The sequence below is a fragment of the Thalassophryne amazonica genome, chromosome 17 (genome assembly GCF_902500255.1).
Source record: "Thalassophryne amazonica chromosome 17, fThaAma1.1, whole genome shotgun sequence".
NCBI lineage: Eukaryota > Metazoa > Chordata > Actinopteri > Batrachoidiformes > Batrachoididae > Thalassophryne > Thalassophryne amazonica.
In genome coordinates, this window is record NC_047119.1 from 44,355,904 (window position 1) to 44,427,992 (window position 72,089).

The 72,089-nt window shown below is 40.7% G+C and overlaps 1 protein-coding gene across 1 annotated transcript; it reads left to right on the forward strand.

Annotated features, from left to right (window-relative positions):
- Window positions 1–4,436: 4,436 nt before the first annotated feature.
- On the forward strand, window positions 4,437–53,332 carry musk (muscle, skeletal, receptor tyrosine kinase). The gene is made up of 17 exons (XM_034192808.1): window positions 4,437–4,729; window positions 17,640–17,766; window positions 19,819–19,970; window positions 20,169–20,296; window positions 21,048–21,189; window positions 21,348–21,472; window positions 26,558–26,717; window positions 29,085–29,091; window positions 33,473–33,736; window positions 38,190–38,383; window positions 38,878–38,901; window positions 40,829–40,917; window positions 44,313–44,487; window positions 45,147–45,330; window positions 45,407–45,598; window positions 45,749–45,897; window positions 52,318–53,332. Exons 1-17 carry the CDS (start codon window positions 4,657–4,659, stop codon window positions 53,010–53,012), a joined length of 2,880 nt encoding a protein of 959 aa, XP_034048699.1. The 5' UTR covers window positions 4,437–4,656; the 3' UTR covers window positions 53,013–53,332.
- The last annotated feature ends 18,757 nt before the right edge of the window (window positions 53,333–72,089 follow it).

Sequence of the window (72,089 nt, forward strand, 5' to 3'; positions counted from 1 at the left end):
TTGTGACGTAGATATCAGCGCCATCTTGACACCCAACACTCTTGTATGACTAATTTAGGAATACATAAAGTAAGGTACTAAGCAGTGTTGCCACAGTTACTTTGAAAAAGTAATCCAATTACTGATTACTCCTTGAAAAAGTAACTTAGTTACTTTACTGATTACTCAATTGTAAAAGTAACTAAGTTAGATTACTAGTTACTTTTTAAGTTACTTTTCCCAGCTGCTGACAACAACCCTCTGCCACCTCAACATGACAATGATACCTGTTTTGCCAAAACTTACTTTATAGTCACCCTTTCTTGACTTCAATGAAAATAAATACTTGTTTTATAAAAAGTAAAATAAAGACCTCTTTCTTGACCTCATATTTAACTGTTGACAGCACTGTAACAGTAAAACTTGCAATTTCGAACCTACATTGTTTATAAATGTAACTATTAAATTCATTCTAGCATTTTTCTAACATTTAAATTCTCTCTAAATATTTTACTTGTAGAAATTAATATTATTTTAAGTAGTATTAGTAGTTGTAGTAAAAAAAGGCTTCAAAACCGGACCTTTAATCTAGGGGTGTTGTGGGGGGGCACATCCCTCCCCCACGCCCCCATTCCATCTGGATTCGCCCCTACTTTGGCGTTTGAGCACAAAGAATGGATAACATTTATTTATGCAGAAAACGTGACCAGATTTACAGGTAAGAAAGTTTTATTGAGTTTAGGTGCATTTGAGTGGAAAATAGTGTTAGTTGTTGACGCGTCGCGGAGGATCAGCTGTTTTTAACGTGCAGATACGGAGCGGCTCAGCTCAGCTCTAAATAAAGGAGGAAAAAAAGTATAAAAATGTCTTTGTAAAGCTCAGTGCACGTGTGATGATCACCGCGCTTTAAGAGACGACGAGTCGAGCAGCTGCAAAAAACCGCGGATGAAAAGCTCACAGCTCACTTAAAGTGTGTAGTTCAGTCGAACCCCGACCTCCTGCCCACGGACCAAGTTTAATGCTGCTGTTGACCCACAATGAAAAATAATAGTAACGCACAGTGACATGGAGAAGTAACTTTAATCTGATTACTGATTTGGAAAGATTAACGCGTTAGATTACTCGTTACTAAAAAAAAGTGGTCAGATTAGAGTAACGCGTTACCGGCATCACTGGTACTAAGACAGTAGAACCAACAACTACAAATTAAATTACGAATTTTACATACTTAGTTATTTTTTGTGAAATAAATAACAGTTCAGCAGCGATTGTGAGATAAAGTAGTAACTGTGGAATTCATTTTTGTGAACTTGTACACCGAATCAACCTGTTAACTCAAAGGCCTCATTTATATAAAACTACAGATGTCTCAAATAATTTAATTAATTTAACGATATGCATTTCAAATGGGGGTCTGGGTGACATATTAAATCATATTAGTGGACGTGACTGGAGGAACTGGGCATAATGCACCTTTTTGGCACTTGCTTCACCAGTTAAAGCTTTATGGGCACAAATACAGGATTAATATTAGTGCAGCAGATAACAGAATATTTACAGAGGAATCCTTCAAATCTGGAAACAAGCAACAAAGTTGGCACAAATACTCCTTAGACATTACTCTTTTGAAAAAAATGAGTATCCACTTGAATTTTCAGTAGGCGGCCAGGTAGGGTCAATTGAAGAAATACACAGGGGTCAAAATTTAAAAATGTTTCAATCATATTGAAAGCTATACCACATTATTTGTCTTATCACAACGATACCAAAAAGGTATAGTCTGGACTATCTATGACTGAATGTTATGGAGTTATGGGGTAAAAACAGCAAGAATGGTAACAAAGGTCAGTATTAGTTTGTACAGGGGTCAGATGTTAAAGTTGCTCTAAATATTGTAAAATGTGATGCAAATTATTGGTTGAGTTAATATGGTTTTAAAAAGGAATAGTTTGCACTATGTGGCATGCTTAGTTATCATGTTACAGGGTAACATATGTCACATCATAGAATCCAATTGACGTTGACATTACTCTACCTTTACCTTGCAGACCAAACATTCAACACAGTCAAAACTATTTCATTTATTAATCCTATTAGTTCAACCAATAATTTGCACCACTTTTTACCAAAATTGGAGCAACTTTAACTTCTAACCCCTGTACAAACTGAAATTGACCTTTGTCACCATTCTTGTTGTTTTTACCCCATAACATTCAGTCATAGATAGTCCAAACTATACCTTTTTGGTATCGCTGTGATCAGACAAATAATGTGGTATAGCTTTCAATATGATTGGAGCATTTTTAAATTTTGACCCCTGTGTAATTCTTCAATTAACCCCTACCTGGTCACCTACTAAAAATTCAAGTGGATACTCAGTTTATTCAAAAGAGTAATATTTGAGGAGTATGTGTTCCAATTTTGGCGCTTGTTTCCAGAAATGAACAACTGTTACAGTTATCTGCTCCACTATATAATGTGTTGCTTAAAAAAGCAATCCTGGTAATAACCAAATGAATGCCTGTGATCACACATTGGAAGCTGACTGAAAAATATTTAAAACATGAGTCATCAGGAGATGACATATCTCCCCAGTCCCCACAAATCAGTCATATGAAGTGTCTTAGGTGGAGTTTGAATCATTCAAGTACACCCTCGTGTTAAATATGAATGAAATTGGTCAACTTGTTCTTGAGATATTGTGCTAACAAGTGAAAATTGAAGGACAGCCGTGCAGACGGGTGGACAGACAGACATGCTGATCGCTATATCCCCCCTGTTTGTCAAACCGGGGAGATAAAAAGGTTTTCCCTTGAAGACTATGTGAAACAGATGACGAGTACAATAGTTGACTTCATGTAAAGCAGAACGGTTACGTAGGAAACGAAATGAAATGCCATTCCATTCCCAAAATAAAACATACAGGCTGTGGAGCAACAGGTGGACACAAAGTCCCTCTCCTGGACCATCTGTGATCACATCTATCAGGCCTGATGAGCTGTTCACACAAATGCATCACTGCTGATGCCTCATCTGTATGAGAGCGTCAGAATATTGTTTAACAAGACTAAAACAAGACATGACTTGTTTTAGTTTTTATCCCCCATGGGCCAAAGGCCTGAATGGGGATTATGTCATGGTGATTTCCGTCTGTCTGTCCGTCCGTCCGTCCCAAAAAGGTATACGGATTCTGGATTCAGCTCCTCTCACACTTTTAGGAGAAATTTTGTGAAACATGATACAAGTCCTTGTTATAGGTTGGTAATACACATATTTTCATATCGTTCCAGTTGGGCTCATTTTACCAGAGTTATGGCCCTTCATTAACAAAGTTAGACTGTCAGTTTCATGCTTGGATGACTGCATTCTGAAATCAACACCTCTGACATTTTTAGTAGGAATTTCATGTAACTTGTTATAGGTTGAAAATATGCATATTGTAATATTGTACAAGACTGACACATTTTGGCAGAGTTATGGTCCTTGATTAACAAAGTTAGACTCCGTCAGTTTCATGTTTGGGTGAATGCATTCTGAAATCAACACCTCTGACATTTTTAGTAGGAATTTCATGTAACTTGGTATAAGTCCTTGTTACAGGTTGATAATATGCATATTGTAAAATTGTACAAGACTGACACATTTTGGCAGATTTATGGTCCTTGATTAACAAACCTAGACACTGCCACTTTCATTAGTTGATGCCTGCATTCTGAAACAACTTCTCTCATATTTTTTGTAGAAATTTCATGTAATTTGGTACAATTCCTTGACATGTTATCAGAATGTAGCAAGCACCTGTACCAAAGCAGTACTTGCCAGTGGGGAATATTGCACTCTCAGAGCACTCTTGTTGTACCTGCAGTGGCAGCTCCAGAGAGGGTTGTTTGTGGGGTTAGGTTAATGTATAATTAGTTATATTACATGTGCAAATGTGCATTTTAAAAGGTAAATGTGAAGTCAATTCACATTTACAAAACACAACAGACTGAACTAACAAAAATACAGCTGTTTCAGCACATATTCCACCATCTTGGTTTATTCTGTTGACACTTCCTTGTCTTGACTTAGCAGTCGCTCTGTCACGTTGTGCAGTATTTGCATATAATAAATAAACTGCTGGTCTATTTTGGCCTGGCCTGCAAAACATCCACTCTGACTGAATATGAATAGCAAGTCATCACTTTGCCTCCGTTGCTTGTAGCTAATGTGACCACACCGTGACACCAGGGTCAGTCAGAGAATGTGAGAAACAGCAAATGTTAACTTTATGGTTTTGCAACAGCAAGAACACTGGAATTCCGGGGGGGCACAGCCCCGTGAGTCCCCTCCTTACAGCTGTCTTTGTTGATCTGCTTTTATGCCTGTATTTCCTTTTTTTTTTGGCATTGCTTTTTTAAATGTGACTTTTGTCTGATGTTGAACGCAGCTCGTTCTGGGCTTCGATGACTGAACACTGCCTGTAAAAACTTTGAGCGCAGCGGCACAGTGTCAGTGACTTTAGCGAGCAGCTGCTACTGTCCATCACACTGTAGAAACACACTGGCTGAGGCTCAGTGTCCAGCTCATGGCTGATAGACAAAACAGACGCAAACACGCTCGACAACCACACGGGCCCATCATGGGACACTAGCCACCAGCTTTTAATAGAGAGACAAATGAACTCTTCGAGCCACGATGAAGAACATACGAAACATTTCAGCCTTATTTCTGCTGGTTCTGGTGACCTGGAGCGACGGGATGCCGACAGGTACGTCAGTCGCCACAATAGCCACACAAACGCACAAAGTTTAAATCTGCCTCCATGTTATAGCAGAAAGGAGAAACAGAGACACATTGCACAATACAAATAAATGCCACTCCAGAACAGCTGGTGGCGCTAGACTAACAGCAGAGTGTCCAGTATCGCTGGTTTACAAACATTTAGCTGTATGTTTGGGTTCCAGGAAGTTTGTTTATTTAAGCGAGCATCAGTGTCGTTCGTGCCGCTGTGAAGAAGTAGGAAAAATTATTTAGTCTTAAGGCTTTTCACTTCAAAGTTCAGAAGCTACAGTTTAATTCTGGATTTTCCATTTTATTTCAATCTGACAAAGCCAGTTCCATGGCCAAACTCCAGCACCAACAAGAGGCTGGAAGATTGGCTACTTGATTAAAGATGAGCAATCTGGATTAAAGATGAGTGAGCGGCAGGAATGAGTCAGAATCAAAGATGAGTTATCAGGATCAAAGGTCAACAATTGGGGCAAAGGATTAGGATCAAATGTGTGATCAAGATCAAAATCACAATCAATAATGTGTGAGTCTAGGATTAAAACCGAGGCCTAATGATGAGTTATCAGGATCAAAGGTTAGCAAATGGCATAAAGGATTAGATCAAAGATCCCAATCAAAATTGTGTGATGGGGATTAGAGGCTAGGGCCATGGATGAGTTATCAGGATCAAAAGGTTAACCACTGGGGTAAAGCATTAGGATCAAAGATGTCTGATCGGTACCAAAGACCACAATCAAAAATGTGTGATCTGGATTAAAGCCAGAGACTGAGGATGAGTTATCAAGCTCGAAAGGTCAACAGCTGGGGTAAAAGATGAGGATCAAAGATGTTTGATCAGGATGAAAGCTCATAATCAGAACTGCAATTGGGATTAAAGCCCCGAAAAAGACTTCAGACAACTTTACTGATCCCAAAAAAGGGCAATTACATTTACACTCCAATTACCTCAGACAAGATACAGCAATTAATCCACAATTATTACTTGTTTACCGTAATAATGGCACACATCAGAATTAAGACAACACATATACATTTGACATTGTTTATGTGCACTAAACTTGAAGCAGTCCGTCATCTGAATTAGGGTAAAGCGGGTGAAGGCCACTGCAACTGGAGTTGCACCACCGCTAGCTTGTGGGGAACGGGGACCTGCCACAGCTTAAAAACCGCGCAGCCCCCGGAGTGGGGAGGGGTGGCGAGAGCGGTGGCCGGGATGGGGTAAAGTGACGGGGGAGCAGGAAGGGAGGTAAAGGGAAAAAAATATGGAGCATGCTTCAGTCTTGTCCATGTGTAAGTCTGTCAGTTTATTGTCTGTGGGTTGAGATAAGAAGGAGCCGAATAATCTCACCAGAGCCTGAAGACATTCCTGTGGAGGTAAACATTGGGCAATTTGTCCTTGAGGCTAGATAAGCCTGGAGTGTTGTGGTTGAGCACTGAAAAACACTTAACAGTTCCACTTGAACAACCAAATCCCAATTATGAATTAAGAATATTCACCGGCCTCCGAAACCTTCAGCTTCAACTGCAAGGCACACATCAGCTGCAAGGTGTCATTCAATTTGCGTCTGAGTTCAAGAGTCAACGCAGTCTGAGAATGCAATGCCTTGCCAACCTCGTTAATCATGACGGACAAGCGAGGGGCCGTGGTTCTTGATGCCGCCGTCTTGCCAATTTTCCGGTAGATCAGGGCAGCACATAAGCCAAAAAGTACCAGCCCTGCTACCATGAGACCAAAAATGAATAAATCCTCGACATCCTCAATGGAGAAAGGCGCCAAGCATGCAACACGCCAAGATCCCCAGGAGTCGAGGACATAGCCCGCAGGATACGTTCCATCTGGGCAGGTAGGATCCCCCGGTCCTGACCTTCTTGTAGAAAAAATGGTGTCAATAGCGTTCAGAGACCAGCTGATCAATTCCATGGTTAATCCAATAGTAGACCAATAGATCCAGAGTCCAATATAATTTGAGGAATTCACAGTCTGGTGAAGTAGGGACTTGAAGGTTAAAGGCAGAGAACAGAGATAAGGGAGAGTGGAGGAGATGCGACCGCTCTCGTCGCAGTCCCAAGCAACATGAAGGATGAGTTATCAGGATAAAAGGTCAAGAACTGGGACAAAGGATTAGGATCAAATATGTGCGATCAAGATCAAAATCACAATCAATACTGTGTGAGTCTAGGATTAAAACCAAGACCTAATGATGAGTTATTAGGATCAAAGGTTAACAACTGGCATAAAGGATTAGATCAAAGATCCCAATCAAAATTGTGTGATGGGGATTAAAGGCTAGGGGCATGGATGAGATATCAGGATCAAAAGGTTAACCACTGGGGTAAAGCATTAGGATCAAAGATGTCTGATCGGGACCAAAGACAACAATCAAAAATGTGTGATCTGGATTAAAGCCAGAGACTGAGGATGAGTTATCAAGATCGAAAGGTCAGCAGCTGGGGTAAAAGATGAGGATCAAAGATGTTTGATCAGGATGAAAGCTTGTAATCAGAACTGCAATTGGGATTAAAGCCCCAGAAGAAGGATGAGTTATCAGGATCAAAGGTCAAGAATCAGGTTCAAACATCAGTGATGTGGAGAAAGGTGTTTAATCAGGTTAAAAACAGGATGAAAGCTCAGAAATGTGTGGTCAAGATCCAAAATGAGCCATCAGGGTCAAAGGTCAACAGTCAGGATCAAAGGTTCATGATTAAGATCAAAAGTGAGTGATGAAAGCTTTAAGAATATTAAAGTTGAATGGAATTTCCCTTTTGCAATACAGAAAAACAACAGAAAAATGTCAGTAGTGATATACGAGGTCTGTTAGAAAAGTAACGGACCTTTTTATTTTTTACAAAAACTATATGGATTTGAATCATGAAGAGTCCCTCCGCACATCTTTTCATGCCGAAAAAGTGCTGATGTCAAACTCTTCATGCTATTTCTGTGGTAGTCAGACGACGCCCCGGATCAACAAAGCGTTCACTTTCGAAATGATCTGGTCGTTTGAGCCTGTCGATCGCGCTTGGTGCACAGCGCGCCCTCAGCCGCTGTGGGCCGTCTTTAATCCAGTTGTAATTGTCCTTAATCTGTGTGATCCCCATAAGATCTTCACCGAAAGCCATCTGAATTTTCCAAATGGAATCCACCTGGCTGTCTCTCACACTTTCTGAAAAAAGTTTGATGCAGCAAAGCGGCAGTCGATCAGCCAATTTCCTGACAATGAAAATCCGACGAGGGGGCTGGACCACTCCTCCCACAAAGCGTGCTCACAGGCGAATGACGCAACCGACAGGCGTGAAAAAACTCACGCATGCGCACGAAGGTTCAAGCTTGGCTGATGCAATCACACGATTCAAATCCATATAGTTTTTGAAAAAAATAAAAAGGTCCGTTACTTTTCTAACAGACCTCGTAAGTTGAGTGCTGGTGGACGCTGGCTGAGGTGCGCCATCTCTGAGTGCCCTTCTACTTACAAACTGGATCCTGGTATGTGACATATGACATACTCTACTGTAAAATTTGGATTGTGAGACAAAAGTATGTATTTCTGGAATGCTTCTTTAAAGAAACAAAACCAAAAAAGTGGGAAAATTCCTGACTGCAATTGTGTGATTAGTCACACATGTTGTTACTGTTTGCACAAATCCACAAAAAAACCACAACAGCCAAAAAGGATGAGGAATTAGATGTGACAATAACATCCTTGTTTTTTCACACACACACACACACACACACGCACACACACACACACACACACACACACACACACACACACACACACACACACACACACACACACACACACACACACACACAGTGTGTTAAACGTGAAGCTGCATGCTCAAACCTGCTGTGACGATTTGTGACGTTTGCCGAGTTAGAAATCTTGTTCCTGAGCCGTCTCTCTGCAGCCAGACGAAATCAGCATGACACAGCAGGTGGTGCGTGTCGAGTCTTTTTTGGGGAGATTGGGGGGTGCATTTGAGAAGTTGGAGTTTCTCTGGAGAAGAAGAATACAAGATGATTTTTAAGATATTCCTTTATTAGTCCTGTGTGGGGAAAAAGCAGTGTCACAGAATCAGTGATAATATTGTGCGGCAGCAGGGCAAAGTGTGTAAACAGAAGGCAAACAAAAATACATAGGCACGGCAAATTGAGAGGATGAAACCTTGTGGGGCCTGTTTATTTAAACAGGAGACGCTGAGTAAATCTATATTTTTATTGTCAAATAACTCCTGTGTGCAAGGTGACGTCTCGCTGCACGGATCCAGTTACGTTAAAGTATATCCAAGAATGAAAAAAAATATCATTCATAAAAATGTGTTGTAATGATGTTAAGTCACAGATGCATCTTGTTTGCTGGTTTGAAGTCTGTCATGTGATGCTTCAATCAGTATGTCACTCTTTGCTGTTATCATATTTTACAGTGTCGGGTGTCCAGATCTTTTTTTTTTTTTAAGTCCTGTGAGACACAAAGTCAGACAAAGATTCTCCTCATTAAAATGGACAAAACAAGTTTCCTTGAGTGTCACAGTGTGACGTTTCAAAGCAGGGAACTGGCTGCTGGGGCCGTGGGTCTGCTACGTCTTCCTTCAATGGCAGGTCTTAAAAACTTAAATATAAAGAAAAAGCATAGCACACTCAAAATATTGATGTCTAGCCGCTGTTTTATTTCATAATAATTACGTTTCGGCCAAAAGGCCTTCGTCAGATAGCAGCTTCCGTTGGACCAAGAGTTCAAAATTGTTTGACAACCCAGGTGCTTAAAATCCCCTCCAACGAGTGGGAGGTCCCAAGAGTGATGACACCCAGTGATTTCAGCCCATTCTAAAAATAGAAGACAAGATTATGAAATGTTCAAAAGAAAAAACATCAGTATAAACAATACACAATTGCAAAAAAAGGTCTTAAAAACATTTTGACTTCTAAAGCTCAAACTGTGTTTGTACGCGAGTGTGGCATCCGTGTTGATTTACAGTAGATTAAAAAAAAAACTGTTCCTGAGTCAAACAGGAGAGTCGTCTGGTTTTCCATCTACGGTATTGCACAATCTTTTGTTTTACAAGCAAGTAAAAGCATTTCCCTTGAAGTCTTTTTCTTAATTTTCCTTTGCTGCCCCTCTCTTCTTCCCTTTTAGCAGTTTTTCTCTTTAAGTTCATACAAAGGTTAAAGCACAGATCATTGAATCTACATATAAACACTTTGTGTTGTTTTTATTCCTCTCATTTTCCCCCCAAACATATTAAAATAGGCTAAAACAAAAAACATTTCTTTTGCTATCTTTCCTGAAAATGATCTTTTTTCAAAACATAAGTGATGGTGGCTGTTTGTCTAAAATGGGTCACAGGACCTTTCGTGAGGATTCACCTTGTTTATATCCAGAAATCAACCAGGTGGCTCTAATCACTGAGATTTTCCATGACGACGCTGACGGCGGTTTTCCAGCTTCGCTCATAACCAAGAACATGTATTGAAACCAGACGGAGGTGTAACTCGAAATGTCATCTTTGTTTTCTCTGTTGGGGCTGATCAGTGATGAAGTTACAGCTAGAAAAGCACTTGCAGTAATCCAGATTATAAATCATTTAAGAAAGTTAATTGCAACATCGAATTTTGTTAAAATTTTGATTCATTCAGACTGTTAAATTAGAATCAGGTTTTCTGTGGTTCTGAAAAATGGCAAAAGTTTAATTGTTGTACACTTTTCCAAACTGTCTCCATCTAAACTAGAGTTGCCAACTCTGGGATTTCGGCTGGAGTGAGACTCTGCCTAAATTTTTTGTAACCCTAACTAGAGGTGGGCAATACCAGGAATGTTGGTATTGATCCGATACCAAGTAAATACAGGCCCAGTATCGCCGATATTGATAGCGATACCGATACTTTTCATATTTAAGCTTCATAGATCCAACGGATCCAAAAGACCTAGGACAGAATTTCGCCAAACATTGTACATCACAACAAAATACTTTATCACAACCAACATTTTTGTTTAAAAAATATCACTCAACACAACTTAAAACAAAATCTCCTGAGGTAGAGGGCTGACAAACCACAATACAAGGGTGCACTGTGTGTTGTGTGACACAGCGCAGCGCTGCAGACAGAGAGTAGACTTTGTTGAATTTGCATGTGCAGCAGTGAGTGCTTGCGGAAGACAAAAAAAAAAAAAAAAAAAAAACTTGAGTATCGATCTTTTTACACGAGGATTGTTCAATATCAATACCAGCGTTGGTATCGATATTAGGATCGATCTGCCCACCTCTAACCTTAACCCTAATTAAAAAACAAACAAACAAACAAAAAAACAGTCCTCCTTTACTAATAAAAATAATAATCGAAGGGAAACTGTTTGATTCTTCTCTATCCACATCCATGATGCCAAAATATTTCAGTAAGCTCATCTACAGGCAGGTAAGAGGCAAATAATGAAAAATGCTTAAAATGGCTGGGGGACAAGAGGACTCTGGGTGGGGTTGGGGGGTCAGACCCCCCACAACCAGGGTTTTAGCCATACTAATGCTCCCCAGAACCATTTTCTGCAGTACATTTGCAAGGAGAGTTAGAGAGAATGGAGGCAGCTGTTTATCTAACTTTTTACAAGATGGACAAAATCTATCTTCATATGCCAGCAGCTTCTGCTCCCATGTGAGTCTTATCCACAGCTGGAGAGAAGAGGAACAGACACCGCTGAGATGATCTTATTTTTAAATAAAAACCCTTGAAGCCCCCAAATCCCCTTCATTTTGTACAGCTATGTTCATAACAGTCCACAGTTGAACAAACATTTTGCAATTTATAACTAGATTACATACAGTATGTTATGATGGCACAATCACATTATAACACAAGTATATTATTAATGTCTTTAAATACCTGAATGGAATGACACATTAAATGTAACGTGCTGGTAAAATAAAATGAGTAAATCCTGTGTAAAATATACAGGTCTTGACTTAGATCAGACCTTATCTAACGATCTTATAGCTGACAAAGTGATCAGCAAGTCAAATGCAAAATTAAAGTTCTTACACAGACAGGCCAAAGATTTGGATTTGTACATGAGAAAACTTCTTCCATCAGTCCTGATACAGTGGTACATGGACTCTGTCATTGTAGAATGTCATTCTGGCCTGACCAAGTGTAATCAAGGGAGGTTGCAGATGATGCAGAACAAGATCATTTGCTTTCTCCTCTCTGCACAACCCTGGACCCACATAGGCCTGGCTGAAGTTTAGAATGGTCAATATGTTGCCTGTTGAGCTCAGAGTTCAACAATTAAAATGAAATCATATGTTTAATATAATGAATAAGCAAGCCTCAAATTACTTGGTCACGTCTTTTAAATTTACAGCTGCACAGCCCAATATTAATACTTGGTGGAGTATCTTGTCTCTGGTCATCCCTCAGGGTTGAAGACCTGTGGGGCTTTGTCCTTCAAGTACATTGGAGCTAAACTATTTAATGTTCCACCTCGTCAAATTAGAGTTTTTGAATCGAAGCCTCTTTGTAAAAACAGGGTCAGTTTATATTCCAAGAACTGGCTCAACAAGAGAACATCAATTTATTTATTATTTAGAAAAAAGAATACTATATAGTTTTATTTTATTAACTGTTATGGGTTTTATGTATGTATGAATGCATGTTTGCCTGTCAGTATTTTGTTGGGCCACAATGGAAACAAGCTTTTTTTTTTTTTTTTTTGCTTTCTTTTGTTACCCTGTATCTTATGTATTTATGTGTTCAGTTAATATATATTTGTATTTTTTTTGCATGTTTACATTTTATACAAATTAAAATCAATACTGTTCCATGCAAGTGGTATGTTAAAGACTGGCCAGCAGATGTCGCCATATTTAACTGCTTCAAACACAACCATTTCAACACAACTGCTTCATCTTGATTCAGTGGTTCAAAATGCTGTTTCTCTGTCAGTGGAATTATCAATTAAAATGCATCAGCAGCCACACAGCATGTGCACAGATAGACTTAAATAACATACCATATGTCCTTTAAACTACCTAGTTTGCAACTAGTTGAAGTCTGTAGCCTAGGTGCCCACCTTATCCTCTCTTTTCATTGAGAAACAATGTGCCGTGGTCTGGTCTGGTCTAATCTAGTCATTAACAGAAAATAAATGGGAGATATTTTTATTTTGGCGTGACAGCGCGAGACTGATGCTGAAAGAATGAGTCACACCAGATGCGTGACAGTTGGCAACCCTGCTAAACCGTGCTTTACCTTGTCTAGCCCCCACGCTCGCTCCAGTTTTAAATTTAAACATTAAACCTTTATCACATCTATCATGTGATATGTCCAAAATTGCAAGTCAGACTGTCTGAAAAAAATGCACTATAGTCAATTTGTAGAAAAATGTTTATATTTATGTTTGCTAGCTGAATAGTTGAATAGGCAGAGGAATGTCACTGGATAAATAGCCATAGGTACGGCTGGGCCTACGTCACTTCTGATTAGATACGGCTGTCATTTCAAATCACCGCTGAAAACAAACTGCACGCACACTTACAACCATTGTTGATATAGTCACCTTTACCACTGTTTATTCGCAAAGGCCTGCCGATTTGGTAATGCCAAATGGCATATGGAGAGCCTTGAAAGGTGTACAAAAGTTGCTGCAGTTAAAAAGCTCATAGTTGGATCTTGGGACAAGCTGACAGCCTGCTGCGAGGCGAGCTGCCGTCTGTCCCAGCCGCTGCCTATTGGCGCCCCTCAATGCTATTAGCTGAGTGACCCGTGGCGTCCGAAGTGTTTACTTTGAAAAAATTAGAGTGTTCAAAGCAGGCCCAGTTGCCTGAATACCCCAGCTAGCAGTAATGGAATAGGACTCTGGTTCTATTTTGTGGGTTTTCTTTCACTGAACTGGGGTTCATGATTAAGACGGACGGCTGGAGGCATTCGTATTGTGCTGCTAGAGGTGAAATTCTTGGATCAGCGCAAGATGGACGAAGGCGAAAGCATTTGCCAAGAATGTTTTCATTAATCAGGAATGAAATTCGGGAGGTTGAAAGACGATCAGATACTATGCGCGTTGCTATGTGCCCACACATCAGAGAACCAGATGTCCGACCGTACCTATTAGCTTTTTTGTGAGAAAAAGCTAATAGGTCATAGCGGCATATAATGCGTTAAGCTCAGGGTTGTTTTTACTGAACCAAAAATACTGTCCTGTTCAGGGCTTAATTTGAGGGGGAGCAAGCCGGAGCGCGCTCCGGGACCTCGGACGCGCGCTCCGGAACCTCTGACGTTGGCTCCGCCAGCTATTTATACTGGATCCGGTGATCCGCCACCTCTCTTGACTAACAAAATATATAAAAAAAAAATCACCGCGATTGCTCTCACTGCCACTCATACCGCCCTCCTGTCTGCTGTGCGGAATTGTGCCAAATCTGGCAACAGGTCCAGAGGCTACATTCGCTGTTTTCATCCGGATGTTGACCGTAGCCGCAGAGCTCAGTGGCCACCGAGAGAGGACTTGGATTCTTTGCGGGTCCCGCATCCGTACCCCCGGAAGCAGTGAGCGAAGGGAGAGCCGCGCATTGTGTTCTGCGTGTGTCTGTTTATAATCTTCTCGCACAGAAGAAAAAAGAGAGTGTTTACACAAGAGAGAAAAGTGAGAAAATGTTAATGCCTGTTTGCGAAAAGTGTGTAGTGAGGGGTTTTAAGCCTTAAAACATCTATAATTGTAAAAAAAATAGCGCTGACTACTTTGCGGATTTCTTTTAACGCGGGTTATTTTTAGAACGTAACTCCTGCGATAAACGAGGGACCACTGTACATCATTAAACAGGAATTTGTATTATATCCGGATTTGGTGTGACTAGTGTTATTAGATCTACAATACATGCCCAGTTTATTTTTGGTGTGGCGCACAGCAATGTTCACAAGCCCCCCCCCCCCCCCCCCCGCCCTTTTTTTTTTTTTGCACCGGAGCCACCCATCCTCTGCACTCCGGGACCTCCCACTTTACAAATTAAGCACTGGTCCTGTTAACATCTATATATACAGTCTATGGTTAAAATATGTAACCCTTTGTAGCTTTAGCTATCCTAGCCCCCAAGCTAGCTCCAGCTTTAAATTAAAACATTAAAATCCTTTATCACATTTGATATGTCATAAACTTGCAAGTCAGACCTTCTGTAAAAATACACTGTAGTCTGTAGTAAAAAAATGTTTATGTTATTGTTTGATATCTGAAAGGCTAAACAGGCCGTGTAATGTCACCAGATAATAGCTACATTAGCTTTTTGTGAGCTAGCTATATGCTAATGAGTTAAGCTCAGCGTGGTTTTTATTGAACCAAAAAAATGTCCTATGTTTCACCGTGTGGAACAATTCTTATGTACAACCTCAAATCAAACTGGGTTTAAATCTAAACATGGCACTGTTGTTTGTTTATGCTTTGAAAGAAATTGCTGAATATTGTTAAACATGGCTCTCAAATGTTTGTGACATATTTGGACACATCAAAGGCATTTGATCATTTGAATATGAAACTTTTAGCCAAACTGGTTGGTACTGGTGTTCTGTTACACATTGTTAGAATGATTGCTTTTTGGTACTCTACTCGACTCTATTCTGTTAAATGGTGCTCCTCCATGTCAGTGGGTTTCACAGTCAGTAATGGTGTCCGGCAGGGAGGAATCCTCTCACCTTTGTTATTCAAATTTCATATGAACAATTTGAGTATTTTCCTGACCACAGTGTCTTACCACACTGATGCTCTTGTTGTTTTCGCTCCTTCTGTGAAGGGTGTTCAAAAGCTTCTGGATATTTGTTCTGATTATAGAATTGCTAATGATATTTTGTATAATAGCTCCAAGTCTCTATTATTTATATTGTTTGACACCTGCAGATATGGCAGTTGTGATGATGTTGTTATAAATGCAGTTTCTTTGAAGTCTGTTGATGAATGCAAGTACCTTGGTCATATCATTGACAACAAATTGCGTGATGACTTAGAAATGAAAAGTAAAGTTGGTCTGTTGTATGTTTGAAGTAATATGCTAGTGAGAAAATTTTATTTCTGTTCAACTTCTGTCAAGAACAGATTGTTCAGCTCGTTTTGTGGTACTATTTATGTGTATTGTGGACAAATTTTAAAGTCTCTAGCAGTAATTCAATTAAACTTGCTTAACCTGAGCCATAGATCTGGTACCAGCTGTGTTTGTATCCAACGTTAGGTCATATCCCCAAATGTACAGAACTGCTTTGAACTTCATGAATTGCCTTTGTTTGTATTGTCGTTTCATGTGCTTTTTCTTTCATGTTGTTTGTATTTTTATTTTATATTTATACTTTTATACTTAATTTCATTTTCATATACTTTTACTTTTTTAATCTATGGCCTGTTGGTGTTTTCACATGTACACGCCTGAAATAAACATGTTTTCTATGTCAACATTTTATTGAGTCTTAAAGTAAATAAACATGAAATTGGTCACTGGATCCTTGATCTCTGGACATAAATAGAAATAAACAAAATCTGTAGTTTTTGTCAAAAGCATTTCCTTTCAGACAGTAGCATGAAAGTCTCTCCATATGTCAGATGAAATCAGGTGGCTGCTGGAGTCTGCAGCCACACATTCGTGGGCTGCTGCAGCACAGGACATCTCATTTTGGGAGGAGAAAAAAAAAACGTTTTGATCGATTGCAGTTTGATTGTTTGTATTGCAACATTTGGATAGAGGTGTCATTTGATTTAAACGGTAATTCGCTTTGGAGTTATAAATTCCAAGTGGACTTGACTCAGAGGGCGGCGCAGCGTTTGGAGCAACGGAACGGAGGACAATGCTCGTTTCTTTCTTGCAGCAAGACAGGAGTCCCAGTCAGTCACTTTAATCCACACAAAAGTGACTCACAACTGACATATTTTAATGGCTTTGAGAGAGGTTAAGAAGCGGAGTTACCGCTTCTGAAGAGGAGCGAAGTAAAGATCCAACAAAGTAGTGGATCGAAGCACAGCTTCATCACTCTAAGCAATAAATGTAGAATTTAACTGATAAAGGTAACTTTTTCCACATAACTTTGTCAATTAATTGCAAAACAATATTGGGATTTAAGTAATAATGTTTCATTTGATTTAATTAATTTCAACTACAATATTGTTTTGCACTTAATTGACAATGTTATGTGGAAAAAGCTACCTTAACTTTATCAAATAAATTCAACGTTTTATGCCTAAGAGTATATGTTTCATTTCTTACAGTGTATTGGTTCAAGGTTCAAAGTAGAGCCGCGCTGCAGAAACGGTTTACAGACCCACTGCAGGGTCTGAAATCAACATAGATAAATTATAATTTTCCCGACAAACACCCTCAAAAACAACGGCCGCTCTGAAGGACCGATAAGGGAATCGTTAAGCAAAAAGGCTATTGATGTCGGTGGATCGAATCATTTCTTAACGATACCCGAAAAGAACTGTTTCTCGATACCCAAGCCTAGTGAGAATAGTCAGACAACCCACAGACCTGCATCAAAGACCTACAACACGATCTTGCTGCAGATAATGTCTCTATGCATCGTTCAACTATACAGCGCACTTTGCACAAAGAGATGCTGTATGATGCTGTAATGCATAGGAAGCCTTTTCTGCGTACACACCACAGAGTCGCTTGAGGTATGCTAAAGCACATCTGGACAAGCCAGCTTCATTTTGGAATAAGGTGCTGTGGACTGATGAGCTTGAATTTTTAATTTACTCAACTTAATTTTGAACTCAAACATTCTTTATCCAGATGATAACCAACAGATGGGGTTTAAACTACTAATTCCAAAATGTTGAAGAATTTACTAAAAAACTGTAATGAGTTGGGATTTGCTTCTTCCTCCTAACAGAGTTCTCATTTTTGTATGTTGTGTATTCCTGCCATAGCGCCTCGTATCATCACCTTATTAGAAACCGTAGATGTTCTACAGGACCACAACGCTACCTTCATCTGTGAAGTGAAGTCCCATCCCCCTGTTGACATTACCTGGACCAAAAATAACCATCCAATAATGTAAGTAAACACCTAAAAAAAAGAACCCCAAAATAACCAACAATGTAAATAAACAGCTAAAAAGCTCCAAAAAATAACCATCTGTGTATGTATGTATTCTATACAATGACAGTAAAGAATTGTTTTCTGTTCTATTCTAACCATCTAAAAGAACCAAAAAAAAAACAAAACAAAAATTCAGTAATGTAAGTACACGCCTAAAAAGTACCAAAAGTAACCATCCAATAATGTAAGTAAACACCAAAAAAAGTACCCCAAAATAACCGGCAATGTAAATAAACAGCTAAAAAGCACCAAAAAATAATCAGTGTATGTATTCTGTACAATGACAAAGAATTGTATTCTGTCCTATTCTGTTCTAACCACCTAAAAGAACCAAAAAACAAAAACAACAAAAAACATTCAGCAATGTAAGTACACGCCTAAAAAGTACCAAAATACTCGTACAACCATCCAATAATGTAAGCAAACACCTAAAAACAAACAAAACAAAAAAAAAACAAAAACAATTCCATTATACAAAATAAACACCTAAAAAACAACCAAATATAACCATTTAATGAGGTAACTGAACACCTAAAAACAGATTCACCTGCAGTTTGACTCAAGCATATAATATCTGAGAATAATTTCTTTCCATTCAGAGTCCATGTGATGTTCAACACTTTGGTCTGTATTTCTGCTGACAGGAATCCATTAGTTGAAGGGGCTAAGACACCATATAACCCCACAGTTGGTAAATTCATGATGCTGAGTTAATGGACTCAGTCAGTTTGTGAAACCATTAAATTTTTATAAATTATTGCAGAAAAACTACTGCATTTTCAACTCTGAAATTTTGCAATCTGATAGATGAGGGTCAGTGAAACCTCCTATTTTGAGCCATGTTGGCATCTTACAATATGCAAAAGGCCCACATCATAAAAATAAAGAGAGGCAACTCTGTTCAGATGTTTGTGAAGTCTTGCTGCTAATCATAGGGCCCTGGAGTTCATCGATACCACTGCTGGTTTGACAAACATGCAGTTACTTAACCAGGACAGCATGGGGTGACATACCTGCATTGTGATGGGGCACCTCGTGCAATACTATGTCCACATGGGACGTTGATCCAGCAAGTATGACCCAGCATGAGTCCTCATTCGTGAGAATCCCAGTGAGTTGACCAACAACTGGTAATTCAGATCTTGACGTGAAGAGAAAGAGGAAACGTCTTCACTCGTTGTTGTTGCTTGCGTTGTAATAATACCTCGTGGATGGTGCTTCCTCACCAAGATTTACCAAACTGCATGAAATGATTTGGCTCAAATAATTTATGGAGATACAGTGGACCTTCAGGTGAGGTCAGGGAACATGTGCTGGTGCCTCCAACACCAGAGCCACCTCACAATGGCTCTACCCTGAGTCTTGATTAGCAACCTCTAAGACAGCCAAAGGGCCCATTCGCACTTCCAAAAAGTAAACATCTACCTTCTACAGCCATGTGAAATGTAGGCATGTCCTTGTCCATTTGCTGGAGCCCTCAGCATTGTGCAGATCAGGTACCTCACTGGTTAAGAGCTATACTGAAATCTAAAAGAATGGAGTTCAGTTCCTACTTACAGTAACTCTTTGTGTTTGTGTACAAGACATCATTCCAGTAAATGGGGACTGGCCTCAATGTGCATTGGACTGGCATCTTCTCCAGGGCCTGTCATAGACGGCCATCTGGTTCACATTACCGTATCCGGGAATAAGCACGAATTACTCAGTACTGAGGCACCTGCGTGTTGGATCATGTCCATACACATACATCACATGACCAAACAATGCAAGTGATACTAATCATCTGATCTCCAGGAACCTCTGGAGAGATGTAATACCAAAGAAATCCAGTTGTCACCATAGGATACTGGTTAGAGTCCAAGTCACAGAACCATAAACACCCTAAAGATTTTTACCTTCACTCTTCTCAGATATTTCCACCACCAAACATATAAATGGATGGTTTTCAGTGTATAACAAAGTATGTTAGTCTTCTCTGCTCTTTGATGTCTCCTGTTTGTCCACCAGGTACTATGATACCCGGTACATTACCAGGGAACAGGGTCAGATGCTGATCATCCCTCATGTACAAGAATCAGACAGTGGCGAGTACTGCTGCCTCGCCAATAATGGTTTTGGAGATCCAGCGAAGAGCTGTGGCGCTCTGCAGCTAAAGATGAGTGCGTATGTTTTAGTCTCCAAAGTTGTCAGACTGGTGTCCAGTCGACTTTCTTCAGTCCAGAACTGAGCAGGAACTTGGACTTGATAGTTCCAAGAATTATAAAAGCTCAATGCATCCTATCTTACAATGAGAAGTGTTATTTTACTATGACTTCAAAGTCACATGCTAACACTGAAATAAAAACTTCTCTCTCTAGAGCCTCAGATTAAACGTCATCCTACCAACTTAACACTTCTGGTTGAATCCAAAGCAGTGCTGCCCTGTGTTACCCTGGGCAATCCCAAACCTGAAGTGAATTGGCTCAAAAACGACGAGCTCATTAAGGTACTCTAACTTCATCACAAAACACAACCACAACAGAACCATCATGCCAATTTGTCACATATTGTCCTTTTAGTGGATTTACATGATGTCAGTCGCTGTAAAATCCTTCATTGACCCCTACACCTGGCTACAGCTGCCACCCTGGGATGGCCATCATACATAAACATTAACTAGGGATATATACCAAGTAATTAATTGGTGGTAAGTTTTGCCACCCTAGGTGGTAGTGACACGCACACTTTCAGGGGTGTAGCCCAAGACCTGTATCTGTTCAGCTGAATTTCCTGTCAGAACACCCCGTGTGATTCTGACTTTACTGATGATAGCATGAACAAAAATGCTATTACTGTAAGAGTTTCAATGTTTTCTCGGTTTAACTTGACATAAACTACAAGAAACTACAAAGGCCCTGAACACTGCAAACCTCTACCAAGCCTGAACACATCTAGATTTTTGCATTGGGATTAAACAGCATTATTACACATTTCTAGTATTTTCCTCCTCCCCACACAATACAGCAAATTCATTAACATCAATGTATGTTGATTCTAGCAAATGTGTTCAGTGTTCACTAGCTCATTAACTTAAACAGACTCAACTCAAATGATCAAGCTTGAGGTGGGTTCTTCAAGTTTCATAGTGCTTGACTGAAAATGTTTCAAGTAATCACACATTTGGTGAGAAATCCTCCTAAAACTTAAATATTTACTACACCAAAGTAGAATGATTTTACCCATCTCATCTGTCTCAGGTCAGTGACCGTGTCAGCATTCTGGACTACGGTGCATTGAAGATCCATAACATCCAGAAGGAGGATGCAGGACAGTACCGCTGTGTGGCCAGGAACAGCTTTGGTTTGGCCTTTTCGAAGCCCGTCACCATCGAGGTTCAGAGTGCGTAGCGACCTTGTTAGAGGTTGCCAGTATTCAACAGTCCTACATGCGTAGCCTTGATCTAGTCAGAATGTTGTTGATCAGGTCACTACTGGGGTTGAAGCTATCTTCCAAATATTTGTTGATTGGTGGGACTTGTTTTTTGTGTATGGCTCCAGTTCCAGCACGAATCCTGCGGGTGCCAAAGGACAAAAGGGTAGCATTTGGTGGCCAGATTTCCCTGGAGTGTAACGCCACAGGAAACCCAACACCCACCATCACCTGGCTTGAAAATGGAAATACTGTGAGTGACCCGATTTAGTAGATCATTGGGCTGGTGTCATCTAGGCATTTGATCTGTTGCTACGAAGAGCAAGGACAGATGTTATCAAGATGTTTCGTTGTTGTCCATCATGGAGATGATGTGATCACCAGTGTTTTTAGTTCACAGCATATTTCAAAAACACATCAAAAGATTTTGATAGACTTTGGTGGGAAACTGGACTTGAGTTAATGTTGCATTGGGCCTGCCGAGGTTGGACACTCTTTGAATGTAGGCTTCTGTTGGTCAGGGTTGACCATGGATAACACAGGTTGTTGTTGACAGGTTGTTGTTATTCAGCAGATCCTCACCCAAAGCTCCCTGTGGTGTGTTGTAGAGGACAATCTGTCCCGGGGTCACCCGGGTCCAGCTCTACCTGCTCCACCCACCCACACATAGAAAACATGTACGGTAGGTGACCTCCAAGAACAGGGGTGGTGACACCTGGTCTACCCCAATTAGGTGGTTTTAAGGTGCCACAGCTTTTCTCCATGCTCCTCTTGATACCACCTGGTTTTAAAAGCAGAACAACCGAAGCAAACCAAAACCTGGGCTTAGTTATCTTCTGCTAGTGGAGCATGTTATAAATACTAACCTATAGTACAGAACCTGTTTAGTTATTATTGATTTATAAATGTAAAAGCATTAAATAAACATCAGTGACCAACATTATGTGAGGTCAAGGAAAATTTGAGGAAAACAGCACACAGTGTTTTATTACTTGCCCACAGACTCCAGAAAGACTCATTATCAACACGCGAGCTACAAATCAGAGCCAGCTGTGAAGGACGTCTGGACAAACTCTTGTTTATTTGTTTGTCTGATGTCCAAAATCATTGAGAAACTCAAAAGAATGCAATAGCTCAACTCTCTGGAAGAAAAAAGATTAAAAAAAATAAATAAATAAATAAATAAATAGGTTTTACCCTTCAACCATCCTCTAACTGAACTATGGTTTTGAGACAATGTGCTTTTAGGTTTAGATGCATCCTGGTGTTCAGTTTGCAAGTCATAAATTATTAGCAGTTTTGGACAGCGTCCCATCTAGAGTGGTTTATTTGAATCTGCATCATCAGCAAAATGTAATCAATCAAAAAAATTGGTTAATGACTTTTAGCCTAATCTTGCAAATCAACAAATTGAAGCAAAAAACTTCCTCCTTGGTAATGGTAATGCTGCGTTCAATGCACCTCCTTAATGGGTCATTTGTAACTTGAAATTACTTTGTCATGTGTTCGATGCACAAAGTAACAATGTTTCATGTTTGCTTTGTTGGTTTTCTCTAAACAATAACCACAGATGTGTAGTTCACAAAAGCAAAGAAACAGAAGAGTGAAAAGGGGGAGAAATTTATGCTGCATAATTGTTTATGAGATCAAGAATAAGAAAAGAAGCTGTGATTATTTTGGCTGTGACAGAAACCACGTGAGGTTTTAAGAATAATTTTAATTCATGGTAAACAAATATCAATTGGTGGAATTACATCAAATCTGGGAGCCGGAGTTGAGAAATATTTCCCAAGTTACAGAGAAGGAACTGGAATTTTCTTAGATTTTTCATATTTGGAGATTGGAAAGTTTAATAGCACTCATTTAATTTGAATATGTATATTTACCAACATCAAAAACACCCAACATCACTGGCAGAGAAGTCAATTTTATTTTTCATTATATATCCCATGTTAAAATTAATTAATTAATTAATAATGCCTGTTAAAGGCTAGTAAACAATTTGTCTCATTTAATGAAAACCACTATATTAGTTTTTGAGGAATCTGCTAACCGGCAGCAAAAACAGCATGTTGACAGGTTTTAAAGTACATTTTCTAACCAGCTGCGCATGCACACACACATGCACACGCACACACACACTTCACAAAAGGTGGAAGGAAAAAGAGTGAGAGAGATTGTTTAGGCAAGAAGAGCAGAATAAACAGTGAATCTATATTATATTAATACGGTGTGTTTGTGAACTGATTAATTAATTCTGGCAGAATTAATGTTATCTGATCTCTGACATAACACTGTGATTAGACACTAAAGACAAGATAAAGTCAAGATTATCTGCTTACATCTGAAGCAGATAGTGCAGCAGATAAATACATATATCATAAGAATCTTCCCTTTTTAATGCAAGCAGCAATGGTAATTCTTGGCCTGCTTGCAAGAATAAATGCAAAAAGAAAGAAAGAAAAAATTTAAAAAACAATTGTTAGCCACTTCAATTTTCAATATGGCAACTATTTTTTTCAAAATCGTCACCTTCCTAAAATAATGGCCTGAGTCATATTTTCCAAAACATGACTTGGGCCACTATTTTAGGAAGGTGACGAAATGTTGCCCTGTGGCATCATACCTTTGTGCAATCTTGGTTTCAGTGTTGTTATTTCAATGTTCATTGTGTGGACTTGTGGGGTGGGGGTGGTGAATTTAACTTTTTAATGTGTGTACATGCCTGCTGCAGAACGTGCAATGGTGTTTTGGGGTGTCAGGATTTAATAGCAGAGGTAGTATTTTTGCTTTTTAAAGTCAGCCATGTCCTTTGGATGAACACTAGTCCTCACTGCTTACCAAACGTTTACCTGTGGGTCCAAGTAGTTGCTTGTGCACTGCAATGCCCACACCCCACTAAACTGCATTAGCTTGTGGGCTAACCTAGGTAAGAGTGGTAAGAGTAGAACACAGAATGATAGAGTTTGTTGAACAGATGAAACAATGACTTCAACATTATACAATAAACATACATATAAAAAATAAAATTTCATGTGGCTAATGGGTTGTTTTTTTTTTGTTTTTTAAAAGGACTTCTCAGAAGTATTTATACCAAATTTGGTGCTTGCATCAACTCAACAATTCTGCTGCTGCATTAAGGTCCAGGTTCCACCACAGATTTAAGAATTCAACACCTATGACAGTATAAACATTCAGGTTTTACACATTTATAATATTTATACACATATTATTAAGATAATGATGTTATGGATTTGTAAAATGTTAATTTAAAAAAATGCTCATTTACACTGAACTGTAAGAGAATAAATTATATCTGGAATTCACAAGATTTTTTTTTTTTTGCATTTTGAAGTGAAATATTACTTCTTTTTTAAAGTGAACAACTTTGGTTCGATTACTTGAAACAAACAACTGCAAAAAAGTTTTTGAAGGTAAATTTTTTTTTATTGGCTTTTTAAAATGAAAACGTCAATAAAAGTAGAATTCAAACTTCACAAATATGTTGGGAAAGTGTAGTGACACGGACCCACAACAGGGGGCGCAAATGAACGGTCAATAGATGAGCCAAAAAGTAACAATTTAATGTTGTGAATGTGCACAACGAACATACAGACAATCACAGAATATCATAACAGTCAATACACAGGAGGTGACGTGTGGGCAGGCTCGAGGATAGAAGACGTCTGTCCTGAGAAGAGCCGGAACCACACGATTTCCGCCGCCCCAGAACCTGGTGAATACTGGAGCCGCCAAGTCCCGAATTCCCAGGTGATCACCGTCCCCGACTGTCGGATCTGGTACTGCTGGTGAAGAACAAAGACAGTCAAGTGTGGGTGTGTGTACACCCAGTAACAATAACGGTGGGAATGCCACCTCCACCTCTCATTCAATATGTTGCAGCGGTCTCAGCTGAAAAGGAGCGCCGTCTTGCACAGCCTCCTCACAAACGACCGGTTCTCCTGCAAATTCTCAAAATAACAGAGTTACAAATCTCACAAAAAGGCTGAGAGTGTTACCTCCTATGAAGTATGATATCTCGGCAACGAGGTGGAGATGACGTCTGGTCTTTATGGAGTGAGATGATGTTGAGTAGATGGGTGACAGCTGTCACCCCCGGCTGTGTCCGTGGTGGCAGCGCCCTCTCGTGCCTGAAGCCCGCACTTCAGGCAGGGCGCCCTCTGGTGGTGGGCCAGCAGTACCTCCTCTTCTGGCGGCCCACACAACAAAATAACTTTGACTTAGCTAAAATGGGATAAATAAAAGGTTTAAAACATGTATACTGTAAGGATTGTGACTAGTCAAAACAATAAAAATAAGACTGCTAAAAGGGCAGCACGGTGGCTTGGTGGTTAGCACTGTCGCCTCACAGCGAGAAGGTCATGGGTTCAATTCTGTGGCCTTTCTGTGTGGAGTTTGCATGTTCTCCCCGTGGTGCGTGGGTTTCCTCCTGGTGCTCCGGCTTCCTACCACATCCAAAGACATGGGGGTTAGGTGGATTGGAATCTTTAAGTTGTCCTTAGGTGTGCAGGTGGGTGTGAATGTGTTTGTTTGTCTGTTTGTGGCCCTGTGACAGACTGGCGTCCTGTCCTGGGTGTACCCCGCCTCGTGCTCTATGACTGCTGGGATAGGCTCCAGTCCCCCGCAACCCTTAACTGGACTAAGCGGTTGAAGATGAGTGAGTGTGAGAAAGACTGCTAAAAGTAAAACGGTTTCAGTTGAAGCATAAGTTCATAATGCCCTTTATTACTGTAATCAAGCTTTATAATTTAACATTATGAGTTCAACATTGGTTAACTTTTATGACTGACAGACATAACAACAACAAAAAAAATAACGTTTTGGTCCACTCTGGTACATATGTGACATTTATGGCGTTTGTATCTTGTGTTGGGCTTATCTCTCCGAGGGTGTTCTTGATCTGACAGGCAGCTGATGTGGGGATATTTTAGTGTTCCAGTATGTTCTTGATTTCTAGAATTGTGTTCAATCTAGCTTTGGAATTCGATAATTCTGAAGGACAGCTGAATCACAGTGACCCTGAAGCCATGTGAGCTCCATCGGCATCACCACCAAAACCACTGTAGATGCCCACTTCCCCTAGTGGTTAGAGTCGGAATAACCTGATTATAACACAGAGATCAAAAAGTAGACTTTACCTTTCATCTATAGATGTTGTTGCCCATCACAGTAATAGTTTTAAAACAGACCCAAATCGTCCTCTTTTCATTTGGGGTTTGCTGAGGATTTTTGGCTTCAAACATATGTAGACAAATTTTCTTTGCATGTGATGAAATATTTCTGCTGTACTTTTATTTCTTATTGTTGGATTGTGAAGATCTCAGGTGCTTCGGTTGAGGAGACTTTGGTGGACGAGATCGTCCTGTCTGTCCTGAATGTGACGGTGAATAAACCAGCTCTTTACACCTGCCTGGCTTCCAACAGACACAGTGCTGGTGCCAACACGGTGAAGGCGACTGCCAGAGTCACCGTAGAAGGTGAGACACCTCTGAAATACAGTTATGAACAAATCAGTCCGACAGCAACAGAAGCAGCACAGTGGAGCGGAGGGTCACACTTTTGCCTCACAGAAAGAACTTTCATTCATTCATTTTATTTACAGTGAACAAAAATATAAACGCAACACTTTGGTTTTGTTCCCATTTTCATGAGCAGAACTCAAAGATCTAAAACATGTTTTAGATACACAAAAGACCTATTTCTCTCAACTACTGTTCACAAATCTGTCTAAATCTGTGTTAGTGAGCACTTCTTTGCTGAGATAATCGATCCCACCTCACAGGTGGGGCATATCACAATGCCGATTAGACAGCATGATTATTGCACAGGTGTGCCTCAGGCTGGCCACAATAAAAGGTCACTCTACAATTTTCAGTTTTATCACACAGGACAATGCCACAGATGTCGCAAGTTTTGAGGGAGCATGTAATTGGCATGCTGACTGCAGGAACGTCCACTAGAGCTGTTGCCTGTGAACTAAATGTTCATTTCTCTACCATAAGCCGTCTCCAAAGCCATTTCAGAGAATAAGGCAGTACATCCAACTGGCCTCACAACCACGACCACGTGTAACCACACCAGCCTAGGACCTCCACATCCAGCATGTTCACCTCCAAGATTGTCTGAGACCAGCCACCTAGACAGCTGCTGCAACAATCAGTTTGCAGAGCCAAAGAATTTCTGCACAAACTGTCAGAAACCATCTCAGGGAAGCTTATCTGCATGCTTGTTGTCCACATCGGGGTCTCAACCTGACTGCAGTTCGTCGTTGTAACCGACTTGAGTGAGCAAATGCTCACATTCGATGGTGTGTGGCTGATATCAACTCTATATGAAGGAGATATGTTGCACTGCATGAGGCAAATGGTGGTCACACCAAGTAGTGACTGATTTTCTGACACCCCCCAACCCCCAGTAAAGCAAATATGATGATTTCAGACTGGCCTTTTATTGTGGCCAGCCTAAGGCACACCTGTGCAATAATCATGCTGTCTAATCAGCATCTTGATATGCCACAACTGTGAGGGGGAATGGATTATCTCTGATAAGGAGAAGTGCTCACTAACAGTTTTGTGAACAATATTTGAGAGAAATAGTTCTTTTGTGTATATAGAAAATGCTTTAGATCTTTGAGTTCAGCTCATGAAAAATGGGAGCATTTATGTTTCTGTTCAGTGCATCTAGTGCCAAATCACAACAAAGCTGCTCTAAGGCGCTTCACATGGGTAAGGTGTAACCCACTGGTGTCCAAAGTATTCCAGAAAGGGCCGAGAGGGTGTAGGTTTTCCATGCAGCCACTGATTTCAGCAGGTGATTTCACTGGTGAACTCATCTCACCTGCTCAAAGTGATGTTAATCAGTGAAATCACTTGCTGGAGTCAGTGTCTGTAAGGAAAACCTGCACCCTCTCGGCCCCTTCTGGAATACTTTGGACACCACTGGTCTAACCATACCAAGCCGTCTGAGCAAGCACACAGGCAACAGAGGACAGGGAAAACTCCTTCATTCATTCCTTTTTTCTGTCTTTCTGCTGCTTTTCTGGGTCTGGGTTGTGGTGAAAGCAAACCAAGCAGCTCATCCCATACTTCCCTATCCTCAGCTAGAAGTGAAGACAGCAGGATAAAAGCCAGGATTTAGTTGTGTTACATGCTTATGCATGCTTTTATGGTTATTTAATTTAGAACATAAACTTTTTTTTACATGACAAAGCCTGATCTCTTTATTTCATTTTGGATGCTCCAGTTTGACCTGCTGGATTATATTTGGCAAATGTTTTACATTCAGTGCTCTTCTTGATGCAGCTCCAGATGAACCTAATGTGGAACTTTTGATGTTGGGAGGAACCTGGAGAACATGCAAACTGATGGGTGTGTCAGCAATCAGGGGCTTGAACCAAGAACCTTCTGACTGTGAGACAAGAGTGCAAACCACTGCTCCATGGTTCATAACAGCACTGTGAAAGCTGCTGAGTTTCAAATCTAATATTCTTCAACAGAGCATAAAAAAAGTAATAAGAAAGTTTGTCCAAATATATATACAAACTTACTGAATGTATTTGTGCCTGTTACTGCTCTGTTTTCTTAGCTGTCACCTTTAGTTTTGTGTGTGGTGTCAGCTGTTTGTAGTCTCTTCTTGTGTATGCACACGCACGCGCGCACACACACACACACACACTTTCCTCTCGGCTGTCACTCAGTGGTGTCAAAGCTGCAGATGAGCTGGTTAGTGGAGGACGATGGTCTCTGTTCCATGTCTGATCTTTATCCATGTGTCTCCTTCCTTATTTCTTCTCGTCTTCACTCTCCTTCCCCCGGCGTGGTCTGGATTTTGCCACTTCCCCGCAGAGTGGAGGTAAGAGATGGTCTGCATGTCATCCTGCCTGTTCAAGTCTCCTTCTTCTGCTCTTACTGTACATAGTGATATAATTCACGTGTGATGTTCAGGAACACTCGTTACGTTGTGTGTCACTTACTGAATGTGAACGCAGCACCGCTGCTGTGTATTTATCAGACAAACTGTTGATCTTGGTACTGTCTTCCATGCTGTTGTTGAATCTCATTCATATTATTAGCAACCTTGAGTCAAGGAAAATGCCTGAAATGAAATCCTTTCATATTGTTCTTCAAATTCTCCAACATCAGAAGGAATTTCCTTTTCATCTCTTCCTTTAATGTCCTTGCCATTTGATGTCATAAAGAGCCAGTGGGGCTAAAATCAGATTCCTGAAAGCTCTCTGGTTAGTCAAACAGAGATGTGAATAGCGCCTCCTCCTGGCACTGAAGCACAGTTGAGGTCATAAATGTGACTGCAGGATGGATGGACACGAGACAAATGTGAAAACAGATCACAAGGAGAAAACTGCCAAATGTGTCTGCCATTGTCCTGTGAATACAGACTTTTTTGTCCCTCACCCCGAGGGTGGGACAAACACATAAACAAACAGAGGCCTTTATGATGTTACGTGAAGCCTGGTTGAGGTATGCTGCTGCTTTCAGCCATCACATATAAAGCCTCGGTCCCACCGAATAATAAACCATGAATAATGAGCCACGCATGGGTGTGTCAGCAATTATTTGAAGAATGATTTGATGTTTTAACCGTTACATATCCGCTACTGAGGTGTCTCAATGTGCCTCTCTGTACCTTGCATGTGCCTCTAGTGAGCCACAACCAACCTGTCATTTGAGCCTCATCCATCCTCGAGTGGCTCGTGTGGCCACATATGATCCACGTCAAGCCACGCGATCCATGTAGCGCCATGATAACACGACGTTGGTGCACGTTTAGGCATGGGTTTGGTCCAAAACTCCAGCCCTCGTTCCCTTTAAAGTGTGGGTTTTCAATTCACAGCAGCATTTAAGATGTCACATTTTTAAAACGCAGTCAAAAAATAAATGCTCCAGTAAAGTACGGTGGGTGTGCACTGCTGTTCACCTGTGTTCCAGAGTCATTGAATGACCAGACCAGCTAAAACCAAACCACGGGTTCTTGGACAGCCGCCTCTGCGCTTCTTCTCACTGGCTTTATTTCTTTTGACACCGTGATCCCACTTTTAACTTTGTGTTCATCCCTTTATGTCTGCAAAATCGCTCCTTTGCGTGCGCTGCCATTCTGCATTCCTGGACAGCCGCCTCTGCACCCACATAGCAGAGCTCCTAAACCATTAACAACATATTAAATCTACCATAGACATACTTTTACAGTTGATTATATAGAATGAATGAACATGCAACTGTTTTACCAAGCTGTTAAAATAAAAACATTACGAATAATTTTAGCTGCTTCAAATCTGTTCTTCACTTCATGGAGCAGAAGAGAGGGGAAAAAAAGCAGGTGGAATTGTGTGTGCAAGAGGCCCGAGCCTGTCCAAAACAGTCTCTCCCTGTCCTCCTAGCTGGTAGGCTCTCAGATAATGGGCTTTTACAACCTCGTCCTCACCACAAACATGTCTCTATAATCCTTGTTAGTCCTCATAGTAACTTGTACATAAACTGCCCCATGCTGTTGTTGAATTTTGAACATCTTGAAGTTAGCACCACACTCAGAGATGAGCCTCGTTAACCAAAGATACTGCCTCTAAGAGCCTCTCAGAGCCTCCATTCTCCCACGATAGTTGAATAAATCCTCGTGTAGCAAAAAAAAAAAAATGCTACGTGGCTCATTATTCATCCTTCATTATTTGGTGGGACCAGGGTTTTATATTGATTTACTTTTTAATCACAGCATGTTTGTTTTGAAATTTAACAAAGACATAGATCAAAGTGGTCTCAAACTAGTGACCTGGAGCTCAGAAAAGATCCTGCAAGAAAGCTTCAAAATGCACTGCACATATTTACAAACTATGGCACAAAACAGTAATTTTTTTAAACAAATATTTTAAGTATTATTTTACAACCTCTTCCTTTTTTGGAAGACCGCCACAATCTGGATAAAAATCAACTTTTTATTTGGCATTTAACATTTTGCAAGATGTGGCTGAGCAACAGCGCTTTGACACATTTTAACAGCCTAAAATTTAGTTTATGTATAACTGAGCTTAATGCAGTGCAGACAAATGACTGAACTGCAGGATTTGACATTAACATTTGTCCAATTGTTCAGGACAAGTTGAAAAACTCTTCCCAAAATGTGCTACTATTTCACTGTCTGGATAAGAGCTAATTTGTAGTTTAAAACAGGCAGATTTTTGTCCACACCATTAACACAGTTCATCAGTGGACACAAAGAAGACCCAGCAAGTCCAGTCAATGTCCAGTCCAAACTGTATGTACATGTGTGTTCCTCTGGGTAAAGTCCAGAGAAGTTCACGATTCCACTGCATGTATGAAGGAGGTTTCACTGTCTCTGCTTCCTTTGGCTCCACCGCAGAGAAGAGGAATTTAAGCTCAGACAATAAACCAAGTGGGAACGTGGTCTCTTGGTCACACATGTGCTCAGAGCTCCATTTGAACTCTGGTTACCCACAAAACACAGTCCTGGAACCACATGCGGTCTATGCAAGTCCATGGAGTCAGATCACATCCTTACAGGAGCTTTGTAGGAGGGTCAACAGGCGATCGCAGGTCATAAATCGGCAAACAGATCATGCTGGTTCAAAAATGATTTGTCAAATTGGCGTTCACAGCTGCATGACATAAAAATGCAGAACGAGTCAAAGAAGGAAAGAGCAGAGACAGAATGTGAGGTTGACCTATTTACAGGTCAGCTTCAGGTTTGATGGTTTGACGTGAACTCGACTGAAGCAGCAACCACCGTAAGAACCAACATCTGGAGTTTGAGAAAGAGATTACAGCTTTACTGTTTACACAGGGGTGGGGGGTGGGTGTTAACAACAATTTACAAGAGAAATGAATGATGTGTCCAGTGATAGACAGGCAGTCTGTCCAGGGTGATCCCCACCTCTTGCCCAATGACTGCTGGGATAGACTCCAGTGCCGCGTGACCCTTATTTGGAATAAGTGAATGAATAAGTGAATGAACTGACTGATGTGGTAACATACAGAAAACACATACACACGTTATGGATCCAGTCCACATGTATATTTGTCACTAGTTTTACGCTCCAACTGTACATGGAGATTGGGGCACAGGTGGGCTTGGACTGCACATCCTCCTGTTGGGAGGCAATGTGCTAACTGCTGTCCCACCACGCTGACCTCCTCAGCCAAGGCCAGTTGTTATTTTTCATTGGATTTAACAAGATTATTTTGATGTACATCAACTTTGTCCATATGTATAATCCACTGAAACAAATCCTGATCAAAGTCAGGTCACTACGGTCCTAGTCCTGACAGGCAGACCACCGGTGCATCCCCACATAATAAACGTAGACATCAGTCTGCTGCTACCCGTTGATAAGTGGGTTCTTTGCCTTTTCCAGTTGCTGGGCCCTCGGCACTATGTACTGGATCATAATCAGGGAAGTCTGGACTCTAACCAGTGACCTTAGGGGATGACTGACGCTCTTCAGTAGTAGGTCTCTCCAGTGAATCCTTGAGTGCTGCTGGAATCCGTCCATGGCAATCCCTCGTTGGCCAGGAATATGGTCTGTTGTCAGTTCCCAAAACATCCAGGAATGATCTAGAGGCACGTGTGTGTGGGTTTGTTTAATGCAGGAATGTCGTTGCATATCCACAAATACACAGTCCTTAACAGATATGCAGCAGTCTTCATCCGGCTTTACAGCCGTTGGGTTACTAGCTATCACCTCATCCACCTGATCTACTGCTGAGGACTCCTTGTTTCACCAGAGCCCTGTTAGTCCATTTGTGTTCAGGACTACTGTTGGGCCTTCGTGGCTACCATAGCAGCCACTGGGCACACACAGTCCCCACCATATTTCATTCCAACAGGCAATCCTCTACTTGAGCCATTACCCAGGTGTCAATGCAGACGAGGGGTTGGATTTTGACACCACGACTCCACCGCTGCAATGACTTTGTGTCAAATGAGCAAATACTTGGGCACACACAGATGAGTTCTACAGGTATGACACTAAAGATAGAGATGGATTATTGGCCTGGAAGGTTGCCAATAAGGTTCCAGGAACGCTCCATAGTCTGATGGATGCCACAACATGCAACAATGGTACGAACTCTCAGATTGGGCATTCTCAAGAGGCGTGCTCAACTTCCCCATAGCAACAAAAATAAAAACTTATTTTATGAATAATGTCAAAATGTGTGATGCAGGAGCATTTTGAACTATGTGTCACGAGTGTGTGTCTCTACAGACTGTACAAAGGAAGTGCAGGTTACTGCGGTGCGTACCGCGGAGAAGTCTGCCGCAACATTCTGTCAGAAGATTCTCTGGTCTTCTTTAACTCCTCGCTGTCAGATCCGGAGGACATGCAGGAGTTCCTGGTTCAGAGCTGGCGGGCGGAGGTGAATGGACTTGGTGTTCCGTGTAGTCCAGCGATGTGGTCCCTGCTGTGTCACACCTTGTTCCCAGACTGCAACCCTTCAGGGTCAGGACCTGCTCCCAAACCCGTCTGCAGGTATTCATTTTCAGTTCATGTCCAGCTTTTCACAATTAGGATTAAAGTTATAACTGAAAAATATGAACAGAAATACAGAATGTTGTGGAAAACATACTGCTGGATATTTTGGGAACATTTTACAATTAAGATACATTAACTGACATCAGTTAATGCAGTAATAAACATTAACACTTATTAGGAGTTAAAGTGATTAGTGATGATTTATTAAGAAGTCAATATCTTAATAGATTGATAAATACATATAAACTGATATTTTATTGAACATGAACACCCGTAATATGTAATTATTGAACAAGGTTGAGCCTTAATTCCCCGCCCAGCTAGCTAACATTTCACTGTCAAACCTTTAGGACAAAGAAACGCAACTGAGGTTTGATGTTTTACAATTTAAACATGAACTTTATTATTAATGCCTATAAACATAAACAACAACCATCCAATATATGGCACGCTGCTGTCATGCTGCCTTTACTCGGATTGACAGTTGCCATGTCTCATTGCTCAGCATTTACCTAAACTTCTCGCCTATCATGGCCCCGCCTAGCTGTAAAACACCCACTATGATTATAAATGAATGGCAGCCAGTCACTTTGCCTCAGTCTGTTGGAGCTAAAGTGACCAAGTAGTAATGGGGTCCCAGCCATGCTTGACAGCATTTTTAGAAATGCTGTCAGCACGCCATCTGCTGGATAACCTAATGACACCATTTCCAGCAGCCAAAGTGTTTTACTGCCTTGTTCTTTTTGTAAAATAAAGGAATTCATATCAGCAAAAATAAAAATATCCACAAAGATATTCATTCATAAAAGGCTCATATCAGCTGATATTATCGGCTAACCGATACAGTACATCTGGAAAGTCTTCACAGCGCTGCACTTTTTTGAAATTTTTACCTCCGCCAAGGAGGTTATGTTTTTGGTCGCGTTTGTTTGTTTGTATGTCTGTCAGCAGAATAACTCAAAAACTTTTGAACGGATTTTGATGAAATTTTGTGGAGTGGTTGGAAATGACAAGAGGAACAAGTGATTCAATTTTAGTGGTGATCCGGATCACGATCCGGATCCCGATGCTAACGCGTTAGCATGTCTATGGCATTTTCAATGTTAAAAGTTAGCATTAAGCAGTTGTCATCCCGTTCGGGTGCATTTGTTTTCAAATTGTAATATTTCTTAAATTTATTTGTTTATATATTAATAATCTAATGATTATTATATACAATTTTAGAGAAAGAGACAAAAAGAAATAGATCACTGTGCCAAGGAGGGAATCTCTTTAGGGTCAGTGACCCTATGGCCTTGTTTAGAGAAGTGTTTCGTGAATGTTAAAAAATTCATATATTTGCAGTTTAGTTGAATAATAAATTGAATTTTGTCTCTTATTTGTTTTTGTCTATAAGCACATGCAATATCAATATCAGTGCTCAGATGACAGTAGCTTCTGGGAAAGGTGCAAGTTGCAATAAACTGTGATGCCAAGCGCTAAGGATACATGCTGTCCAGTCACAGCAGATGAAACTTTTTTTTACTACTGAGCAAACATCATTGTTAGACTTTTTTTGGTTCAATGATTCCACGGCGTGTACATGTTATGGCGTCAGTGACCCCATGGCATTGGCGGAGGTTTGCACTCTCTGAGTGCTTCTAGTTTTTTATGTTACAGCCTTATTTCAAAATGGATGAAATTCATTTTTTCCCCTCAAAATTCTACACACAATACTGCACAAAGACAATGTGGGGGGGTATTTGGGATATTTTTGAGAATTTATGTCAAAACTACTGCACGGATTTTGACAAAACTGTCAAAACACGTTAGGCCATGGAAAACTCCATTAATACCCCCGTCACACACAGCTGGACATGTGCGCCCACATGCACACGCGGAGTGGCCGGTACAGCGTTTATGAACACATATACACGCAGCTGAGCAAACGTCTCGGCCACACACTCGTGCGCTGCTTTGATCACCTGTTCTACACAAGCAGGCACACGCGCGCGCGTGTGTGTGTGGAGAACAGCCATTGTGAACACGCACGCAGCTGAGTGGACACACACTTATCACTCAGACTGCCTCTTCTACGCACGTACACACACACACTCTGTCTTGTGAGACACACTGATGACAGGTCAGTTTAGCACTGGGAATGTGAGGACGAGCGGAGATTTGATTTTTTGCCTTCTTGCTCTCGGTTGGGACGGTTGCATTTTTCTCTCCTCCTCCCTCCCCAACTTTCCTGCTACTATAGCGTGTTTTGTCTGTGAGGCTGCCAGCCCTGTTCCTCTGGAAAACGGCAAAATGGATCTGATCAAGTGGTCTCTGAACGCAATTGATACAATTTTTTCCACAAGGCACTCGGGAGCGGAGGACCCGACCTGTCCTGCCGAGATACATGTGGCGGGTTACGTGATGGACAGCTAGCGGAGGTGGCAAGGCATGTGCCTGTACATGTTGTCTGTGGAGGACGTTGAAGATGTTTACTTATTTGGAGCTGTGGTGACCGGGTTTCTGCTGTGTGGAGCGGCCACAGCACTGGTCTACTAGAATATTAAGACGGTGGAGGCGGCGTTAATTGGTCCGTCCAGGCTGCCCCACATGATTGATTCAATTGGAAGGGCAGTGTCAGCTCAGTTGGCGGGTGTCAACCGCACGTTGGAATCCATCTCGGGGAGAATGGCTGCACTGGAAAACCGCTTTGATCGTCAGTAAGACCACATCTCCTCTATTCAGATGTATTTGGGAGCCACTCTAAGTTTCAGACTGTGGAATCTGCCAGGCCGCTGGGATAAAATCCTCCCCCTGAAGAACACTTATGATTGTGATTGTCTCTTTGTTTTTGTTATGACTGTTTTTCTGTGCTATGGGGTTTTTTTTGCTCTCCAGTGGTGCTGCGTGAGTTCAACGCAGCAGCAATGGAGGTTTTTCTTTCCCCAATTCTTTCCTTGTGTGTGCTTTTACATGTGTTCATGTACCGGACCGGCTTATGTGTGTTGTTGTTTGTTAAGTGTGTCATGAGGCCGGTCAAGGTTTGCTCAGCCGTGCTCGTGACCTAGGGCAGGGATATACATCTGGAGCTGGGTCCCCGGGAGCCAAAAAAGGCGACCTCTGCTCCTAACTAGCAATTAGGATGGGTAAAAATGCAGTAAACACATTTCACTGTGCAGGCAACATGTTCCTATGTGCATATGACAATAAACTTCTTTTGAATCCTTGAGTTGAGTGGGTGAGTGACAGCTCCACTGACAGCAGTCTGTGTCATCTGACTGTTGTCTGAAATATGATTGGGCTGCATCCTGCAGGTGTGCACGAGGCAGTCCGGATGCGTTCGGACACCGGCTGGCCACACCTCTTTTCTTCACGACTGCATTGGATAATGCCAATATTTGCCACGTCGGAATGGTTCCTCCACATTCTTGCTATGTGTGACGGAGGCTTAAATTTTGGAGATGATCCGGATCCGCATTCTGGATCAAGTTCCACTTAATATAGACTTAGAAGGATTACGTCAAAACTACTTCATAGGTTCTCACCAAATTTTCACCACAGATACATATTAGGCTATGTAAGACTCCATTACATTTTGGAAGTGATCCAGATCTGGATCCAGATTTTGGATCAAGTTCTCCTTTTATATAGGCTTTGATGGATTACTTCAAAACTACTTCACGGATTCTCACCAAATGAGATGAGATATACTTTATTGATCTCACAGTGGAGAAATTATGTTTACACTCCAGTTACAGCAGACAGCAATTAGTCCACAATTATTACTTGTTTACCGTAATAATGGCACACATCAGAATTAAAGACAGCACATACACATTTGACATTGTTTATGTGCACTAAGTTTGAAGAAGTCTGTTATCTGAATTGAGGCAAGTGGGTGAAGGCCACGCAGGAACCCTGAGATGCGCCGCCGTCAGCTTGGGGGGAAGAATGGGGGCTGCAGCTTTGCACCACCGATAGATATTAGGCCATGGAAGACTCCACTGAATTTTGGAGGTGATCTGGATTGGTGGACATCAGAAATCTCTGATTGCTCTTATTTTAATAAATTTGCAAAAAAAAACAAACAAAAAAAAAAAAACACAACAACAAACCATTTTTCTTGTTGTCATTACGTGGTGTTGTGAGTAGAATTGAGAGAAAAAAAAACAAAACAAATTTCCTCCATTTTGGAATAAGGCTGTAATATAACAAAATGTGGAAAAGTGAAGCACTGTGAAAACATCTGCCAGGTTGCAATATTGTTACCCAGAGTTTTTGGGGTGTTGGTCACTTTGGGTCCATATTATGTTTTTTTTATGTCAAAGACAAAGGTCAGGGTGTGTCAAGGAATAACTCTGTTACTTTTTTGTTTTAATGTTTTTCACATTTCATGGTGAACAAACATTCACCGTTATTATAACAGTTAGATGTTTAAGGTCATTATTCTGTGTGCTCTTGTTTAAAACAGAGAACACTGTCTGCTTGTAAAGGAGCTGTACTGTCTAAAGGACGTGATGATACTGGAGGCCAGCAAATCGGTTCCACCTGGACTCTACAGTTCCCGAATCAGGCCCAATTCTCCTGGTTTGCTGCTACCAAACTGTCAAACCTTGCCAAGTCTTCATCCAGACCCAGACACCTGTACACAGGTCTCATTTATCGGTACGACATTTCACTCTCATGTTTCACAAAAATGCATGACCTTAAATTCAGATTATAAACTAAGAGAATGGATTATGTTTAATTTTGATCAAGTCTCACATGTTGCATAAAGCATGACAAAAAACATGTGAGGCATTCTGCAGATCAGGATCAGGATCTAGATCTGTTCCAGTCAAAGGACAAACATGATAATGAAGTTGTATTTTAACACAGTTATAGTTGTGTTGTTATTTGAGACCTTGGCTGAGGTATCTAATCGCTGAGTGCCCATCTAGTTATCACATTGACTTTTGCAAACAGGAAGCTCTGAACATTTCTGTTGGTAAATTAAAAAAACAAGTCAACAATATTAATTAAAGATACCTGAAGAACTCGTTTGAAGTGTGCTGATACAAATCCAGATCTCTGACGGCGGTACGCACACTAATGAGTGCTGCGTTGTGTTGCAAAATTATATAATTTCATCTGTAAATTACTGGATGTTTGTGTTTCAGACCTGAAGAAAGACAAAGTAACAAGTAAGTATAAAAATGATCTTTAACATCAATCTGCGTTAATGGTAATCTCATTAAGAACATAAATAATCAGTATAATACTGTATAAAATACATTTTATTTGTTTATTTTGCACACTTGTTTGAAAAATTACTGAAAAGTTATTTAGTTAACTTGTATAAAATGAGAATGTTTGGTCTGACCTGGATCTAAATATGCATCTCACTTCTTAGTGTGTAGAAACCATAAAACATTAGTTGTTACAGTTATTACACACAATTTACTGTATTTTTTAGAATACAAGTCATACCTTTTTAGTGTATTATCACCGCTTTGTCACATTTTGGCCCTGATCAGGGCTTTGGTTCTGTTGTTCCCTCTTTCTTTTGCCCATCGTCTGCCCCAGCTTTGCTTTATTAATCATTTATTTTCATCATGTGTTCATCCTAGGTTCTGTTTTGCTTTGCCACTTTGTTTCTTGGTTATTTTTATACTTCAGCCATAGTTCAGTTCCATTCTGTCACTTGTGTTTTCATTTATTGTTCATTAGTTTCTCACTTGTTTATTTTGCTGTTCTCATTTGAGTTATCAGTTATGCTTAAGTATTTGGTTTTGCTTTCTGTTAATTATTAGTCTTTGTTTTATCATCTGTTGGTATACTTCAGTCAATAGTCAGGTTCAGTCTTGTTTTGTCTTTTGCTTATTTTATTAATATTCTCTGGTTAATTCTCAGGTTCATGCTCTTGTCTAGTTCCTGTTCATTGTAGTATTATATTCTGTTTCAGCTTCCTCAGTTTGTCCTCATTCCCTTTTGATTACGTTCACTCCACGCCCTGCACCTGCCATGATGTCTTTGTCTCTCACCTTTATGCTGTCTGCTTTGTGTTTTCCTTCACTCACTCTCGGCACATGTTCATGTATCTCTGTCTTTTCATCACTTCACCTTGTGTTGCCCTCCCTATCTTGCACCATGTATCATCTTCGATTCACCCAGCCACACCCCTTTCTAGATTTTTCCCACACGTGCACCTCAACACCACCAACTGTTCCTCGTTTGACTCTGATTTGTCCACCAGCATTTAAACCCTCACAGTCTCACATCTCACCGCCAGTTTGTTGTCGCTTCTTTCACACATTCCAGCCTTTTGTTCACATTCCTGTTTTTGCCTAGCCATGTACCGATTATTTGCTCTGTTCTCCTCGACCATGCCTTTTGCCTCATCTTTGATTACTGTGTTTGCTCGCGCCTTGACCCCTGCTTGATCATGACTGCGTTTTTGTCTGACCCCAACTGTCCCTCTGCTCCGCTGCTTGACCACCTGTGCACCGCACCTAATAAAGACCATGTTTTTCCTACTCCTACGCCAAGTCTAGGAGCCTGCTTTGCGGGTTCAGTCGCTATGGTTTCCGGACAGCCAGCGTCCTAACACTCTTTAATTTGGGATTTTTGTTCTTTGTTGTAGTTTACATTTTATTCTTGCCATTTATTATTTTTAGAGTTTATTTTTAGTGTTTTGATTCCCAGGAAAGCCCTGTATAAATAATCAAAATTTTCATTATTAATGAGGAATATGAGATTTATCATTATATAAGTTGCACCGGAGTGTAAGTCACAGGACCTCCCAAACTAGTAAACACACACACACAACTGCGACTTTACTCCAGAAAATATTTCAATAAATATATAAAATATGTCACAGAAGGCAAATGTGAGTCTTATTAAAAATGATAAGAAAAAGGCGTCTTTCAAAGATTCTGTTTAGTTCATTAAATGTAATAAGTTGTTTTTGTTTGTTTATTTATTAGACAGGATGGGTTAGTTTACCATGAACGGATTTTTAAATGAAAATAGTCAGACACTGCTGAAATGTTTTTTTCTGTTTTGGCAGAGGAATGCACTCTAATGAATATGTTTCTAATTAACCATGTCTGTTATGTTTTCTGTGAACAGCAACATGTTATAACAACAGAGGACGATTCTATCAAGGCGGTGTAAACGTGACGAGCTCTGGGTTACCATGCCAACCCTGGGACAAACAGGTACGCCTGTGTGCATGTGCGAGAAAACGGCATCTTGGGAATTAGAGTGTGGATACATTTTACTTCTCACTTTACATGAGGTCAACGTTCTGAAGGTTCTGACTTGGATTCTTCTGGACCGATGCCTGGTGCTGACAACAACCGTATTGATTTGACAGAAGTTGAGTTCATCCAGTTTTCCTCCATGGCGGCTTAATGAAGCCACTTTTTTTTTTTGTAAATAAAGCAGAAAGATTAAATCCTGGAAATAGCTTAATGTAAGACACCCACGCCAAACACTCCCCAGCATCCCACAATCAAACAACCAACCATTAACAAACTCATAATATTTTTAAAATATTTCATCTAAAGTCTTATTTAACACAAGTTGACAATTCAGTACAATGACCATAGTCCCCACTAATGTTGATAAGATTACCAGTGACAAGTGACACTTTTCTGCTGATGGCTTTTATAAAGTACAGTTCAGGGATTTTGACACTAATTTTGATCTTATGACCTCAAAAGAAATAGACGTCTTGGGGTCACAATGTCCAACACACAGTTCAGGGATTCTGACCTTTGACTTTTTGACCCCAAAACAAACATCCTTCTTGGTGTCACTGTGTGTAATACATATACCCAGTTTGGTGGTATTCAGACAGGTAAAATGGAAGTTATCTTGCTCACAAATGCTGCATGACTGACTGACCGCACGGTGACTCACCTCACTGGCTGCACAGTGGCAAAAAAAAAATAAAAAAAAATCCTGCATCGATGTCATTCCATCAGCCATCCGCCTGAAAGGTTTCAAAGTTTGTTTTTGTCCATGACCTTCAGACATTACACAAATTCTGTGACATCAAAGAACAAAAACATCACAAACCACTTCAAGACCACAGCCAAGAAATGAACAAAGACCAGGGGGTGAGCTCCGTGATGATGATTATCGAACAGACTGACCTGGTTACCAAAGTTCTCAGGATACGACGACATCTGACATTTTTAAACTGAACAAGCCAGGTGGGTGAGGAGCAAAATGTCTTAAACACCAGCAAGAACGACAAAGAATTGTTACGAAAATGTTTGTGCAGAATATATGTAGAAAACGAGAAAAAAGGCGTGCGCGGGAAGATCATAGTGCAGTGTGGGCCATGTTCAAAGAAACATGAGACAGAGGTGGAAAGAAAAAAAAAAACAACAAAAAAAAACCTTCTATAAACATGTCCTCACAACATGTGCAAGTACACACACACACACACACACACACACACACTAAACAGTGTTTTTATGTTTCTGCTGAGAAAGAGGGTCTGCAAGATCCACATCCTGGTTCTGGAAACAATCAGCCTTCACACGCATGTCCTGTGCGTGCACACACGCATGCACACACACACACACAGACACGTTATGTGAAAGTGCCAGAATATTTAATCCACAATGAATTTCACAAATACTTTTGAATAATGTTCCAATCATGTCATGTGACCACTATAGGTTTGAGTAATGTTTAAATCATGTCATGTGACCTGCAGAGTCCAGGAGACCAGCTCACAGCATCCACCTGCAGATGTAGATCTCCACACATAATGCAAAGTGGTCAAATCAACAAGTACAACTTTGAACTTTAGAGACAGAGTTTATTTCTGAGCAAAAAGACAACTTTTATTTCCAGCAGGAGAGTTTTGAACACTGAGCTGAGGGTGTAGTTTATTCAACCCCTCCACATTACACAGTGTCCCACTTTCATAGAAAAAGTAAGACCCTTCGGCTGCTCCCTTGTTTACCCTCAGGGTTCCCACGGGAAATCCGAGGTAGATCTGCATGTTTAATTGGCACAAGTTTAACACCGGATCCCCTTCCTGACACTTCACATCACATGGAGAAATGTGGAAATGTGTGGGGTTTGAACCGGGAACCTACTGCAAAGAAACCAAGTGCACGAACCACTTGTCTACCACCCCTGATACTTTTATAATAATTATAAAATCATATAAACATTTACTGCACACCATTGCAAATGCTGCCATAAACAAGCCACACCACAGATAAGGACAGCTAGTTTCAGTTGATGGAAGTCAGACTTGGAAAATACCGGCTGCTCTCACGAGTAACACAAAGAACTTTGCCTCTAAAAGAACCTTTGGCAGTCTTATGATGACAGGAGTACTACTGGGTTATAGAGGTCACAGATAAGACAAATATCTCACCGATTTTAAATTATTATAGCGAATGTTTTGACACCAGCTGGAAAACAGCCGTATAATCTGTTAAAAACACGCAGCTGTGAGCAGATGTTGAAGTCAGACGTTTCAGCTCATAACTTCACGTCTCTTAGAATGAACTCTACCACTGCACTTTTGAACATCAGAACTTTGGATACATGAAACCACCAGATGTGCAATATTCAAGTTGTCAAGTCTGGTTTCCAGAAACAAACATGCAATCCTTAAATGTCCCTCACGACAGTGAATTTCACAACTGCACCACTGCCCGAGTAAAAACCCGACAGCCTGACTCCAAGATGTATTACATTCATTTCTAAGGTCAACTCTGTTTGGTGCTGAAGTCGGAAATAATTTTTCTGATGCTTTATTAGGCCCAAAAGGCACTGATTCACAGAGTGTGTGTGTGTGTGTGTGTGTGTGGGGGGGGGGGGGGGGGGGGGGGGGGCAGGAAATGCAAGAAAACCTTAATCTCATTTACACCATCATAATATCAATAACAACATTTTTAAAAATGTCAGTGATGCAGCATCACATCACATAAAAAAGCCATATTTGCAAAGTTAAATATTCATTTTTACTGTAAACCATATGTTTCATAATCACCAGTGAACCTCTGACAGATTGCCCAGGAATCTCCAAAAACACTTTAATCTATATTAGGATCATGCTGATCATAGAACTTTATCCTACGTCTATGGACAAAGGATGCAGTGTAAAAATGACAGTATTTCATATTTTTGAATACTAAGATATGTTCAGCTTTTTTCAGTGAAAGATAATGATGAAGAAATTGTGGCAAACAAAGTTATCAGACTTAAAAACTCTCTTGTTTTATTTTCTTCTGATTTTATTTATTTTTTTTTTACCATTACTTAATGGTTATTTCTCCGCTACATCCTGCTAAATGAACTTTGTGAACAGGCTCCAGTGGGATCACAGTGTCAGAATCTGCTGCTCTATGATGTTTCCACTGGATGTTGTTCCACTTGGAGTAATTTCCAGTAAAGTTCTTTCAGCTCCTTCCTTTTCTCTCAGGGTCAACACAGCTGATCCGATGTTGCTGACAAACAAACAATAACAACAATAACATTGATATCTGATCCACGGCAAAGATGGGTGGGACTGATCAGCAGGGATGAGGGTCTGACTCTGTGCTCAAACAGTTTACCAACATGTGTTTCCTTACAGGTTCCTCACCAGCACCGTTTGTCTGTGGATGTTATTCCTGAGTTATTGAGCTCAGAGAACCACTGCAGGAACCCAGGAGGCATCAATGACAAACCCTGGTGTTACACAACAAACCCCAACGTACGGTGGGAGTACTGTGCTGTGCCCCGATGTGGAGAGAGCGGTTCAGGTCCAGGTAATATCTTCCTCCACTAAATGTTCATAGTCACATCAAGTACAACTTTTTGAGGGGTTGGGCGGGGGGGGCGTTGAGTATTCTTGCTACCAATCCAACAAACAGATGTGCTGGAAACAACTGCCTCCCTGAGTCAGATGGTCCAAGTGAGAGATCAAGTATCGTAGGTCTTTCTCATGAGAGAGGGATAACTAGAGCAGCAGATCCGACTGAAGGATGGGAAGTCTCAGCTGTGCAATGTGCTCTCTAGATAGTCAGTGTGAAGATTTATGAGCCACCCCTGACCTACTATCATGAAGTCTGACTGATAGGACAACATGGACACAGCAGTTGAAATGATGGAAATCACCTTTGGAAGGGTGAGGAACTCAAACATCTGGCAGGAGGTCAAAATGCAACCCCTGCTCTGTCTCCTTTAAAGGAGTCAGTGGAGGTGGGTTGGTCATCTGATTAGGATGGGTCTTGGAAACCTTTGGTGATGCTCTGCTTCTAACTGGGAAGAGACTTCAGGTGACACCCAAAACACGTGGCAAGGAATCACCATCCCACACAGGTGTGAGACATGATGTCTCACGTTCCCCTGCTCACATATACAAATGCAATATTTCATATAAAAGTGTACATGTACAGCACTAACAAATTAATTTTGTGTCTGTCAGATATGAAGCCAGAAACTTTGCCACCCCATCAAACTCCTCATTTGCCCCCAGCAGCAGCATCCTCTCCAGGTTATTCCATGTCCATCATTATCATCATCCTGATCATACTCGCCACTTCTGCCTTTGTTGTCATTACTGTCCTCGCCTGCCGGCGACGGAGAAGAAAGTGGCGGAATCGAAAGAGGTGAATCAGATTAAAGGTGATATTTGTTACAGCTGTCCACATTCTGCTACTTCTTACTACTTCTTGTTGTCCTCAGAGTGATGGAGACCCCAACATTGACTGCTCTTCCATCGGAGTTACTGCTGGATCGACTCCACCCCAACCCTATGTACCAGCGGGTTCCCCTGTTGCTGAACTCAAAGCTGCTGGCCCTTGAGTACCCGCGCAATAATATCCAGTATGTACAAGACATTGGTGAGGGCGCCTTCGGACGGGTTTTCCAAGCCAGGTAAGAAGAGGCCATCAGATGGAGCTAAAAGAGGCAATCACAGGAGTAGAGATCACACATACTTTTCTTAGCTGCTGTCTCTGGTTACTTTAACCAGTCTTTGAGTTTCTCTGGACTTGTCTGCTTCTAACTTCAGGCTATTCCTTGCAGAGCACCAGGACTAAAGGCCACAGAGCCTTTCACAATGGTGGCTGTGAAGATGCTGAAGGAGGAAGCTTCAGCCGATATGCAGAATGACTTCCAGAGAGAAGCAGCGCTCATGGCGGAGTTTGACCACCCAAATATCGTACGACTCCTCGGTTAGTACATTCATACAGGGGAGGATCTAGACCCCATTTAGATTGGGGATGGCAATTTGGTTTGAGTCAGATTCAATCTAGATTGCTTTCTACTTCGATAGCATTCCAAACTGTTTTTCAAATCCAGCTCACACTACACATGTCTAAACTCATTACAGCTCAAGCCAAATTTTTGCATGTCTTACATTGTAATCCTTCACCTTTTGGCACTTGAACTTGAGATTCTTTGTCTGGCCACGGCACTGGCTTGCTGTCTTCTCGTATACATGCATTGCTAGTGCAGCAGCAATGTCATCAAATACGTTCTAAATAAAATCCATTCCACCTAATTGTGTTGCATTTCCTGGTCTCAGGATTCTTTTGCAACATTCACCAATGACTACCAAAGACAAACAAGACATTATACAACATTTGGGCAAAGTTAATTTTAGATATGGTGGAAGTTTGCTGATGGGTTTTGCACATGACCCTAATGCTTACCCAGCAAACCCAGAATTATGACGTCAAGATCTCCAAGATAGCCGGATTCAAGCCACATTTGTGTTCAGACCTTAACCAATCTGGCTTAAATCTGGCTCAACCCACATCTCAGAGGCTCAAATATCATTGTTGAGATTCAAAAAACAAAAAAAAAAACAAAAACAACTAATCAGATTTAAACCACATTTGGCCTGAATCCAACTAAAGACAAATTGCCAACCCCAATTTGAAAGGCTCCGAGCATCAGGTGAAGGGGGAAAATTGTGAATGCACATCCCTACTGGGAAAGTCCAGCAGCATGCTCCCCAGGAAAATTTTAAGAATCTATAACGCTTCTCTTGCATGCTAAGGCACTGACTTTCGAGTCACTGTTTTTAATACACAATTTTATTTTAAAAACTGTTAATCTTCCAATTCCGCATGCAGCAGCAATCACCAATCAGCTTTTGTTTATGAAAGACCTGTCCCAAATTTTATCACACCTGTGGTCAGCAACTAAAGGGGGGTTGCAACCCCCTCAACAACCCCTATATCCGCCACTGTCAGATGTATGAAATACAGTGACACATTATTTCCAAAAAGGAAACACAAACACCTGAATTTTAAATCAATAAGAGGTGCAGAGTGCAAAAACAGATACTGAGCAGAAGCACAAGAGTCCTTTGGAGATAAAGACAGAACAAGACAGGAATAACAGGAATAATCCTCGTAGGACGCTGGAAATGTTTGACACCAGTGCCTTGCCAAAGAGAAAAACAGCAGTGCGGTGTCAGTTTTCTACTGTATCTTTCTGCAGGTAGCTGAAACTCAGAGACCTGCTTTTGTCAAAGCTTAAGTCTTTACTTAAACCAAATCTTGATTGTGATTTGTTCAAAATCTGTTGTGTAGGTACAGAGCCAAAAAGATTAAAGTGTCATTGTCCAAATCATGCATATAACGGTCAGCAATCTATGGTGGAGTCACTGAAGCGACTACGCTAGAAAAGCTGGCTAACTAGCATCCATGAACACCCAGTTTCTATGCAAACATTCAGTCTTACAGCTGACTGCCAACTGTTTCAGTGTGTTTTTGAATAGTTTATACTTCAGTATCAAATTTTATAGAAACACCTATGATAGCATCACATATTAGGATGCCATTTACAATCCAACTAGCTAAAGGTTAGCTTGGTCAGGTCATCTTGGGTTTGTGTGTCACAGACAATAATAGCCACTATGAAATTTAAGTTAACCTCAGGCAAAAGTATTGCAGTACATAGTAGTACTTATAGTACTGAACACGCATTATTTCAGTGTTGACATGCACAGTCTCGCATTCTGTCTCCCTTTGTAGGTTCTCAATTTGCTACTTGGTGGAAACCATTGTTTTTAGTTATTCAATTCAATTTCAATTTCAGTTCAATTTATTTCATTTATACAGTGCCAAATGACAGCAAAGCTGCCTCAAGGTGCTTCACACAAGTAAGGTCCAATCAAAGAACCCATAGAACAAGCACACAGGTGACAGTGGTAAGGAAAAACTCCCTCTGATGATACTGAGGAAGAAACCTCAAGCAGACCAGACACAAAGGGGTGACCCAATGCTTGGGCCATGCTCCTGACACAATTGACAATACAAATATACAGGAAATTTTGGAAGTCCGTGATGGCATACAGGACAGGAAGCTTGCAGAAGAAGACACTCACTCCCACTTCTGGATGGAGCTGCACCTCCAGTTATTGAACATTGAAGTTTATCTGCGTGTTGCACTGTACATCATGTTCCCTGACAGGTTTGAAGAGTTTCTCACAATTCAAAAGCATAATGCATTTTGTTTACAGCTTCGTTTTCTTTAAATTCTAAAGACAAAAGTGAGTGATTAATAAAAAATACTGACATTAGCCGTGTTTCCTGTCTTGGTAGCAAGACTCGAGTTGTGCTTTCACTAATCTAGTCAATGCTACTCCCCAACTACTGCTTGATTAAGTTCACTTTAAAGGGTCATGAGATCTATTTTGTAGATACTCTTCAAAAATGCATTTTGCGCATTTGGTGGTTTCCTTCTCCAGCACATAGTCAGTCATAGTCATGTGTTTTTTTGTTGTTGTTGTTGTTGTTGTTATTTGTATAACAAGAAATATTACCATAGTCCTTCAGCTATACTATAAAACCTAAAAAAAAAATATCATGCATTCATTATTAATTGAGGGATGAGACCAGACAGGAGTCTCCATGAACTATGATGTTTGCAGATGACATTGTGATCTGTAGTGAGAGTAGAGAGCATGGTGAGATGAGCCTGGAGATGTGAAGATATGCTCTGGAGAGAGGAAGAATGAAAGTCAGTAGAAACAAGACTGAGTACATGTATGTGAATGAGCAGGAGCCCTGTGGAACAGAGCAGTTACAAGGAACAGAGGTAAGGTAGATCAGTGTAAATACATGGGGTCAACTGTCCAAAGTAATGGAAAGTGAAGTAATGAAAGGAAGGAAAGTGAAGAGGTGAAGGAGAGATTGCCAGCAGGGTGGAGTGGGTGGAGAAAGGTGGCAGGAGCAATTTGTGAATATATAATATAGAAAAGAATATCTACAAGAGTGAAGGGGAAAGTTTACAAGACAGTAGTGAGACCAGCTATGTTGTATGACTTAGAGACAAAAAGACGGGAGGCAGAGCTGGAGGTGGCAGCGCTGAAGATATTTGATTTTCCAATGAGAGTGACGAAGACGGACAGGATTAGGAATGAACATATCGGAGTGACAGCTCAGGTGGGACGGTTTGGAGACAAAGTCAGAGAGGCAAGACTCAGATAATTTGGACATGTGTAGAGGAGTGACCCAGGGTATACAGGGAGAAGGACGCTGAGGATGGAGCAATCAGGCAGGAGGAGAAGAGGGAGGACAAAGAGGTTTATGGATGTGCTGAGGGAGGACATGCAGGTGGTTGGTGTGACAGAGGAAGATACAGAGGACAGGTTGAGATGGAAACAATTGATCTGCTGTGGCGACCTCTAAGGGGAGCAGCTGAAAAAAGAAAAAGAAGAGAACATCAGGACTTGCTTCCACAACAGAAGGTCTACATGTGGAGTTAGTTCAGGAAGGGCATCCGGCATAAAATCCGTACCAACTCAACCTGCGAATCCACGGTCATGACCCAGACCAAAAATAAAGAACTTTATAGCTCAAGTTTCAAAAAGCTTTTAAGGGAGGCCAATTTGTCAGTAAGAAAACAATGTCTGATGACATCTCTTAAAAAAAAAAAAAAAAAAAGTCCTCACAATCTGTTTAATCTAATCCAAACAGCTTCCATCTAAATTTACTCCCAGGAAGGCATTCAGCGACAGGACACACTCCATGTGTCGGTAACCAGCCGGTCGTTGACTTTGCTCATATTTGTTTATTTTGACCTTTTTGGGCTCCAGGATGTGAAATATTTTCTAAATCAATCTCGTACAAACAGATCAAACTGCAGGCTCTTCTATTCCCCTGCAGCTTTACTTTGGTTTTGTGTGAGTGTGTGTGTGTGTGTGTGTGCGTCTCTCTGGTTCAAAACACCAACATCTCTGCACGATGCAAAAGAAACCAGAGATGATTAAATTATCTCTTTCATCTCTAATTAGTCTCTGAGCTAATAATATGCTGAAAATCATACATAAAAATATATGCAGTGGACACGACGTGCACATGTCAGGACGAAAGAGAACACACGTGTGCATGAGCTCATTATTGCTTCAGTATTAATGGATTAGTGAGAGGGGCCTCTGTGGTTTGTATATTTAGTGACAGAGTGAAACATCTTCATCCTGCCGGTGATGAGCAATCAGCCGAATCACACGCACGCTTGCTCGCTCTCCAGGGAAACATCCCACTCTGACCTGAACATGAATTAAAAACACAACCCCTGAAGCTCCTCTCCTCATAATAGCTGCGCGTTTGTTGATTTTGGTGGTCACAGCAAAAAGTCAGCTTTAGAAAATGATCAGTGACTAAAATCACTGAATTTCCTGAAGCAGTCTGTGGAAATGTGCAGCGCCACAGAGCCTCCACTGCTGACACTTGTCCCAATGTGATAGAAGTATAAAAAGGTAAGATGTGCACGAAAACAGCATGCATACGAGCGACGATATAACGGTAACGGCACTGTGCAAACAGGAAGTGACAACGGGACAAAGCAGCTCGACCCACTTTGTCCCATTTTGTTTGTAAGACTTCCCTCAGAGGTTGTTATATTAGGAAGCTCGTCGTTGTCGGCTTTGGCAATTTTGTCATCTCTGTGATCCATTTTTCATTGTATGTGCAGTAGAAATAAGGTGAATACAGTTAGTAACGGTTTGGACCTGGAAATTTTTTTTTTTAAAGTGCCCAGAGTAACTGCCTGTCTCCTGGAATCTCCTCCATGGTCTTGAGACTGTATTAGGAGACACAATAAAGCTTGTACCAGTAGTGATACTGACCCAAGCCAAATGCAAATATAGTGAAAAATCCCTCCTCAAAAGAAGAGGGGAGAAAAAATATCAGTGGCCTCCACCTGTAAAACTGTTCCTGTTGTGGGGGACATCCCTGTTGTTAATTTCATTAACACCAAATGCCCCCCCCCCCCAACCCCCACCGGCTACTTCACTGAACAGACCAATATCCCAGATGGTTAATAGACTTGATGCTATACTCTGATTAAAAAGAGTATATATATATATATATATATATATATATATATATATATATATATATATATATATATATATATATATATATATATATATATATATATATATATATATATATATATATATATATACACACACGAGGTCTATTAGAAAAGTATCCGACCTTATTATTTTTTCCAAAAACCATATGGATTTGAATCACGTGTGATTACATCAGACATGCTTGAACCTTCATGTGCATGCGAGAGTTTTTTCACGCCTGTCGGTTACGTCATTCGCCTGTGGGCAGTCTTTGAGTGAGGAGTCGCCCACCCTCTCGTCGATTTTTTCATTGTTTAGGAATGGCTCAGAGACTGCTGCTTTGTTTGATCAAATTTTTTTCAAAACTGTAAGGCACAAATGAGTGGACACCATTCGATAAATTCAGCTGGTTTTCGGTAAAAATTTTAACAGCTGATGAGAGATTTTGGTCTGGTAGTGTCGCCGTAAGGACGGCCCACGGTGCCTGACGGCGATCTGCACTTCGAGACGGCAGCGTCTCGCCGTTTCAAGTTGAAAACTTCCACATTTCAGGCTCTGTTGACCCAGGAAGTCGTCAGAGAACAGAGAACTTTCAGAAGAAGTCGGCATGAGGAGTTTATTCGGACATTCCATTGTTAACGCACATTTTGTAATGAAAGAACGTGCGGGCAGAGTCGCATGTCGGGCCGGACCCAACCGCGGGGGGTCGCGACAGGAAAAACACCTCCGTTGGAAACCTTAACAGACAAGTTGGAACATGCCCAAGCTGTTAAACAATTTCTCAGTTACTCACTTGTTGAAAGCCATCAAAAGCCGCCTGAATTTTACAAATGGTTTTCAACACGGGGGTGTTTTTCCTGTCGCGGCGCACACAGATTCGCCGAGTCGTCACGGAAACAACTCGGCGAATTTGCGCGCACGTCTTTCATTACAAAATGTCCTTAAACAGTGAAATGTCTGCATAAAGTCCTCATGCCGGCCTCTTCTGAATCTTCTCTGTTCTCTCACGACATCCTGGGTGAATTAAGCCTTAAATTAGGATGTTTTCAGGTCGAAACAGGCCGACGAGTTGAGTCTGGAAGCGCAACCGGTGTTAAACCTATGCCAAACCAGCATGAAGATACATGTCAAATCTGTGGTGACCTGGAGCATAAAGGGAGAAACTAAAGTAACTTAGTGAGATTGGTTATGTTGAGCCCTGGTGAGGCAGGTGTTCCCTTTAATTCATGGTTTGGTTTTGTATTCTGTACCCATGTGACATTTGCTGTCTCTCTCACAGGTGTGTGTGCAGTCGGTAAACCCATGTGCCTGATGTTCGAGTACATGGCCCACGGTGACCTCAATGAGTTCCTGCGGCGGCGATGTCCTACCCAATCGGTGCGCACCTTAAGCCACGCCAGCCTGTCAGGGCGAAGTCTCTCTTCTGACATGGAGGCGGAGCCTCTGTCCTGTGTCAATCAACTGTCAATTTCCAAGCAGATAGCTGGCGGAATGGCCTACCTATCAGAGCGCAAGTTTGTTCACCGGGACCTTGCAACTAGGAATTGTTTGGTTGGAGATGGAATGGTGGTGAAGATCGCAGACTTTGGTCTCTCTAGATACATCTATTCCGCAGATTATTACAAAGCTAATGAGAATGATGCAATCCCGATCCGCTGGATGCCGCCAGAGTCCATCTTCTATAATCGCTACACCACCGAGTCAGACGTGTGGGCTTATGGTGTGGTGTTATGGGAAATCTTCTCCCATGGAATGCAACCATACTACGGTATGGGCCATGAGGAGGTCATTTACTACGTCAGGGACGGTCACATTCTCTCCTGTCCTGAGGACTGTCCTCTGGAGCTGTACAATCTGATGAGGCTTTGTTGGAGCACACTCCCATCGGACAGACCCAGCTTCAACAGCATCCATCGAATCCTGGAGCGAATGCATCGGAACTGTGCCAACGCCGACAATGAGTCAGACACTTGACTGCGATTGTTTGTCGAGAAGCTCTTGGGTGCTCATGTATTTTGGGGCACAAATCCTTGAAGTTGAACAGGACCTTGTTTGCCGATGACCTTCAATTCTCATTACACTGTCACTAACTCTGGCTATTTTTTATGCAACAAGGACAAAACAAAAGAACATCTAAGCTTCTAGGAAACATTTTAACTATTGAACTGCTCATTGTATGTCCTTGGAAGTTGGAGGAACCCAAAACATGGCGAGCATGCAAACTCCACACAGAAAGGACCAGGTTGGAAGCCAACCCAGGTCCTTCTTGCTGTGAAGCAACACTGCCAATTGATAAGCCACAGTGCTGCTCCCCCAACTGGAAACATCTACCAGTCAAATACATCGATTTGACACAGCAGCAACCCAAACGTAGAAACGAGACCAAATGCTGCAAAATATACGGTCTTTCGGAACGCAACCAATTCCACTGCAAGCTTTCTCCAGTGCAAGGTGAATGCTGTGCAACACCCTGGTGTATATCCACCAGCACTAGTGAGACGGTGTGGTCACGTCACCTACAAGGTTTTGGCTGGTAGGTGTGAAAGGCTGTAAAAAGCACAAGGATATTTCGGGCACAAATCCAGCAGTGTGTCATTTGTGCTACATCTACAGATACAAATGTGGTACCAATGTGAAGTCCAGAGCTTCCAGGTTCATATCACGTATTACATTCACCAATCACGATTAGAGCTTAGTCAGAAGCTTAGTCAAAGGTCTGTGATTTCTATGGTTGTTTTTATTGCCATTTACACTGCTGTTGCCACCACCTGGTGGTCGTGGGATGTAACTACAACTGCTTCATAATTTTGTCATCAGTGAAAGTTGGTAGTTATCATCCATGTGATAAAGAAAATATCAACTTCATAAGCAACGCCTTTCTTGTTGGGGATGGTGGGGGGGGGGGGGGTGGGTGGGTGTATATTTTGTTCACACATTTGCTCACATAAATCGAGCTGAAACCTCAAACCAGACACTGAATCCTGAACCTTTAACTCCTGAAGTGTCAGTGCATGTATATGTGCACAACCAAAGACTCACTCACACGTTGCGATTTATGTAAAGATTCAGGTCGATTAACGTCAGAAAGCCACTTTGGACGTTTTAACTACAACCTTCATGTTACATAATGACCGGATCGTATGGAACATTTTAGAACTTCACCCACATTAACTGAAGAACAATTTATTTCTTTGCATCTGAACGTCCCTTCTTCGAGAGCTTATAAGCAACGAAGTCACTGCAGACGTAATTAAAGCTTCAAAGACTAAGTCGTGCTACATTTATCTAAATACTCAGGCTAATTCCATGTTAGCACATCATCACTTTATAATTGTGCAGTTTATTTAAGATGTTGCTATGCCATTGTGGGCAAGCTGCTTTTATTTTATTTTTCTTAACTGTTTTCTTTCTGTAATAATGTTTTATTATTTTTTTAATGCATTTGAAAATTACTGCAGTTATGAAAAGCTTTTTAAGTCTTTTTGGACTTTGTTTTATTGCATCTGCTGAGGAATATTTTTGGCTCCATTTATTTGTCATTGTTAGCAAGAATCTCAAAAATAAACAAGAGCAATTAGAGATTTCTGGCGCCCACCAATCCGGATCCAGATCACCTCCAAAATTCAGTGGAGTCTTCCATGCCCTATTGTCTATTTGTGGTGCAAATTTGATGAGAATCTCTGAAGTAGTTTTGAAGTAATCCTTCAAAGTCTATATGCAGTGAAATCTTGATCCAGATTCCGGATCACCTCCAAAATTCTGTGGAGTCTACCATGCCCTAATATCTATTTGTGGTGCAAATTTGGTGAGAATCTGTGAAGTAGCTGCAATCCTTCAAAGCCTATATAAAATGATCCAGAAACCAGATCCGGATCACCTCCCAAATTCAGTGAAGTCTTCCATGCCCCAATATCTATCTGTGGTGCAAATTTGGCAAAAATCCATGGAGTAGTTTTGAAGCAACCCTTCAAAGCCTATATAAAGGGAAATCTAGATCCAGATTCCGGATCACCTCCCAAATTCAGTGGAGTCTTCCATGCCCTAATATCTATCTGTGGTGCAAATTTGATGAGAATCTCTGAAGTAGTTTTAAAGTAATCCTTCAAAGTCTATATGCAGTGAAATCTTGATCCAGATTCCGGATCACCTCCAAAATTCTGTGGAGTCTACCATGCCCTAATATCTATTTGTGGTGCAAATTTGGTGAGAATCTGAAGTAGCTGCAATCCTTCAAAGCCTATATAAAATGATCCAGAAACCAGATCCGGATCACCTCCCAAATTCAGTGAAGTCTTCCATGCCCCAATATCTATCTGTGGTGCAAATTTGGCAAAAATACATGGAGTAGTTTTGAAGCAACCCTTCAAAGCCTATATAAAGGGAAATCTAGATCCAGATTCCGGATCACCTCCCAAATTCAGTGGAGTCTTCCATGCCCTAATATCTATCTGTGGTGCAAATTTGGCAAGAATCCGTGAACTGTTTTTGAAGAAACCCTTCAAAGCCGATATCAAGGGAAATCTTGATCCAGAATCCGAATCACCTCCAAAATTTAATGGTTTCTTCCATGGCCTAATATCTATCTGTGGTGAAAATCTGATCAAAATCCATGCAGTAGTTTTGACATAATCCTGCTAAAAGACAGACAGACAAATAAATAAACAGCAATGATTTTATTACGTCCTTGGCGGACTGGATTAGATTCTAGGCCAGATGTGGACCTGAGTAGTTCCCTGAGAGATCTTTTATTTTAAATGTACACAACCGTGTTAACATGACTAATAAAATCTGGTGAAATGTTAAAGAAATGCAAAGACAGAAACTGCTGTGACATTATTATGTTATCATACTTACCTTGTGTAATCAGTCATTTGTGGATGAATCAACCAAATATTGTTTTTGCTTTTAAAATTTAACAGAATGGCTTTAAGTTCTAAGCAAACAGCTTTTGGTTGAATTTTTCTTTCCAATTTCTTTTAAATGTGATGCTGTGGATTTTCTTTGTACTTTTTTTTGCTAATAAATGAAACATACAAAACACCTGATGAATCTGTTGTCAGTGTACACAAAAATCGAAATGCATAAATTACAAAGCAAGATTATTTGGTAGAGGTGGCGGCCAAGTGGTTAGTGCATTTGGTTTCAGTGCAGAAGGTTCCCAGTTCAAACCTCACTCCTGCCACATTTCTCCATGCAATGTGGAGTTGTGTCAGGAAGGGCATCCGGCATAAAACTTGTGCCAAATCAACCCGACTCCGAGTGAAAACAAGAGAGCAGCCGAAAAAGGGACTTACTTTACAAAGCAAAATTATTACATAAACTCACCAAGTAGGCAGCTTTGGAGTATCAGCATCCATGCAAAATAATGGTAACCTCACAGGTACACCATAGTAGTATATGATAATAATACCATGTATGCTGGAGAGCAAAGGTTGTATGTAGTCCTCTCTTCTTTTGTCAACTGTATTTTCATATATGTCCACAAAGTTTACCTGAAGTTTAAATACCATAAGTAACATGAGTACAGTTTCTGTCATCACTGTCACAATCCCTCAGCGGTAAGGATGATAGTCTCTTGATCAGTTCCTGGACAGGGTGGATGTGGAGATAACTGACCAGGCCCAGTCTGAATCAGCACTGTTTTGGTCAGACGCTGCACGTGGTTGCTGCGGGAAGCTTCTGCCTGTCAGGATCTTCCTCTCTCTCCTTCGTCTTTTTCGTCTTCTCCTCTGTGTTGTTTGTCCGCACTTCTCCAAAGACATTGTTCTTTGGTTGGCTCCTTCCCTCATGTGTTCTACCAGTCGGCTCTTGACGTTGTGCTTCAGGAGGTCCTTCTAGCGTTTCTTCTGCCCTCCACTGTACTGTTTTCCTTTACCCACCCACCAAAGCTGGTTCTTGATGATGACACTTGATATTCTGGAGCTTGGATTCAGCCTATACACTGATGTCAGTACAGTAGTCTTCCCTCCGGATGTGGAGGATACGCCTCAGACAGCACTGGTTGAATTGCTTGAGAGTTTTCAGGTGGCAGCAGTAGGCGATCCAGGTCTCAGATCCACATAGCAGGGTTAGCATGACAACAGCTTTGTAGACTAGGAGTTTTGTCATGCCAAAGGTCTCTGTTGAAAACATGGGTCGGAGAGTAGGCGCTGGACCTCACCACTAATGTCAGAATTTGATGATACATAGTTGCCCGGGTGTGAAAAGTGGGTCACGTTGTCCAGGACCTACCTGTGGAGTCTCACATCAAGAAGCTATGGATTGACCATGATGTGTGGAGGCTCCTACAGGAAGTACGATTATACAAGGCTGTAACAGAACCAAATATTCCATGACAGCGTCAGCATCTCGGCTGGCAACAGGATTACCACCCTGCTCATTGTGCCGCTCTCGTTGGAGCGACATCTCTGCTATTTTGGAATTGTGGCATAGCTCGCACACAGATTGAGCTCGCCGGACTACTTTCGCCTGACCCAGTTTCCGGTTGTTGCTGGATGAGTGTGAGTACTGACTTATGATCATTTAGGCGTAAAAACACACAAGATACACAAGTTCTTGTGCCAAATATACTCCTGACATTTTTGTTACCCATGAAAACATTCCAATTGTATCTTTCAGAACTTTTCCGGATCAAACTCCATCGTGTCAATGTTTACAATATGCTTGAGTGATCAATCAATCAATCAATCAATTTTTTTATATAGCGCCAACTCACAACAAACAGTTGCCCCAAGGCGCTTTATATTGTAAGGCAAGGCCATACAATAATTATGTAAAACCCCAACGGTCAAAACGACCCCCTGTGAGCAAGCACTTGGCTACAGTGGGAAGGAAAAACTCCCTTTTAACAGGAAGAAACCTCCAGCAGAACCAGGCTCAGGGAGGGGCAGTCTTCTGCTGGGACTGGTTGGGGCTGAGGGAGAGAACCAGGAAAAAGACATGCTGTGGAGGGGAGCAGAGATCGATCACTAATGATTAAATGCAGAGTGGTGCATACAGAGCAAAAAGAGAAAGAAACAGTGCATCATGGGAACCCCCCAGCAGTCTACGTCTATAGCAGCATAACTAAGGGATGGTTCAGGGTCACCTGATCCAGCCCTAACTATAAGCTTTAGCAAAAAGGAAAGTTTTAAGCCTAATCTTAAAAGTAGAGAGGGTGTCTGTCTCCCTGATCTGAATTGGGAGCTGGTTCCACAGGAGAGGAGCCTGAAAGCTGAAGGCTCTGCCTCCCATTCTACTCTTACAAACCCTAGGAACTACAAGTAAGCCTGCAGTCTGAGAGCGAAGCGCTCTATTGGGGTGATATGGTACTACGAGGTCCCTAAGATAAGATGGGACCTGATTATTCAAAACCTTATAAGTAAGAAGAAGAATTTTAAATTCTATTCTAGAATTAACAGGAAGCCAATGAAGAGAGGCCAATATGGGTGAGATATGCTCTCTCCTTCTAGTCCCCGTCAGTACTCTAGCTGCAGCATTTTGAATTAACTGAAGGCTTTTTAGGGAACTTTTAGGACAACCTGATAATAATGAATTACAATAGTCCAGCCTAGAGGAAATAAATGCATGAATTAGTTTTTCAGCATCACTCTGAGACAAGATCTTTCTGATTTTAGAGATATTGCGTAAATGCAAAAAGGCAGTCCTACATATTTGTTTAATATGTGCTTTGAATGACATATCCTGATCAAAAATGACTCCAAGATTTCTCATAGTATTACTAGAGGTCAGGGTAATGCCATCCAGAGTAAGGATCTGGTTAGACACCATGTTTCTAAGATTTGTGGGGCCAAGTACAATAACTTCAGTTTTATCTGAGTTTAAAAGCAGGAAATTAGAGGTCATCCATGTCTTTATGTCTGTAAGACAATCCTGCAGTTTAGCTAATTGGTGTGTGTCCTCTGGCTTCATGGATAGATAAAGCTGGGTATCATCTGCGTAACAATGAAAATTTAAGCAATACCGTCTAATAATACTGCCTAAGGGAAGCATGTATAAAGTGAATAAAATTGGTCCTAGCACAGAACCTTGTGGAACTCCATAATTAACTTTAGTCTGTGAAGAAGATTCCCCATTTACATGAACAAATTGTAATCTATTAGACAAATATGATTCAAACCACCGCAGCGCAGTGCCTTTAATACCTATGGCATGCTCTAATCTCTGTAATAAAATTTTATGGTCAACAGTATCAAAAGCAGCACTGAGGTCTAACAGAACAAGCACAGAGATGAGTCCACTGTCCGAGGCCATAAGAAGATCATTTGTAACCTTCACTAATGCTGTTTCTGTACTATGATGAATTCTAAAACCTGACTGAAACTCTTCAAATAGACCATTCCTCTGCAGATGATCAGTTAGCTGTTTTACAACTACCCTTTCAAGAATTTTTGAGAGAAAAGGAAGGTTGGAGATTGGCCTATAATTAGCTAAGATAGCTGGGTCAAGTGATGGCTTTTTAAGTAATGGTTTAATTACTGCCACCTTAAAAGCCTGTGGTACATAGCCAACTAACAAAGATAGATTGATCATATTTAAGATCGAAGCATTAAATAATGGTAGGGCTTCCTTGAGCAGCCTGGTAGGAATGGGGTCTAATAAACATGTTGATGGTTTGGATGAAGTAACTAATGAGAATAACTCAGACAGAACAATCGGAGAGAAAGAGTCTAACCAAATACCGGCATCACTGAAAGCAGCCAAAGATAACGATACGTCTTTGGGATGGTTATGAGTAATTTTATCTCTAATAGTTAAAATTTTGTTAGCAAAGAAAGTCATGAAGTCATTACTAGTTAAAGTTAATGGAATACTCAGCTCAATAGAGCTCTGACTCTTTGTCAGCCTGGCTACAGTGCTGAAAAGAAACCTGGGGTTGTTCTTATTTTCTTCAATTAGTGATGAGTAGAAAGATGTCCTAGCTTTACGGAGGGCTTTTTTATAGAGCAACAGACTCTTTTTCCAGGCTAAGTGAAGATCTTCTAAATTAGTGAGACGCCATTTCCTCTCCAACTTACGGGTTATCTGCTTTAAGCTACGAGTTTGTGAGTTATACCACGGAGTCAGACACTTCTGATTTAAAGCTCTCTTTTTCAGAGGAGCTACAGCATCCAAAGTTGTCTTCAATGAGGATGTAAAACTATTGACGAGATACTCTATCTCCCTTACAGAGTTTAGGTAGCTACTCTGCACTGTGTTGGTATATGGCATTAGAGAACATAAAGAAGGAATCATATCCTTAAACCTAGTTACAGCGCTTTCTGAAAGACTTCTAGTGTAATGAAACGTATTCCCCACTGCTGGGTAGTCCATCAGAGTAAATGTAAATGTTATTAAGAAATGATCAGACAGAAGGGAGTTTTCAGGGAATACTGTTAAGTCTTCTATTTCCATACCATAAGTCAGAACAAGATCTAAGATATGATTAAAGTGGTGGGTGGACTCATTTACTTTTTGAGCAAAGCCAATAGAGTCTAATAATAGATTAAATGCAGTGTTGAGGCTGTCATTCTCAGCATCTGTGTGGATGTTAAAATCGCCCACTATAATTATCTTATCTGAGCTAAGCACTAAGTCAGACAAAAGGTCTGAAAATTCACAGAGAAACTCACAGTAACGACCAGGTGGACGATAGATAATAACAAATAAAACTGGTTTTTGGGACTTCCAATTTGGATGGACAAGACTAAGAGACAAGCTTTCAAATGAATTAAAGCTCTGTCTGGGTTTTGGATTAATTAATAAGCTGGAATGGAAGATTGCTGCTAATCCTCCACCCCGGCCCGTGCTACGAGCATTCTGACAGTTAGTGTGACTCGGGGGTGTTGACTCATTTAAATTAACATATTCATCCTGCTGTAACCAGGTTTCTGTTAGGCAGAATAAATCAATATGTTGATCAATTATTATATCATTTACCAACAGGGACTTAGAAGAGAGAGACCTAATGTTTAATAGACCACATTTAACTGTTTTAGTCTGTGGTGCAGTTGAAGGTGCTATATTCTTTTTTCTTTTTGAATTTTTATGCTTAAATAGATTTTTGCTGGTTATTGGTAGTCTGGGAGCAGGCACCGTCTCTACGGGGATGGGGTAATGAGGGGATGGCAGGGGGAGAGAAGCTGCAGAGAGGTGTGTAAGACTACAACTCTGCTTCCTGGTCCCAACCCTGGATAGTCACGGTTTGGAGGATTTAAGAAAATTGGCCAGATTTCTAGAAATGAGAGCTGCTCCATCCAAAGTGGGATGGATGCCGTCTCTCCTAACAAGACCAGGTTTTCCCCAGAAGCTTTGCCAATTATCTATGAAGCCCACCTCATTTTTTGGACACCACTCAGACAGCCAGCAATTCAAGGAGAACATGCGGCTAAACATGTCACTCCCGGTCCGATTGGGGAGGGGTCCAGAGAAAACTACAGAGTCCGACATTGTTTTTGCAAAGTTACACACCGATTTAATGTTAATTTTAGTGACCTCCGATTGGCGTAACCGGGTGTCATTACTGCCGACGTGAATTACAATCTTACCAAATTTACGCTTAGCCTTAGCCAGCAGTTTCAAATTTCCTTCAATGTCGCCTGCTCTGGCCCCCGGAAGACAATTGACTATGGTTGCTGGTGTCGCTAACTTCACATTTCTCAAAACAGAGTCGCCAATAACCAGAGTTTGATCCTCGGCGGGTGTGTCGTTGAGTGGGGAAAAACGGTTAGAGATGTGAACGGGTTGGCGGTGTACACGGGGCTTCTGTTTAGGGCTACGCTTCCTCCTCACAGTCACCCAGTCAGCCTGCTTTCCCGGCTGCTCGGGATCTGCCAGGGGGGAACTAACGGCGGCTAAGCTACCTTGGTCCGCACCGACTACAGGGGCCTTGCTAGCTGTAGAATTTTCCACGGTGCGGAGCCGAGTCTCCAATTCGCCCAGCCTGGCCTCCAAAGCTACGAATAAGCTACACTTATTACAAGTACCATTACTGCTAAAGGAGGCCGAGGAATAACTAAACATTTCACACCCAGAGCAGAAAAGTGTGGGAGAGACAGGAGAAGCCGCCATGCTAAATCGGCTAAGAGCTAGTAGCTACGCTAAGCTAGCGGATTCCTAAAAACACGCAAAGTGAATAATGTGTAAATAATTTAGAGGTGATTCAGCAGAAGGAGTGCTTTAGTTAAGGCACGTAAAGATTACACTGGGAAACAAATCGTAATCTAGATAACTAGACCAATCTAACTGCGCAGATTAAACAGCTAACAGATACAGAAAAACACCGCTGTGCTCCGGAACAGGAAGTGATACAATACCGCAGTGAGAGCCAACCACCAGTAGAGTGATAACAAGTGACTTTAAGTTTCTTCAATATTTATTACAGCCACTCTTCAGTTATCTTTATAATTTTATTACTGGTAAATTTTAGAATTAATTTAGATGAGATATACTCATTATCTCACAGGAATTATCACAATTATCTGGGAACTACTTTTTGTGCAAGAATTCATCAAGCATGTTGGCCGCGGGTGGGTACTAACACAGACTACCCAGAAACTGGCTAGAAGTTCGGCCAAAACAAGAGCGTCCACTTTTAGCTTGCTATAAGCCAGGGGTGGGCAATTAATTTTTACAAGGGGCCACATAGGGAACCTGAATTATGTCCGAGGGCCACACATTGATAACTCAGCTGTCTCCCATTAGAACTTTTACAAAAAATTACCTATTTAATAGCTTTTATAGGTAATTTTTATTATTGTAATATGTAAATATTTAAATATACCTAAATAAACGTCTCGAATGATTTGCAATACACAAGCTTGACATTTTTAATATATGTAATAATAATCACAGACCTCATGAGGGCCGGACATAGACATGCAAAGGGCCGCATGTGGCCCAGGGCCGCAGTTTGCCCAGGTCTGCTATAAGCTAAGCTACTGGCGCTCGTGAGAGTGTGCAGGATTGCCTTTGAGTTAGCTTAATGTGACCTTAAAACCAAAGCTGATCTGCACAACATTGAACAGAAAAATGTATTTTTTTTTCTCAATGCAAGAAAGCAGAATTACTCATGCACAGCTGCAGTGTAGACACTAGAGGGCGCATAGAGAGAACAGGTGTGACGTGTGGAGTTTGTCCTGTTCTGTGTCTTTGTGCAGCTTTGGTTCTTGTGTGATGTGTTTATGGCGGCTGTGTGTAGCGCGGCGGTGTGCGTCTTAGAGGTTGTGTGTCTTTGGCGGATAAACTGTTTGGACGTTGGCTTTGGATCTCCTGCCTCGTCTAAACCGTGGATGTCTCACTCCCACTTCCTCCACTCTTCTCTCTTCACCTCGATCCTCCCACTTACTCCTCTCTGCTCCACTCATTTTTCTCTTTCGTTCCTTTTTTGTGCTTTCTGTAAACTCTTTGGTTTGAGTGATATATGCATAAATAAAATAAATAAATCTTTTTTTAATTACATCTGCCAAGGAAGTTGTGCTTTTGTCTATCAGGATGAGGGATGGATCCGGGCAGAGATGGGGAGAGGCGCCAAAAAAAAAGAAAAAAAGACAAGATGCAAAGAAAAAAATATGAAGAAAAAATGACGTAAAAAGAAAAATAAAGGCAGAAAATAAAAAAAAAATCAGTTTGATAACCTAATGTTTGCCACAATTTCTTCGTCGTTATCTTCATTGAAATAAACAAAGACCTGAACATATCTCACTGTGTTCAACAATATGCCATAATTTTTATACTGTATCATCTGTCCAGAGAAGTAGATAAACATTAAATATACTCTATCACAGTGGTAAATCAACTCTTATTGGAGTAGAAACACTTGATTTGACAAGACGGTCGACCTGATTTCACTCTATAATAGAGTGTATTTTACTTTAGACTGGGACCAGATGTTATCCCGTACTGTGTATGATCTGCATGATGCTCTTATAGATTAAAGAGTTTTTGGAGATTCCTGGAAAATCTGTCAAAAATCCACTGGGGATGATGAAACATGTGGTTCACAGTAAAAATTAAGGTTTTATTTCGCAAATTTGACATTTTTATGTTAGTATTTATGCAGGAAAGAGCTGCTTACTACTAGTATAATTATATCTTTTTTAATATCAGTGACAATTTTACACTGTCTTTCCATGAATGAGTAGAATCTGCATTATCTATTTTATTGACTCTTCCCCTAACTAAAGTTTTTGGTACTTACAGAAGGTTCCGGGTGGGGCCTGTGGGTGTGGCATAATACTAAGGATTATCCAATCACACGTGGTTAAAAACCAACGTCAACCAGATGCAGGACTACTGTAGTTGAAAAGCTATGAAATAAAAAATATTTTTTTATTTTTTCAAAGTTTTTATATGTTTTCTTCTACTGTTGCTAATTAGAGGAAGGGGAGACACACTACTGCCACCTACTGCTGCTACTGAACACTGATGTGAATGTGTGTGTCACCAACATTGGAACTGTACATGAAATATGCACTACACACACACACACACACACACACACACACACACACACACACACACACACACACACACACACACACACACACACACACAAATCTAAATTCTGATGAAAATTTGGAGGAATTCAGTGACTGTGATGAAACTGTTTGAAATTAAGTGAAATCTGCTCTGAAATTTTGTTAGCAAAATGCTTGTGACATCGCCCCATTATAGCTTTTTCTTTCATTGACTTGAAAATGTTCTCATCATTATAGATGCCGGGGAAACACCGTAATCCTAATGGTGTCTCACGGCACAGAGCTACATAAATCTAACACTAAAACTATCAGATATGCGTTTGCTCAGAGGGATTATTCTCACATTGTTTACAACTACATGCAACAATTCTGCAAGTTTTGGTTCAAACTCTTTAAACTCCCTAAGTGTTCCATCAGACTCAGCATGTTGCCTACTTGGTCATTTTACAGGCATCAATACAAATCCAGCAAAACCTCTAATACTGCTTGCAGAAAATGTTTGGTGCTGCAGATTCTGTGAAGTCAAATTCATTCATAGTGAAAAACATGAAGGCTTCAAATCGATTCACTGTGTTTTAAATGAACTTCTTATTTTTCTGTGACAATCTCTTTCCCTTTTCAACAATGTTTTTTCAGGCTGTCAGGCTGTAATGTGGAGTGTTTGCACAATAAAAATGGCTGAAGCCTTTTAATCTCTTCTGCACGATTTGGCTGGTCGTAAATTGCGATTATTAGCTACAGATGCATTTGGATATTTGAACGTTTGGCAGACAGGAAACCCGACTGGGATCTGTGGACAGTGTCTTTATTGACACTGATGGAGATGTGGCGTCCTCCTCACTCAGCGACAACGCACACAACGTCCTGTGTCGCCTTGACGGCTTGCTCTAATTGGTCCAAGCTCAGAGCAACAGGAAGTAAGAGAACATATATCAGTCAGTTGCAGGCCCCAGCCATGGAACAATAAACATAGAGCGTTCTTTCCTCAAAAAACATGTGGCTGCTACAGCTTTGACTTAATTCACACCACACGTAACAGCTCTGAACAAGTGTAAAGCAGGAAAAAATAGGGCAATGTGAATTTTAGCTGGTGGCCTACATCAAGAAGTGGGTCATAAATATTGGCCATCACAAGTAAAGTTAAATTATTTAGTCCAAGCATCTTGATGTTACCTAGCTTAAATCAGTTTTTAACCCAGCTACATGTTGACTACCAGAGTTGGCAAGCCAATGCCTTAACTGGTCTAGACTACCCTTACCAAAAAATAGTACTGAGAAGTATATAAAAAGTAAACTGGAAGTATACTTGAAACATACTTGCATGTACTACTTTTTGGTAAGGGATAGCTATCTCACTAACTTGGTTAATTGTTATAAGAATAAAACTAAATCAACTTTCTTGTCCTACAGGACGGCTTTCTGTCCCTAGGGTGAATAAAAAGTCTGTGGATCACAGAGCTTTCTCTTATCATGCCACTGTTTTGTGGAATGATCTTCCTGCATCAATAAAACAGTCAGATTCGGTAGAGACTTTCAAGTCCAGACTTAAGACACATTTATTCTCCCTTCCGCATGGTTAGCATACTGGCATAGTATGGTACTGTGCTTTCTACCCTTTTAAATTAATTTTATTAGTAAACAGAGCAAATCGCAGCCTCAATTTTATCTAAAGTCTGGGTCTGTTAGTGAAGCTTAGGGCTAGTTAGTATTTCTTCTGTTTTCTTGTTGCTTAATGCTGAGGAATTATACTTTAAGTGCAGTGTTTCTGGGTGACTGATTCTTTTTCTCTCTGTCCGAGATGCGGCTGGATCTACATACTCCGCCACATCCAACAAGTGGCTCGATTACACACAAACACACACACACACACACACCGTTGGTGGACTGGATGCCTGCATCGACTCTCGTCAGTTGTTGTTGTGTTGTGTTCTGTATTGTAAACCTTTTTGGTAACATGGCCTAAGCAGTGGTTCACCCCTTTGAATCTGGTCTGTTTGAGGTTTCTTCCTTGTTTTTCCTCATTTGTTGGAACAAAGGTATTTTTTGAACAGACCTTGAGAATGTTGTAACTTGTTTTTCTGATAATATTCAGAACCAAGGATGTAAGCAGCCTCAAGGTTCAAGGATTATTCATACCATCAACAACAAATTACCAGAAGAAAACTAGAAGATCACTAGAGGTTCACAAATTACTGCTTCCATATTCAAACTTTTAAGTTGGAATCACTTCACCTTAAATCCTGCAAAGAAACCAACAACTGAATGACAACTGGCAAAGGAAGCAAAAATACCTAAAATAAAATTGAAATTAAAAAAAAAAAAAAAAACCTTCCAAATAACATCAGAGAGCTCCAGACATGCACACAGCTGTAATCTTGATGCAGAATTACTGTTTATATTTCCAAATTTTAATGTGCATTTCAGAAAAATTAAACCCCTTTTTTCTCATCTTAAGTAATAAAGTGCATCTGGAAAGTATTCACAGTGCACTTTTTCCACATTTTGTTATGTTATAGCCTTATTCCAAAATGGATGAAAATCATTTAGTCCCCTCAAAATTCTATTTACAACACCTCAAAATGACAACATGAAAACATATTTGTTTTTTTTTTTAACATTTTGGCAAATTTGTTAAAAATAAAAACTAAGAAATCGCATGTAAAGAAGTAAGCTACCGTGCTGCCGGGCAAAAGACTTCAAAACTGAAATTTCAACCAAATTATGTGGAAATGTGAATGTGTCCTTGATGTTGTTTCTTAATGGCCTTTCCTGGGGCGTATATGCTAACACCGCGGTAAGATTCTTGTAAATCACTTCAGAGGTATTATCTGGGTACACAAAGTGTTTTTAGTTTTAGAAGTGTTTGTTTCTTGCTAACGCTTACAAAATAAATAAGAAACATATTAGCTTTATACAGAAATAAGCTGTTTCCGTGTGTTTTCCAGCATCTACAATTATTTTGTTCAAGCAAACAGCCAGCTCATGTCGCACTGTCTATTCACTCAGATTGGCAGTTGTAGTGTTGCATTGCTCAGTATTTGCATAAAATAGATTTTCTGGTCTGTTGTGGCCCGCCTAGCTGGCCACAAAGAATGCCTGCTCTGAAAGAAAATGAACACCAACTACTCGCTGCTTTGCTGCTGTTGCTTTTAGCTCATTTGACCGTAGCATAAAAGCTGATAGTTTATGTAAATCCTGTTCATGATGAAATAATAATTTTTCTGTTTTTTATTACTAGTTTACCTAAAAGTATTAACATTTATTAAAAAAAAAATTAAATCAAAGATTGTTTGTAAAATAACATGATTCTGATAGTAAAAAATAGAAAAAAAATGACAAAATGCAATACAGCTTTGCATTACTATTTTAAACACACACGCACACAACATTAAAAACCAACACCATCCTTCAGAATTCAGATGTGTTTTTATTGTTGTCAAAGTAAAGTTTAGACTTCTGTCTGAAAGTTAGTTTTTATAAGGACCCAAAGTACAAACAGCATAGAAATCACTTTTTTTATATATAATAATGGAAACTTGTTCAAAACAGTTTCCCTTTGAAAGAACAAAATGTTTCACATACACCATTCATCAGTTTATTATTTGTGACTGTGCATGTAAAACATTAGAAAGTGTCACCTTGTATGGAAGCGCATTGCTGCCACACCAGTCCAAAAAAATAATATAAATAAAATAAAAACAAAATTGCTCAGGAACATTTTGTGAAACTTTTCCTGTTTTAATGTGAGGCTTTTCCCCCACATTATTATAAGACACAAACTGATCACGTGATACGGATCATCGTTTGTGGCAGCATTACGCTTCCGTAACCTTGAAAGCGGAAACTGAAAATGAATGTTAACGATACAGAGAATCTGAGCTTATTTTTACATGTTTATTTTTTCATTAAGACACAAAAGTTCTACTTTTAAATTATGTTTGGAAATTTGCAATAAAGGGGTGGGTCATTTTCATCATTTAACAATGACTAAAAGAATGAATAATAGCTAACCATTTGATGGGAATATTTGGGAAAACATTTCCAATTTGCTGATATTAATCCTTTTGTGCAAGAATAATTTTGGAGGAATATAATAATTTCCCATATTCATGAGTTTGCACTCATTTAGCAATTTTCTGGGGCATTTGAGTATCCTCTTCACACACAAAAAAAATGTTTCTCAATAAAATTTCTACAAAACTGAAATGTCATAATACTGATAATAAAGTATTCTGGTGTTAGCTTTCTTATACCGTGAGAAGTTTCTACGAGGAATTAATTAGGGTCACGATACAAAACAGCTGTACACACATATCATAAAACTACAGTACATTTAGACAGACAGCTGAATTTACATAAAAAAGTTCCCTTTGGTGATTAACACTGAATATTTTATACACACACAGACACATGCTTACTCTGGTACACAAACAACAACAAGAACAACACACTGGTGAACAAATACACTTTAGTTGGTTTGATATATTAACCTGAATCAACACTTTGTTAGTGAACATGGTTACAGTGAAGGTCAGATACTCATCGCGATGACGCCACGATTCATGCAGAACAAATTCTATATCATGCATGTATATGGACGGAATTTATATAGCGCTATTGTGGACAAAGCGCTTTACACTGATGCCTCACATTCACCACACTGATGCCTCACATTCACCTGTTCTCTCCCTCCCTCTCTCTCTCACATACACACACACCCACACACACACACACACACACACACACACACACACACACACACACACACACACACACACACACACACACACACACACACACACAGATGTCTGGGTGCTCAGCGCGCCGCTCACTAAACACTAGGAGTCAACCGATACTGAACTGATACTCGACCGACTCGTGTATCCTACTACACACTGGGAGCAATTGGGGGATTAAAGACTTTACCCTGGGGCCCTGAGTGATTTTCCAGTCTCACTGGGATTTGAACAGAGGATCCTCTGCTCACAAGCACTACCGCTTTACTGCTTGACCATCACCTATGGTACAAATGTGACAGGGAGCCACTGGTGGGTTACGCCTTATTAAAAAAAAACAGGGCCAATGACTGGAATTTGTAATTGCAGAAAGATTCTGGATGTGTAGTTTAGTTAGTTGAGGATTTACCGGTAAATTCCATCTTCTCTTTCCACTACTTATCCCAATATGTTTTAACTAAAAGCAGAGGTGCGATCGAAGGTACGGTTGGGTTTCGCCCACTGGTCCTGCCACAGTGATGTAAGTGGTTGTGTGATGTAGTAGCCAATCACAACCAATGGGAGGCATCAGAAAGAAAAAAGAAAATTTCTTTCTAAGTATACAGTGGTCCCTCGTTGATCGCGGGACTTACGTTCTAAAAATAACCCGCAATAGGCAAAATCCGCGAAGTAGTCAGCGTTAGTGTTTACAATTATTATAGATGTTTTAAGGCTGTAAAACCCCTCACTACACACTTTATACACTTTTCTCAAACAGGCATTAACATTTTCTCACTTTTCTTTCCTGTGTAAACACTCTCTTTTTTCTTCTGGGTGAGAAGATTATAAACAGACTCACGCAGAACACAATGCGCGTGCTCTCCCTTCGCTCACTGCCTCCGGGGGTACGGATGCGGGACCCGCAAAGAATCTAAGTCATGGCCATGGAGCTCTGTGGCTGCGGTATACCGAGAGCGCTGTGGATTTTTCCGCAAGAAATCTATCCTTGCGGGCTGCCAGAGCGCTCTGCATCAAAACAGCGAGGGTAGTCTCTGGACCTGTTGCCAGAGTTGGCGCAGCTCCGCACAGCAGAGAGGGGGGCGGTGTGAGTGGCCCGCTGTGGTGTTTACCGAGCCCACAGACTCAGTAAGCGCATCGGAGGCAGTGAGAGCAAACGCAGTGATGCCGACCAGCTCGCCTGATAAGGACGTAGAACACAATGTGCTGTTAAAAAAAAAAGAAGAAGAAGCATGCAAAATTGCACTAAAATGATCCGCAAAACTGCAAGGCCGCGAAAGGTGAACCGCGTTATAGCGAGGGACCACTGTACTGGCAGTTTTCGAGCTATTAGAATAGTTGGTATTCAATAGAAAAATGTAAGAGGCTTCTTGGACTCAAAAAACAAAATGAAACTGTTAAATTCAAAGTGCTCTTTGCATCAACTGTATAAAAAAAAAAAATGAAACAGAAGATACACTTTGCACTGTCTAACATAGTAAAACACATTTACTGCCATGTCATGGTCACGTTGGTTCTAAAAACAAACTCCGATGCATTTTGGCATCAAACCGCCATCAGGGTGTCAACGTGATGTTATGGAAATAAACAGGGCCTTTTAGAGCGGTAAATTTGATCTGTAATATACACATTATAACAGAACAAAGTACCAGCAGCAGTACAAAACTGGCTTTACCAAAAGCAAATGAATGATTTACAAAAAAAAAAAAAAGCAGTAAAATCTAAATGCTGATTTAGGCCGGAATATTTATAGGCTTCCTGTTGCTTTATCACCTTTTTGTTGAAGGTTTGATGCTGAAAGGTGTTGCTTTGTTTTTAGACCAAACATAACCATGCTGTGATAATAAATGCATTCAAATACGTTAAAGAGAGTACCTTGTAATTTTTTTTATTTTGGGTTTTGTGTGTGTGTGTGTGTGTGTGTGTGTGTCAAGCCCAACCAATATGGATTTTTTGGGGGCAATACAATACAGATATATCTGCCAATACTGCTGTTAAAAAATGGCAATGATTCCTAACATTTCCTTATCAAACCCTTGCGAAATGTAACTGAGGTTTGATGGTTTACAGTTTAAGCATGATCTTTATTATAAATAACTCTAAATATAGCCAACAAAACCAATCAACGTAAGTCACCCTGCCATTATTTTACTTTCACTCTCATTGGCAATCACTGTGTTGCATTGGTCATGATTTGCATTAAAACAGACTTCTTGTTTATTTTGGCCACACCTAGCTAGCGGCATTAGTGACCACTTGTCTCTTGTCACTGTAAAATGCCCACTCTAATTAAAAATGAGTGGCAGCTGGTTGCTTTGCCACTGTCTCTTGGTGCTAATGTGACCAAGGGGCGATGGGGTCCCAGCCATGCGTGACAGCATTGTAAACAATGCCACCTGCGCTCCCCCTGATGGACAAATTAAAGTATTTTTCTATATTGTTTATTTGTTAAAATAAAACTTTTCATACCTGCAAAAGCTATGGTGATACCAATACACTGGTGAAAGGTTCATGTCAGCCAATATCATTACCCAGCCAGTTTATTGATAGTGATTGATGATGGTCGTTTTTTTTAAACTAGGCAGCATCACAACATACCCGGTTTTAATCCATGTTAGTTTGTTACAGGTTTTACACTTGATGCCTGTTGTGATGCGACTCCAGATGTACTTGCAGAATGGAGCACAGGACAGCTTGAACCAGCAACTGTCTTTGAAAGAAAGCATAGTAACCACTAGTGCCACTGCGCTACCAACTATTAAAAGAGTAACATTATTAATTCAGCATCTCTCCTGCCCCCCACGACCGTCACACCTTACACATACCCGAAAGTTCCACAAGCTGATGTTTTGCAATTTTTA

What these genes read in the sequence shown, in the direction of transcription:
- musk (XM_034192808.1), top strand. Translation starts at nt 4,657, where the DNA reads ATGAAGAACATACGAAACATTTCAGCCTTATTTCTGCTGGTTCTGGTG. An exon ending in TACACAGGTCTCATTTATCG is followed by an intron (nt 38,384 to 38,877) that starts GTACGACATTTC and finishes TTTGTGTTTCAG; the next exon opens with ACCTGAAGAAAGACAAAGTA. An exon ending in AAGTGGCGGAATCGAAAGAG is followed by an intron (nt 45,331 to 45,406) that starts GTGAATCAGATT and finishes TGTTGTCCTCAG; the next exon opens with AGTGATGGAGACCCCAACAT.